This window comes from Lactuca virosa, chromosome 9 (genome assembly GCF_052849685.1).
Source record: "Lactuca virosa cultivar CGN04683 chromosome 9, Lactuca_virosa_CGN04683_v6, whole genome shotgun sequence".
NCBI lineage: Eukaryota > Viridiplantae > Streptophyta > Magnoliopsida > Asterales > Asteraceae > Lactuca > Lactuca virosa.
The window spans coordinates 202991851-203063939 of record NC_136434.1 but is presented as its reverse complement, the minus strand read 5'-3'; the positions used below and the strand labels follow the sequence as shown (position 1 = coordinate 203063939).

At 34.5% G+C, this 72089-nt stretch overlaps 2 protein-coding genes, 1 long non-coding RNA gene and 1 pseudogene across 4 annotated transcripts; 1 reads left to right on the top strand and 3 right to left on the bottom strand.

Moving 5' to 3' along the window:
• Positions 1-29098: 29098 nt before the first annotated feature.
• Positions 29099-31537, bottom strand: LOC145140876 (putative ubiquitin-conjugating enzyme E2 38). The gene is made up of 6 exons (XM_079074261.1): positions 31309-31537; positions 31112-31223; positions 30259-30997; positions 30035-30174; positions 29628-29939; positions 29099-29551 (listed from the first exon to the last, which is right to left on the bottom strand). The coding sequence occupies exons 1-6, from the start codon at positions 31350-31352 to the stop codon at positions 29297-29299; spliced, it is 1602 nt and encodes a 533-aa protein (XP_078930387.1). The 5' UTR covers positions 31353-31537; the 3' UTR covers positions 29099-29296.
• A 2621-nt stretch (positions 31538-34158) lies between these two features.
• Positions 34159-34914, top strand: LOC145135754 (uncharacterized). The gene is made up of 3 exons (XR_013720025.1): positions 34159-34230; positions 34607-34655; positions 34727-34914. It is a non-coding gene; the product is annotated as an uncharacterized LOC145135754 (long non-coding RNA).
• A 79-nt stretch (positions 34915-34993) lies between these two features.
• On the bottom strand, positions 34994-35824 carry LOC145135753 (cytochrome c oxidase copper chaperone 2 pseudogene; annotated as a pseudogene). Its single transcript, XR_013720024.1, has 2 exons — positions 35621-35824; positions 34994-35340 (listed from the first exon to the last, which is right to left on the bottom strand). The product of XR_013720024.1 is annotated as a cytochrome c oxidase copper chaperone 2 pseudogene (transcript).
• A 19952-nt stretch (positions 35825-55776) lies between these two features.
• Positions 55777-57069, bottom strand: LOC145141389 (uncharacterized). The gene has a single exon (XM_079074677.1). The coding sequence runs from the start codon at positions 56532-56534 to the stop codon at positions 56100-56102; it is 435 nt and encodes a 144-aa protein (XP_078930803.1). The 5' UTR covers positions 56535-57069; the 3' UTR covers positions 55777-56099.
• Between the last annotated feature and the right edge of the window lie 15020 nt (positions 57070-72089).

The window sequence follows — 72089 nt, the reverse complement described above, 5'->3', positions numbered from 1 at the left end:
GAGAGAATAAATCAAAGTCGCTTCATTGTATAGCTCGAATGATACTCCCCATTTGCAGAACCTCTCGAATGTGCGAATCCAGGTTCATTAAAATAGGGTTTTGCATTCAAAATCAAACCCTGTATAGACACCAAAACTTGTAGCATAGTCGAAACGCCAGGCGTCCACTTTTCATTCTTGCCACCACTCCAAGTGTTTAAAAGGCTCAAACAAACTCTCCCATTTTCATAAAGATTCGGATTAATTCTCAGGCCACCAGAATGATAATGCACGTTCTGAATATAATCGTTTATTATTCACTAAAATAATTATAACCGTATAATAAAGTACTGGAAAATTAATGGAAGATGTTGACATACTGGGGGGACATTTGGATAGTCGTTAGGAAAGCAGACATCAAAGAAAAAAAGACCATCATAATATGGTGTCCCTTCTGCTCCTTTTATCACTGCTCTTAAAAGATCCATTCTTGATTCATAAACCCTAACAAATATTGTATCTGTAATTAAACAAATAACAAGAATTTAATTCAACCCAAATATCGAAATCTTGTGATGACAATAAGTTGTGAAAATTAGCAAAACATATACCAGGCAACTCCATAAGAACCCTCCATTCTTCTTGTATCTTTTTAGCCCAGTTTCTAGGTGGCTGCAAAATACTCTCCTTGTGAAGTTCTATTGAGAAAGAAAACCTTACTAAACAAGATAATGAAATCTACACATACTTGCCATTTTTCCGAATTTGATCCTTTATAGTAATGATCCGAATAGTCCTCAACAATATCAAACTTCTTGAACTTCCGATACTTCCTCAAAACTTCTTCATTGTTTCCATCTTGTTTAATGTTAGAGGAAGTTCCACTACATTTGAGCTTTTTTGGATCTTTCTAGAATCTTGGTTTAATGTAACATCTTTTATACGAGTGATTTTTCCTGAACCGGAGGCGTTATTTTTGGGGGGCGGGTTTTGTCCAGTTTCTTGACAGATAGAAACTTCTTTGCTAACCATAGGCTAGAAAAAGTGGACTTACTTGAACCCTAAAAAAAGAGAACCCATTTACAAAGGAACCAATAAATAATCAAGAAACCAGCATTGATCTTGTTCTTACATTTTTTTGTTCATGCATCTTTTTCATGCCTTTTAGCGACCGATTATCTACTTTGGATGCCGAAGAACTCTTGCGAAACACTCTTTTCCTAAGAAAACCACACATATAAACACAACCTAGACAAACTAATGCCCACTTATATGGTCTACTGAGAGAGAAATACTTTGAGATCTGAGAGATGTATCTCTCTGCCACCGACGACCCCATTTATTGGCACTACTAAGAACAACAGAAGTTGGGGATTATGCAAGATTCAAAAGAAAACCCCTTATTTATCCGATTCCCGCAATAATATTGGATTTCCTTCTGTATCGTAAAACCTCGGTAATTCAGCGGCGATAGGGTTGTTAGATAGTTTGACAACCATGCAACCAAAACGGAAACCGTTAAAACGGAACGAGAATATGAATAACAAATTTCCCGATATTGTAGTGTGATATTAAAAGGATTGGAAAAAAATCCAATAAACTTTATTGTTTTATTTTATTTTTTTTAAAGAAGATAAATGTACATAACTTGGTGCATGGTAAAACATGATTATAAAATGGTACCATATATTATGCTAATATGCTTAATAGATTTTTGACAAAATTACAAAATGGTTCGTGTGGTTTCTTGTTTTAGTGCTTAAGGTCCAAATCTTATAAAGTTGTACATATGGTTCTTTCGGGGTATTTTAGTTACGGTTATGGTCCCTAAAAAACTTGAAATATCTATTTTACCATCTTAATTCTTTTTCCCATTATTTTTAACTTTTTTCCAATTTTTATTAATAATAAACAAAAGAAATCCCTCCACCCCACCCTCTTTGTCCTAGGAAGCTACCATGTCTCTTCCCTCCCACACCCTAACGCCTAGTTCCCGAGTTTAACAAAAGAAAATAAAATAAGATAAAAGAAAGTCAGAAGAGAAAATAAGAGAAATGGAATGATAACAAAATTTTCTTTTGTGTTCCCGAGTTGAAAAGAAGTGGAAGAAAAATTAATCATTTTGTTATTTCTTTCCAAATCCTCCCAAATTGGAAGGAAAATTAGGAAGGAAAATGATCATTTCATTTCTCTCCACTTCCTTCCTTTAATGAAACTCGGAAACACCAATTTCTTTTATTTTCTTCTTACTTCCACCAATTTCCTTTCTTTTCTCTCATTAACTTGAACTCAGGTACGGGGTGTAAATTATCGACATTTTCCCTTGTCATCGGTCGTGCCCACACCCAAAATCGTTGACCATTTTCCACACCTACTCTAACTAATATGAGGTCACACATTGAATTCATTCTCCTTTCACCTCCATTTCAACAAAAACCCTCAGTTTAACCGAAATATTTTTGTTTATCACCTAACCACATCTTCGATGATGATTGAAGCAACAGTTTATGAAGAAATAGTTGGTGACTCGAGTTGGGGGCTTTAATTTGGTAACTAAAACTATAAAGGGTAATATGAATCTAGCGGTAAAGGAACTTATGAAATTGTTAATGGAACTGCACAAACCTACATATCGTCGAAGTTGCACAAACCTACATAGTGACAATTTCTACAATTTTGTTTGGATTTTAAAACCCAAATGTATCACTACTAAAAAAGTTGAGCATTTCCACAGAAATTTAGTATATTGAGGGACTAGCGACGGAAAAATAAACCCTATAAGAAATGGGGATAACGACTTCAAAGGGTAACGGACTTTCGACTTTGTTCACATTTAGTCACTAAACTTTTTTTCATTATCTATTTGCCACTGAACTATTGAAATTATTCACATTTTAGCCTTATGACCGGTAACTATCGGTCATAAGGGTAAAATGTGAACATTTTTAATAGTTCAGTGGCAAATTGATAATGAAAAAATGTTTAGTGACTAAATATGAACAAAGTCGGAAGTTCGTTTCCCTCTACAAAAAGTTCAATGACTAAATGTGAACAAACTTTCTCTTGTATTATGTTTTAGCTAATTATTTATTTTTTTTAAATTCTAGCAACATTTGTTGATGAAGAAATCTATGAAATAAAAAAAAACCCCCAAAAATATATTAAAAAAAAACAAAAAACTGAAACCGAAATAAAAAACCAATGGTTTTGTATTTTCCAAAATAAAAAATCAAAATTTCCAATATGATTTTGGTTTAACAAAAAAAAATGAACCATTCTCACCCATAGCTATTAGAAATTGAGTAAAGGTACAATGGATGGGGTGGTTTGGGCGCAACACTTCATAAAACATGTTAATGGTTTTACTTAACTTTATATGTCTAGTTAAGTAATCATAAATTTCAATAATTATTCAAACTTTTTAAGAAAATACAATCTCAAATATAAATCAGTTGTCCGAGTAAATTAAAAATGTCTAAATTTTAAACAACTTGACTTTCGTTTTCAATATCCTTTTTAATAGTAAATATATTAATATGATGTATGTCAATACATGGAGTATAACAACATATATAATATATCAATGTATGTATGTATTCTTTTATAAACAACGTATATGGTTTAATGTATGTCAATCTATATGTTGCATAATTTTATAACACAAAATTCATACATATAATATTAGGATAATTTTTATACATATAATATTGCATACTTTTATAACATAAACTTATAAATATAATACTGGTTTCGTTTTTCGTTTTTTATACATTTTTTGGGGTTTTGTTTTTTCTTATTTCATAGATTTCTTAATCAACAAATGTTGTTAAAATTTAACAAAAATACATAATTTGCTAAACCATAATACAAGATGAAAGTTTGTTCATATTTAGTCATTGAACTTTTTGGAGAAGGAAACGAACTTTCAATTTTATTCACATTTAGTCACTAAACTTTTTTTATTATCTATTTGTCACTGAACTATTGAAATTGTTCACATTTTACCCTTATGACCTGTAACAACCGGTCATAAAGGTAAAATGTGAACAGTTTCAATAGTTCGGTGACAAATAAATAATGAAAAAAAGTTTAGTGACTAAATGTGCACAAAATCAAATGTTCATTACCCTTTCAAGTCATTATCCCTAAGAAATGCAATACCACAACATGTGCAATTATTATGGAGGAAAACCAACTTCTACTCTTTCAAACTTCATATATTTTATATTTTATATTTTATTCCGTTTATATTGAAACCCTTTTTTTCATATTATTATTATTATTAATTGATTTTTTATTTGAGTAAATTACATAAATGGTCCCTATGGTTTGGAGTAATTTGCGTGTTTGGTCCCTAAGTTATTTTTTTAACTCGGAAGGTCCTTACTATTTGTTTTTGTTACGCACTTGGTCCATACTTTTTGTTTTTGTTACACGTTTGGTTCTTGTCTTACCTAAAAAGACTACTGTTTAAATAGGAAAAAATGGTGAGGTAGGTAAGGTAAGGTGAGGGGTGGAGTTGGAGGTGTGTTTATTTAAATAAATTAAAAAATCAATGGCAAAATAGTCTTTTTAGGTATAACAGAGACCAAACGTGTAACAAAAACAAACAGTACGGACCTTCCGAGTTAAAAAAATCAGTTAGGGACCAAACGCGCAAATTATGCTAAACCATAGGGACCATTGGTGTAATTTACTCTTTTTATTTTCTATTTTTGCCCATCGGACGTTATTTTTTCCATTATATTTTTCCACAACTTTAATAAACGTGAAATATTATTTATCCATCAGGTGATATTTTTTTAGTTTTTTGTACAGGATAAACGCATATTTCATAGTTTTTGGTATGTGACAATTGTTATTTCTAAGTTTTATGTTTTTAATCGCTTTGTAATGTTTAATTAGGTTGTATAGGACAATTGTGTATATTTTGACATTTCTATTGTACTGCTTAGTTGCTTACTTAGGTTTGTGTCCGAATATGATTATTATCGTAGGTTTAGTATTGCAAAAACAAACTGTAATTTTTAGAATTTTACAATCTTATAAATAAATTCAAATTACTAACGGATTACTAAAGGAATTTTCGTTGGTGAAAAGGTTTCGTCAACATTCTGTCGGTAAACCGATCAAACAAAGCCAAACTAGTTTCATCGTTATTCCATTGTTAATCTGTCGGTAAATTGTTTTGTCTTAGATCCTTTGATAAAATTGTCAAACAAGGTAAAACTATGTTCCGTTGGAAATCCATCGTTATTCCATAGTAATTCAAGACCGTCGGTATATTTGTCCGCAATCTGTGAGTGAAGATTACCCACAAGCTAAAACACGACAACCTCAAATATGTTTGAAATTCGTTGATAACATCCATCTCTAACGAAATACCAATATATTTGGCCTTCAGAAATGCCCCTTTTCTAGTAATAGATTAGGCTAATGATTTAATTTTTACTTTATTGTCGTCTTTCTCTAACCTATATGTCATGTCGCCCTCTTTGTAATAAACCAAGACTTTTTCTTACTCGCGTCATCCATGGGTGATTTGCTTTGCTCATGACTTTGTCCCACTTTATAGACACACACACTCTCTCTCTCTCTCTCTCTCTCTCTCTCTCTCTCTCTCTATATATATATATATATATATATATATATATATATATATATATATATATATATATATATATATATATATATAATAATTGAGCTCGCGCTTTGTCGCGAGTTTTTATGTGTTTTTGTTGTGTATTAAGAAAGTAGATGAGGGAAAATCATATTATATATATATATATATATATGTATATATATATATATATATATATATATATATTATGGAGACATGGAATAATCATAAAAGTTTAGAAAATGAATGGGTGAAAGTGAAATTTTATAAAGTTGAAGACGGAGGCAGGGAAAGTGATATTTTAAAAAGTAAAAGGATAGAATATATCATTTTACAAAATAGAAGGTTTGTAAGTGAAGGATAATACAAAGTTTAGGATAAAAGATGAAGGGGTAAAAATGACATTTTATAAAGTTGGAGGTGGAGGGGGGTGAAAGTGATGTTTTAAAAAGTATAAGTGACAGAAATATTATCTTACAAAATAAAGGGGTTGCAAGTAACGGATTAAACAAAATTGAGGGATTAGAGTTGCACTTTAAGCATTGATATACGTGTACATTGTTCATTAATAATTATAGTATTAGATATAATGATTTTCTCTATTGAGAGGGTGAAAGTAATATTTTAAAAGATAGAGGGGTGGAAAATGCATTTTACAAAGTGGAGGAGGGAAAATTATATTTATATATACTACGAGATAAACACAAAAGTTTAGAAAACGAATGGGTGAAAGTGATATTTTACAAAGTTGAAGGTGGAGGGCGTGAAAGTGATTTTAAAAAAAGTAAAATGATGAAAAATATCATTTTACTAAATATAGGGGTTGAAAGTGACAAATTATACAAAGTTAAGGGATTAAAATTTCATTTTATGCATTGACATGCTTGTACATTATGCATTACCACTTGTACTATTTACTACGATGAATTTTACAGAACGGAGATAAACATAAAAGTTTAGAAAATAAAAGGTGAAAGTGACATTTTACAAAGTTCAAGTTGGAGGGGGTGAAAGTTATATTTTGAAAAGTAAAGGGATGGAAAATATAAATTTACAAAATAGAGGGGTTACCACTTGTACTATAAGCTACAATGAATTTTACGGGGACAGGGATAAACATAAAAGTTTAGAAAATAAAGGGGTGAAAGTGATAATTTACAAAGTTGAAGGTGGAGGGGGTGAAAATGATATTTTAAAAAGTAGAGGGATGAAAAATATCATTTGACAAATTAGAAGGGTTACCACTTGTACTACTAGCTACAATAAATTTTACGGGACCTAGATAAACACAAAAGTTTAGAAAATGAAGAGGTGAAAATGATATTTTAAAAAGTTGAAGGTGGAGGAAATGATAATGATATTTTAAAAAGTAAATGAATGAAAAATATCATTTTACAAAGTAGAGGGGTTGCAAGTGACGTATTATACAAAATAGGGGTTGTAAGTGAAGGATTATACAAACTTGAGGGATTAAACTTGGAATTCCCGCATTAAACATTTGTACATCGTACATAAAATCATATACTTTTAGCTACAGTGTTATAGTGTTATTACTCACAAACAAAAGTTTAATTATTGTATATATTTATAATCATCATCATATTATACTATATTATAAAGGAAATATTTTTCCTTTCACCATATTCATTTGAAACTTTCATGCATTTTTCCTTTCACCACATTCATTGAAAACTCACATGCTTTTCAATTTCTTTCTAATAATGATTATAAGTTGGTTAATAATGTTAAATAAATATCAAACCTAAAGTGTAATCATATATAAACTAAATTTCAATATTAAAAAATATATTTACTTCTACATATAAAGTTATGTTTTTTAATTTTTAACATATTATACTTAATTTATTAATTTTAATATATTGTTGGATATAAACCATTATCATTTTAAAGCCATAAACTTTAAACAATTTATATAAAATACTTAAATTATTTATTTAAATATCATATTACATGGTCAACTTAAATATAAATTTTAGTTTAACTTAAACAACCCAAAAATATTTTTTTAAATAATTAAAAGTGATAAATTGTAATGTCTTTCTAATAATGATTATAATTTGGTTAATATGGTTAAATAATTATCAAACCTAAAGTGTAACCATAAATAAACTAAATTTGAATATTAAAATAATATCTTTACTTCTATTTATAAAATTATGACTTTAACTTTTAACATATTATACTTAATTTATTAAATTTAATATGTTATTGTATGTAAACCATTATCAGTTTAAAGCTATAACTTTTGCACAGTTTTGACAAAATACTTAAATTGTTAATTTAAATATAACATTACAGTGTCAACTTAAATATAAATTCACTACAAGAAATTAGTGTATTACCGGCGACACGCGTCGCCGCTAATAGTAGCGTATGTCGCCGCTAATACTATTCGCGGCGACGTGTCGTCGCTAAAAGGTCGCCGCTGATGCCTCGTCGCTGATAATCCATATGTCGCCGCTACTACGAGTTGTCGCCGCTAATAACCGACTGTCGCCACTAAAGGCGTCGCCGGTATTGTTTTTTTGTTTTTTTTTATTTTATATTATAATTGAAAAAAACTGCATAAAAACTATAAAAACTGCTATGATATTAATTATTATAATCCTACATCCTTCAATTCCAAAATATTAATCCAACATCCATTTAAAATAATCATCTAATTTAACATAATACAAAATATCAAAAATACTAGTCTAAAATGCTTACACAAACAAAATATACAAAAATCATACAACTAGCTACTCGTCATCGTCGCTCTCCTCGTTTCCTTCAGTTTCATTTCTTTGTGGCAACGAACGAAACCAATCTTCAAGTGCGGCACTACATGTCGGATCTTTTAACATCGTTTGAAGCATTTCCAACTACAAAGAAAACAACATAGTCTTACAATTAGTTAAGCCAACATTATAACATTCTATATACAAAATACCATTATAGCATTGTACTTTCAGAAACTAACAATTATCAAATGCACATATTGCATATAACACATTATAGCATTGTACAATAACTAACAATTACCAAACTACAAAATACCATTATAGCATTGCACTTTCATAAACTAACAATTACCAAACTACAAAATACCAATATATCAAAGTATAACCAAACTAACAATTACCAACATATAAAATATTATCAAACTAACAATTACCAACATTCCTAATACTAAACCAACAATTACCAACATTTGAAACAATTACCAAAATTAAATAGTCTTGTCACCGGTGATTGTGGTGGTGGTTGTGTCGGTGGTTGTGTCAGTGGTCGTTCCTGATCGTACATCGACACAACCGTAGAAGGTTTACGCCCGATGCCTCTAATATGGCCTCGTCGAACACCCAATATTCTTTCAAAACAAATTTGTATATCCTTTGGTGTTAGACCGCTGGCTTCAGAAGAAGCTTGAGTTTGTTGACTGATCTCATGGAGTAAAGCATTCTGTATTTTCAAAAAATGACAAACATCATAAAAATTAGATTACTAAATACTCATTGACAATATAAACACTTATATGAAAATACAAATTAAGCACTTACGTATTGTTGCTCGACTGCAGAACTAGTAAATACCCCTTGACGATCAGTATTAGCCTTACGAAATGCTTCGATTCGAGTGATGTCCTATTTAACATTAAAAATTAGATTAATTATAATTTAAATAAATATTTAAATATATCATAACTTACTTCTTTGAAACATGCATTGCTATACGAGCACGACCCCCCTCTATTTACAACTTGTTGTTGTGCACGAACTCCTTTGTTTGACACCGAACGCTTTAAAAATTTGGGAGTTTGAAAATGTTCGAATGCTTGCGCCCAATTTTCATGTGACATACCATCGGGGGGTTGGCTAATGCCCTTGGGATATCTGTAAGCCCCCCGACATTCTGAAATAAGTATGTGCTTTATTTTTCCGACCTCTATAAACTCTTTGTAAAGTCGCATCAATGCTCTGCAACAACTGAGCACGCTCGGGATCCAAATTAACCTTATCCAAATCAAACTTATTCTAAAAATTCAAAAAAAGTTAGTTAATTAAATACCAATCACAACTAAACTTAAAATATTAACCAAGTTACCTTTAGATGCACCACTGTGACATTTCTTAAAGCGGGGGAAACATTTTCCCAACCAGATACGCTCAAAGGGATATTCATCAACATATACTTCCCAATCTCACGGGTAAACCAATTACCACGGTTCCCGACAGGGGAATATGTGATCTCCCTGTCGAAATCCAATTCTACAGGCTTTCCCTTGTTTGCCTGTATCGACTTTGATAGCTGGATGTTTTTTGCTAGGCCTCTTCTTTTTTTAGGAAGCTCAGCTGAAAAATATAATTAAAAATATTAGTCAGGACAGCTTATAATAAATAGATAAAAATAGGTAATGAATATATCATAATAAAACTTACCATCCTGTTCGTGTTGTCCACGACCAAAGCCTACAGGAGGTGGTGGATCCCCGGCTCCATCACCTCCATATCCTAAGCCCATAACATCTGCCATCACGTAAAAGAGTATCGCCCAACTAAACCCCATATATAGCCTACAAAATTACAATATGAATAATTTCTATACATACAATTACATATATAATAAAATAAAATAAATACACATATAATAAAATAATTTCTATACATACAATTACAATATGAAGAATTTCTATACATACAATTTCATCTATATCATTATAGCATCCTACTTTGTTTTTTTCATACATAAATACACACATTATACATAAAAATACACTTAAACACACAATATACATACAAATACACATTATAACATAATATTTTTTTTTCATTCTTTCCATTATTGCATCCTACTTTGTAATTTATTTGATGAATGGAAAAAAAAATTGTATAATGAATGTGAATAAAAAAACTGAAAAAAAAAGTATATTGTGTGTTAGGAAAAAAAGTATTCATTTAGCGATCATCATTCACAAGTATTTTTATTACATTCCATTATAGCATCCTACTTTGTTTTTTTCATACATAAATACACACATTATACATAAAAATACACTTAAACACACAATATACATACAAATACACATTATAAAAATACACTTAAACACACAATATACATACAAATACACATTATAACATCACATTTTTTTCGAGCACCATTATTTTTTCCATTATTTTCCTAAAAACTACATACATGATGCATACAATATGAAGAATTATATCAGAATACTTCATGAAATGGAATAGAACCTGGAGTAGAATGAAATCAGAATGATGGTGGTGCTGTGGGCGTGTTGTGGTGGCAAAAAAATCCGGTGGTTTGGTGGTGGTGATGACAACCCGAAATTAGAGGTCAACAAAGCTTAATACATACAATCAAACACCGAAATCATTAGTTAATCACTTATATAGTCGATGGACAGAAAAGAAATCGGGATAAAAAATCGCAAATTACCTGTCGCCGGTGATGAGGCTTCCGTCGCCGGTGATGGCGCTCTTGTCGTCGCCGGTGATAGACCCTAATGTCGCCGGTGATTTTTCTTCGATATGAGTCGTCGACAGCAAGTGAAAGAAACAGATTACAGAAAGCAACGACACCCATACGAGGGAAAAAATAGCGCCTTTTTTTTGGAGCATTAGCGGCGATGCCGTCGCCGCCATTGATGTCGCCGCGAATACGTTGAGCGAACATCGTTTTCGGCCGTTCGATTTGGTCCAGATCAACGAACACGGTTAACCAATTCTTTTTGACACGGATCGTGGTTTTCTACTATTAGCGGCGACAAGTAACGCGCAAATTACATGTCGCCGCTAATAGTGTGCGTCGCCGCTAATGGCGTCGCTGCTATTGCCCTTATTTCTTGTAGTGATTTCAATTTCACTTAAAAAAAACTCAATGAATATTTTGTGAATAGTTAAAAGTGATAAATTATAGTGCTAAATACAAAAACTAAATTGTAATCTCAATTTAACTAAAATATTTCTTAAAGATATTTTTATAATCTTTAAAAGTTTTCAAATAAATAGCTTAAAATAACTTATAATAACAATAGTTAAAATATAACTATATATAAATGATTATATTGTTACTTTTAAAATCAAAAAACAATGTTTGATGTTTTAAATAATTGTAATGATAGAAATTAAAACGTTAAACAAATAAATTTTAAAAAATTAATTAACAATAACAACAACTATAAATAACATTAAACCATATATTATATTTAATTTTATTCATGAGTAACTCGCAGGTAGAAGTCATTCAAACGATTGAGATTATGCAGTTATAATAGATGTATATATTATCATATAATTCAAAATAGTCAATATATTATATCAATTTAGTATACAATTTATTATATCAAATTTAACAATAATGTTATTGTTATATTTAAAATATATATATATATATAATTGTAAAGGAATCATTTTTTCTTTCACCTCATTCATTTGAAACTTCAAACTCTTTATATTTCCCTATAATATATTTAATTTATTAACTTAAATATGTTTTTAGTTGTAAACATTATCATACATGGAAGACTTTTTGACTTATCAAGATGATATACTTAATTTGTTAACTTCAATATATTGTTAAATAACCTATATTACTATATCAAATAATCTTAAAAATTTAGTGTAAAATTTAAAACCTAAAGTAAAATATCAAATAATGTTTTTTTAAAAAAAAATTCAATATATATATTTTAATAGTTAAAAGGAAAACATTAAATATAATAAATATAAAAAAACCTAAATCTATGAATCGAATTAACTAAAAGGTGTCTGAAAACTATATTTTATAATAACTAAAATTCAATTAAATAGTTTTTAAATTAATTTATAATAATAGTTCAAAAATAATAGAAACTTAGAAATTAAATTATGTTAGATTATAAATAGTTGTTAATAATTTAAATAATCATCATGATGAAATTAAAACACCATCAATTTTTTTTAAATTAATAAATCATAATAGTAGTAAATTAAAATAGTTGACAAATATAACTGATGTTATACACACATAAAACAAGAGTAGAGCTATTAAATTATTTGATTTTAATAAGCGCTATTTTATCTATTGTTCAAATTAATTATAATTTTATATAAACTAAATGTGATAATTATTATTTCGTAGTTAATATAAATGACATAAAATTTTCAATAACATAAGATTACCAAAAGTTTTAACTTTTCAATTTTTTTCTAATAATAATTTATAAGTTTGTTAATAAGGTTAAATAAATATCAAACAAATCATATATAAACTAAATCTCAATATTAACAGAATATCTTTAATTCTAATTATAAATTTATGTTTTTAACTTTTAACATATTAAACTTAATTTATTAGTTTTAATATGTTGTTTTTATGTAAACCATTATCATTTTAAAGCTACAACTTTTGAACAATTTGTATAAAATACTTTGTTAATTTCAATATAACATTATAGGGTCAACTTAAATATAAATTTAAACAACTCAAAGAATATATATTGTAAATAGTTAAAAGTGATAAATTGTAGTATCTTTCTAATAATGATTATAAGTTGGTTAATAAGGTTAAATAAATATCAAACCTAAAGTGTAATCATAAAAAAAAACTAAATTTTAATATTAAAATAATATCTTTACTTCTACTTATAAAGTTATGTCTTTAACTTTTAATATATTATACTTAATTTAGTAGATTTAATATGTTATTGTATGTGAACCATTATCAGTTTAAAGCTACAACTTTTGAACAGTTTGGACAAAATACTTAAATTGTTAATTTAAATATAACATTACAGGGTCAACTTAAATATAAATTTCAGTTCCACTTAAAACCCAAAGAATATTTTATGAATAGTTAAAAGTGATAAATTGTAGTGCTAAATGCAAAAACTAAATTGTAATCTCAATTTAACTAAAATAATTCCTAAAAATATTTTTATAATCGTTAAAAACTTTCAAATAAGTAGCTTAAAATAACATACAATAACAATAGTTAAAAATAACATTATATAAATGATTATATGATTACCTCTAAAATCAAAAAAACAATGTTTGATGTTTTAAATAATTATAATGATAGAAATTAAAACGTTTAGCAAACAAATTTTAAAAAATTAATTAACAATAACAACAACTATAAATAACATTAAACCATATATAATATTTAATTTTATTCATGAATAACCCGCATGTAAAGGTCATTCAAACAATTGAGATTATGTAGTTTTAATAGATGTATATATTTTCATATAATTCAAAATAATCAATATATCATAACAACTTATTATACCAATTATTATATCAAATTTAACAACAACGTTATTGTTATATTTAAAAAAACATATATTTGTAAAGTTTTCAACTATATAGGTGTTTATGCGCAACGCGCGGGCATTCGCCTAGTTATAATATATATCCTATCACCGATGATTCATAAGAGCACACTGTTCACCAATTTCTTACTAGGTAAATGTTGAGTTTCAGATATGAAAACTAAACCAATAACTAATATTGTGAATTAATGACCAAAATCTCAACACTATAGAAATAAATAAGTAGAATATTGATATTGAGAATTAATTATCAGGCTTTTACAAATAATAAACAAGTTTTGTCCAAAATCAGTTTGATCGGACGTGATCAAATTGGTTATAGAAAAGTTGAATAGAGATTGTCCTATCATCAAGCGAGATAAAATTATGGAACGAAATTTAAAACCAACCTGATGATGTCGACTTCGTTTACTGGAGATTGTTGCATGGATGTAACTCCTTACCTTAAAGGTATCTACAATGCTCTATGTTTTAAGCTTCAATCCTTTAATATAAGTTCCGATCATTAAGATATGTAGCAACATTATCATCACCAACATACTTATAATTTTCAGGATCCACAGTGAATCGGTGAATACACATTTATATTTTCAGCAACACAATGAAACTGAGGTACACTATGAATGATAAAAGTACCTATTGGGTTGTTGCTCCTTTTCTCGTTGGATATGTTTGCAACCTATTGGGTTGTTGCTCCTTTTCTTGTTGGATATGTTTCCCAAGATACCCATACTTATGTATTGTGAATAGTATGTTTGATATGTGAATTGCATGCTAGATTAGGGTTAAGGATACCTTCAAGAATCATATGATAGAACTGTCTGAATTATTTGATGACTTATAATTTGGTAGAATTTAATGACATGTATTACTTGGAATTGATATCGGCTCAGTTATTTGCTATGTGTATGCTTTCAAATTTGTATATGCTTAGGATTGTATAGCCCTAGAATGATCGATTTGGCCTCATTTCCTGATCCTTGTTTTGTTGTGGACTTAGGGTAGAATCTTCATTCGATAGTCTATGCGATCCTATTTTGTGTACAACTTGCATGCATAGGGCAACAATCGGTGTTGATTGAGGTTCTTGGTACTGCTAGTGGTAGGGGTTGAGAGTTCCTGGAAGAGTCTAGGATATGTATATTGTGTAGCATAAGTTATTCTTGGTGATGGTATGGTAACGTAGAAGAATTAGTATTTACCTTGAGGAAGGTACAGGTAGGTGTGGAAGGTAGTATTGAGCCCGTACTACTGGAAGCACAGGACCTGTACCTGAGACAAGTGTAGATCTGGGGATCCTACGAGTATTTGTGTGTTGCGGGTTTCCTTCGAGTGTTTGTTGATTTTTTATATCTTGTGTTTCAGTTTGAGGATGGTGATGACTAATCGAGGAGGTTCAGGTTCAGGTTCGGGTTCAGGTTCAGGTGTTGAACTGATTGATGAGAGGCTATGTGAGCTTATTGCAGCCGAGGTTACTTGCAGAATTCTCGATGCTACCCGTGTAAGTTTTGGTACCGTCAACGAGGGGATTATGGAGCACATAGAGAAGCGGCTCAGGTCATTTCGAGCCGAGATTGTTGCGAGTCAGTTTGGGGCTCGAGCTCCCTCATTCCGGGAGTTCAAGGTGTGTGGAGTGCCTACCTTCTTTGGGGTTAATGTCACACCCCAAAACCGGAACGGCGGAAACGTTCTGGGGCGGAGGACGTCATGTACAGTATCATAACAATGCAAAGTAGTAAATAAGCAACAAGATCATCCATTGCATTAATAGTATAATTTCATACAAGTGTGTTCTTTAATAGTAATAAGACACCAAAAATGAATAATCAAAATAAAAGACGAGTCTTGAAGATGCTCTGTCTTCTCAAAACCTGGCATCGGTACCTGTCTACTGACGACCTGAGAATACAAGTTATTTTGAAAGCGTAGATCAGCATTTAAGCTGGTGAGTTCATAAGTATTTAATGTCAATGTTTGTATAAGTTTGAATGTAAATGTTTGTGAAAGTTTGAATGTAAATGTTCGTAAAAGTTTGAATGTAAATGTTTGTAAAAGTTTGAATATAAATGTTTGTATATGTTTAAAAACCCCTAGAAAATCTCATATTTCCTACTAGTATAAAAAGTAATCTTCTGCCAAGACCCGACTGTTTTGAATGTTTATTTCTCCATAAAAGTGGATGTTTTTTCCTAGTTTATAACTATCTTAACTCGAAAATAACTTGCTTTGACTTCCAAGTAGAACTATCACTATATGAAAGTAATGGGAAAAGTAAGTACTCAGGGGTCTTCAGAATTGACAACCTGCAGTACTAATTACCTGAAAACATATTTATTTTATTAAGGTCATAATGTGATAAGTAGTTCCCATACTAAACGTTCTCCCTACAAGAGATTCTGGGAAACAAGAGTGGCTTCCGCAACGAATTGCTAGGCCGTAGTATCCACATTAAAGTTATATGATCATGTATACCCAATTTATTATCACCTTTTGTTTAGAACAATGCGTTAGTGATCATTGGTATAGTTAGATCATGTAGTTGTTCCATGCTATAGCATCTTAGTATGTTCTTTCTGTTATAGTATCTTAGTATGTACTTGTATATGATAGTATTCTCTGTGTGTACTAGTATATGATAGTATTCTCTGTGTGTACTTGTATATAATAGTATTCTCTGTTGTAGTATTCTTTGTTATAGTATTCTCTGTCTACTATTTTTTTATGATAGTATTCTCCTAAACTATACCTATAATAGCTTACTAGTAATTTCCGTTATAGTATTCTTCTTTGTAGTATTTGAATGATTGACTGGTACTTTTATATCTACATATGTATACATAATATATAACTAATGTTTAGACGACCTTCGGACAACTAACCGATTACTCTAAGTACACATTCAAACAAGAAAAAGGAAATAAAGTGGGTTAGCAGTTCTAAGTCCTTTAAACATTACTTACATAATTATACATATATAGGCATGCATTTGACGATATATAAGTTAAAAGGAAGTTTTGTAAAACCTTTTGAAGAGTTTAATAATAAATATTGATGACTTGATGTCAATTTATAAAACGATTTAAAAGTAGTTTGTTTGAAACACAGTTTGAAGTATATGAAATCCTATTGTTTGAAACACGGTTATAAATCACATATGATTGATTTAAATAAAAAAAAGTAATACAAGACTTTGACTGAATACTTGAAAGTACGTGAAGTTGACTGTCTCCCAAAACTTAGTATCAAATAGATTTACGTATGAAAAGTCCATTTGTTCTTGTATATGAAAGTATTTACTTGATATAGTACTTGTAGTATGTAAAATTCCATGGATATCTAGTAAACTATACCTATTATAGTTTTTCCAAATGTGTGATTCGATTGTATGATAAACCCTAGTGCAATATCGACTTTTTATGCAAGTATAACGTTTGTAATAATATTATTGAATATTTATACTCAAAATATAATTAAAGTGTTTGATAATTATATAACATCATGTTTTTATTCTGAAAAGACAAGGTGTTTTTGCAATATGTGTTGCGTGCGAACGTTTTCATATGATAGTTAAAATAACAGTATAAAATGCATAGCAAAGGATAGATATTTCCACACGATAATAACCGGGTGTTTACTTGTATTCCCCCCCCCCCCCTTAAAAGTATTTAAAAAGCATTTAAAATGTATTTAAAGTGTGTTTGTAGGGGTATGAACTCACTTGATAGATTGAAGAAGGTGAGACGAAAAAACCGAGCAGAACTTTGACAGGAGAAAGCGGAATTCTCGGGATTCTCGGGAATCTCGGGTGCGTAAAACTTCCTTCGGGACTTGGATATGAAAACCGGGACTTCGGGATTTTTCTTGCACGCAAAACGAGGTAAAAACGCAAGAGAATGAGAGAAAATGAGCAAAGAAACCCGGAACTCTCGCATCCCTTTTATAGGGGTTGGAACCCTCGCGTACGCGGGGCGTACCAGCGAGGTTACGCGGCGCGTTCGCATGCGTCATGGCTTACCGCATCCTCGGACGAAGCATTGGAGCGACGTGGACGAACCGAGGCCTAGCATCCGAGTACGCTGGGCGTACGAGGGTACGCTGGGCGTAAATCCTCTTGGTTTGTGTGCCTCAAACTTGTAAAATCCGTAACTTTCGCATACGAGCTTCGTTTTTGACGTTCTTTATATGCACGCGTAGGTGAGAATGTACTCCACAACTTTCATTTAGACTTTGTCGGCTGGTTTTGATTTTATTTTTTTTAATTATTTATTTTTAACAGGCCGGGACAGGAACAGTCCGTTAAAAATCCATAACTTCTTCATCCGACGTCCGTTTTCGTCAGATTTTTTACCGTTGTAATACCATTTATGAGATCTTCGATTCTTGTTTAGGTCATGTTGGCAAAAAGTCGCTCGATCTTGATTTCGAGTTTTTTAGCTGTCTACTGCTATGTCCGAAACTTCGAAAAATCATAACTTCCTCATATGAAGTCAGATTTGGGCGTTCTTTTTATGTATGTTTACGGTTTAATGATATCTATTACTTTCACTTACAAACTTAAGGCTAAAAAGTGTTTTATTGAAACTTCGCGTTTTTACGTTTAGTAGGGTTTTACCGGTTTTTACACGAATCTTCGGTTGGTCATAACTTCTTCGTTATAACTCGGATTCGAGTGATCTGGATGTCTCTGTAAACCTTGAAACGATATCTATCATTTAGACAACCTAATTGAGACTTTTCGAAAATTTTATTTTCGAAGATATTTTATTAACTTAAAACGGGTTACAAGGTTCAACTAGAATTCGTTATATTGGCTTGAAAATTCAGATTGTCACAGTTAAGGACCCCAGCGCTAGCCGTCGGTGGATCGTTGACATGGAGAATGTTCAGCGCACGAGCTTTTTCCCGGAGCGGCAAAGGTGCGATTTGCGTCTTGCTTACTGAGGGACAGAGCGTGGGGCTGGTGGGAGGAGGTTCCCCGAGCCGTGGGTACACAGGAGTGGAAGAGATGACATGGGAGGACTTTGTTCAGAGGTTCTAGAGGGAGTTTTTACCAGCTATAGAGGTGTAATAGCTAGTGAGGGAGTTCCGGGACCTTCGCCAAACTATTGAGACTGTGGTAGAGATCACCGCCAAAATCAGGGAGAGGGCATTACTGGTTCCACAGTACGCTATGGATGAGGAGATGAGGTAGATGAGGTATTATGCTATGCTGAGGGATGACATTAGGGAGTTCGTGAGTTTCTCGGGGTGTAAGACCTTGAATGACATGATCGAGAATGTAACACCTGAAGATTCGGGCTAGTCAATTAAGATATAATAAGCGTTAAAAACGATTTTTTATAAAAGATTATCTAGGATAAATAAACTTAACCAAAGTAATAGTTATGATCAACAATTGTAACCTATTTGACGTAATAAAGAAGAATTATATGAATATTATGTGTTTCATGATTATTATAATATAATAAAATAGAAAAAAACCAGTCGAATCGTCCGTAAATCGTAAAAATAAGTGCGTCAAAACATATATATATATATATATATATATATATATATATATATATATATATATATATATATATATATATATATAGAGAGAGAGAGAGAGAGAAGTAAGTTCAAATAAAAACAGTAAATAGTGTGAGAACGTAAAAACACTATGTTTATGTTATTATTCTGTAATGAATTTTGTATATGTGTATTGTTGAAGTAATTCTAATATAAATATTAACTTTCGATTAGTCATATATTAATTACAATGTTATTATTCTATTATAAACTTATATATGTGCATTTTTGTAGTAAATTCTAATTTTAATTTTAACCTTTAACTATTTATTTATTCTATTATAAACTTATATATATATATATATATATATATATATATATATCATTAGAAAGGTATCGACGATGCGGTCGTTATAAGACTAGTATTGAGTACTTTCGACATTAGTTTAGTACAAATATCGTTAAATATATTTAAAATCGTATTATAATGGGGTGTTTAGTAATTTAAGTAACTATAGAGGGTGGTTTTTGAAAATTCAATTACTATAAACAAGAGGCTCTAGGCTCTCATATTTCTTGCACCATTCTCTTGATTCAAGAGTCTTTCTCTTCTTATCCCTCGAGCATTTCGGTCCCTCGTGATTCGACTTCTCTTTCTGTAGTTTTAGTATAGTAAGGTGAGCGTTGAAGCGCTACAAGAATCTTTTTAGAAAGATTCAGCTACGAAGTTCTGCCCGCGCAAAGTCTGGTTTCTTGCTAAACCACTTGTAACTAGAGTTATGCTTATAGTGCTTTAAGTATAGCTTATGTTTAAGTTCATTATCGTTATTATGAACCTATAAACAATTTATGCGCTAAGTATTATAAAATATAAAGTGTTATGATAATATATTTTAACTACTCGCTGTACGAAGAATCTGGTTTGAAGGGCCGCATAGGGTTGTTGGATTTCAGAATAGCTTTTATGCCAAAATGGTCCTGTCCTCCGGTGTTTCATGTCTGGCCCCTGTCTGTATATAGTAGTTGGAAAGTATTGTTTAACACTTATAAAACAATATCGCTTGTAAATCTAGACTAATAATTAGTCGCAATAAATATTAGACTAAAATCTAGTGGTAATGATACTAGGTTTCGTCGAAGGAAAATAAAATTGTTAGAAGCGAAGCGCTGCCCGAGTTTGGAGTCATCACTTTAACAAGTGAGTGCATAGTTACTTTCATCTTACACATAGATATGAAGTATTTAATATTAATACATGCTATATGTGCTTATTATCTGTGTTCCTGATATCTATGCTAGATGAACAATTTATACATGTTTTACGAGATTTAAACTGTATATGTATTTTTATACCTATAAATATATTGGGTAACGATGGGTAGACGGGTGATGAGAGATAGGTGATAATAGAAAGGTGATGATAACTATGTGACGATAGATATGTGATGATGAATAATTGAGGTGAGATAAGAGATGATTATGAGATGCCATAACCTTGACCTGTGATGTTGCGATGTAGTCATCTACCATAGTATAGATAGTGTCCACTGACTAATCTAAATAAGTCATGTGGAAACAACGGCAGGCTTATAACCCGTAGGTGATGAATTACGACTTCAGACGATGTAGTAACTACGAAATTATGCGTGTTACTCTAACCCTTACTGGACACGTATTGGTGGAGTAATCCCCGAATCAGTACTGTCTATGCGATGTAGGTGTTGATCCTTAGGAAAAGTCCTTAGGAACAAACATACAAGGAAATATGATGTAAGGCGATGAGAGGTAAATACGATGTAGGAGATAACCCTTAGGATAAATCTTTAGGGAAGATTAAATGAAGAAAATGGGGATGGGTAATCGGGTTAATTGTTTGACATGAATTATGTGAAGAAACAAATTAACTATATTATTGTGGGTTGAAAACCATATGTACTCACTAGGTTTCCCAACCTGAACCACTCAATTTATTTGTATCACATGTGTCGATACGAAGCTACATTACACTGAGAGATTAAAGAAGATGTAAATCACTAGTGTAAATGAATGTAAGGTCTGTTTATGCTTATGTTTTTTGTATTGACGATGACATCTCAAAGTTTTAATATAAACAAAATACATTTCTTCGGAAATGCTTTGATAATATATTTATCATGTTTTCTGGGAATAAATTCCGCAATATTATTCATTAAAATGAATACTCTGATTTTCAAATAAGCATAAACAAAACTTCTAAAATGACCGTGAATTTGGGGATGTCACAGAGAAGGCCCGTGAGAGGGAGATTGAGTTGGAGATCCAGGAGAAGAAGAAGTCGGAGCAGGTTCAGGCAGCTGTGGGTCAGGCCAAGAGGCCCAAGACCTCTGATACCCACACCAGGAGCCAGCAGGGTTGGGGCCGTTGCGCCAAGTGCGACAAGCCGCATAGTGGAGCTTGTAGAGCAGCAAGATCAGTATGTTACAATTGTGGCCAGTCGGGCCACATGAGCAGGGATTTCCCCAAGAAGGGTCTGATTTGCTTCCATTGCAATCAGACCGGCCATAAAAAGACCGATTCTCCGAGATTTTCTGTGGAGCAGTGGTGGTGCTCGCGTCGGCCACCTTGAGGATTACTGGTGGCCGCCAGGGCAATGCGGAGGCCCCTATGGTGAAGTGTAAAGCTTTCCGGTTGACCACCGATGAGGCCCATGCAACGTCGGACGTAGTGAATGGTATGTATTCTAATCCCATCTTTTATTATTTCCTTTATTTATGCTTATGTTTATTATGATCTTGTATACAGACCTTTTTGGTCAATGGTTTGTCTGCTCATGTTCTGTTTGATTCGGGGGCTACCCGATCCTTCGTTTCTCTTGCGATCAACAAGAAGTTTCGTGACGCTCTGGGGACTTTGGTTTCCCCTCTAGAGGTGTAGATTGCGTATGAACGTATCGTGGGTGCTTCAAGGGTTTTCTGTGGGTGTGTCCTGAACATGTTTGGTGAGAGGTTTCCTATTGAATTGGTACCGATTCCCTTGAGGGGATCGAAGGTGATCATCATGATGGACTGGTTGGGCCCCAATAGGGCTGTGATTGATTGCGAGCGGCAGTTGGTGAGAGTTCGAACCCAAATTGGGGAAGAACTGGTTATTACTGGTGAGAGAGCTTCGTGTGGGCCAACTCTCTGTTCATCTACGAGGGCCAGCAGATTTCTACAGCAGGGTTGTTCTGGGTTTCTAGCATATCTTTATGATACATGGGTTGAGGCAACAATGGAGTTGAGCAGGGTACCCATCGTGCGGGATTTTCCTGATTTTTTTCCCGAGGAGTTTCTCGGAGTGCCACCCGAGAGGGAGTTCGAGTTTCAGATTGATCTGATACCTGGTTTAGCTTCGATACCCAAGGTGTCGTATCGCCTGGCACCGCCTGAGATGCAAGAGTTATCTACGCAGCCGTAGGAGATGCTAGACAAGGGTTTTATCCGTTCAAGCAGTTCTCCGTGAGGAGCACCAATCTTCTTTCTGAAGAAGAATGGCAGGTCGCACATGATGTGTATTGACTATCGGGAGTTGAACAAGCTAACGGTGAAAAACAGTTACCCACTCCCGAGGATTGACGATCTGTTTGATCAGCTTCAGGGTGCATCTTGGTTTTCAAAGATTGATATGCAGTCAGGATACCATCAGATGAGAGTCATGGATGAGGATGTGCAGAAGATAGCCTTTTGAACTCGTTATGGTCATTATGGGTTTGTTTTGTGGTGATGCCTTTCGGGGTCACCAACGCACCAGCAGCGTTCATGGATCTCATGAACCGGGTTTGCAGGCCGATATTGGATCGGTCTATGATTGTTTTCATTGATGATATCCCGGTCTATTCCAAAACCAATGAGCAGCACGAGCATTTACGAGAGGTATTCGAGACCCTAAGGAGGGAGATAATATATGCCAAATTCTCCAAATGCGAGTTTTGGTTGAGAGAGGTGTAGTTTTTACGGCACATCGTTAACTAAAAGGGTATATTGGTTGACCCGGCCAAGACTGAGGCAGTGATGCATTGGGAGACCCCACGGACCGCATCTGAGATTCGGAGTTTCTTAGGTCTCGCGGGGTATTATGGGAGATTTATCCCGTATTTCTTCAATTTTTGGGCCCTTGACCCGCCTGTCAAAGAAGAATGTGACTTTTCGGTAGGGGCTCAATTAGCAGCTAGCCTTTGAGACCCTGAGACAGAAGTTGTGTGAGGCCCCGATTATGGCGCTGCCCAAGGGTTTGGACGATTTTGTGGTTTACTGCGACGCCTCTATTTCGGGCTTGGGTGTTGTTCTGATGCAGGGAGGTCACGTGATTGCGTACGCTTCGAGGCAACTGATGCCTCACGAGGATAATTATCCCACGTAAGATTTGGAATTGGGAGTTGTGGTGTTTTCCCTCAATATCTGGAGGCATTATTTGTATGGGCATCTGTGTGCTATCTACACCGACCACAAGAGTTTGAAGTATTTGATGTACCAGCCGAATTTTAATATGCGGTAGCAGAGGTAGTTAGACGTAGTGAAAGATTATGATTTTGAGATCATGTACCATCCTGGGAACGCCAATGTGGTGGCCGATGCTTTTAGCCACAAGGCGGCAAGCTCATCTATCTGAGATACCTGTTTGAGGATGACTGTCACTTCGCCTTTGATGGATTTGATCAAGAAGGCTCAGGTGGAAGGACTGAAAAGGGAAAATTGGAAGGTCTAGCAGATTAGAGGGCAGATTCCTTTATTCGTTATAGACAGTCGAGGATTGTTGACACAGTGTGGTAGGGTTTGGGTTCTGGCATCAGGTGGGGTGAGGCAGACTATTTTGGAGGAGGCGCATAAATCGAATTTTTCTATCCATCCAGGGGCCACAAAAATGTATCGAGATTTGAGGTTGAGTTATTAGTAGCCCTACATGAAGAGGGAGGTAGCTTGGTTTGTTGAGCAGTGTCTGCCTTGCAGGAAAGTCAAGGCCGAGCACCAGAGATCCCACAACAAGATGCAGCCATTACCCATTCCCATGTGGAAGTGGGAGGAGATCACCATGGACTTCATCACAAAGTTACCTAGGATGACGTGTGGTGTTGACTCTATCTAGGTCATCGTGGATAGATTGACCAAGAGTGCATACTTCATCTTAATTGGAGAGAACATATCCGCAGAGCAGTTAGATGATATTTATGTCCGGGAGGTGGTGGTTCGGCCACGTGGTGCCAGTTTCAGTGGTCTCGGACCAGGATGTCTGTTTCACTTCCAGGTTTTGGAGGAAGTTTCATGAGGAGTTGGGTACACATTTTCATTTTAGTACAACATACCACCCTCATACCGATGGTCAGAGCGAGCGGACGATTCATACGCTCGAGGATATGCTTCAAGCTTGTGTGTTGGATTTCGGAGGGAGTTGGGATACTTACCTTCCACTAGTCGAGTTCTTTTACAACAACAGTTATCATGCTAGTATTGACCGACCACTATTTGAGATGTTGTATGGGAGAAGGTGCAGGACCCCGGTTTGTTGGGGTGAGGTTGGTCATCGTGTCATGGGAAGCACGAAAGTGGTGCTTAAGACCACAGAATTGATTCAGCAGGTGCGTGACAGGTTGCGGGTTGCGCAGAGTCGACAGAGGAGTTATGCTGACCGACGTCGTTCGGACCTCGAGTTTCATGTGGGAGATTTGGTACTGTTGATGGTGTCACGTTGGAAAGTTGTCATCCGGTTTCAGAAGCGAGGAAATTTGGGCCCCCGGTTTATCGGTCCCTTCAGGATTACAACTCGAGTGAGCAGGGTTGCATATAAACTGGATCTCCCTGTTGAGCTCAGTCAGATCCATAACATCTTCCACGTGTCTCAGTTGCGGAAGTGTGTAGCCGATGATTCAGTAGTGATATCGTTGGATGATATTCAGGTGGATGAGCGCCTGAATTACGTGGAGAGGCCGATCGCGATTCTTGATAGGAAAACCAAAACTCTACGTAATAAGGTGGTGAATCTGGTGAAGGTGCATTGACAACACCAAAAGGGCTCCGAGTGGACATGGGAACCGGTGGATGAGATGAAGGAGCACTACCCAGGCTTGTTTGCAGCAACGGACTTCGATAACGAAGTCTGATTCAAGTGGAGGAGATTTGTAACATCTTGGATTTTAGGTATATGCACTTTTAACCATGTTACAATAATTTTTGGCATTTTGGTCCAAACGTCGGGTGTTTGGCATTGGACGCTGGGCGTTCAAATGTCAGGTGTTCTATGGGGAGCGCCAGCCATTTGTACGCAGAGACTAAACCCTAATCTTTAGGGTTTGCACCCTCTTTATAGAAATTTAAGGTCCCCAACCCTTTCTCTCATCAGCCTACATCCTTAGAACGACCCCTCTTGCAAACCCTAGCCCCATTGTTGCATTTTGAAGCTTTAGTGTGTGTTTTTGTGTGTTCCAAAGGAAGAAGAAGGTGGTGGTGAAGCTTGGAAGCTTGAAGAAGCTTTAGATCTGGGATCTTCATCATCCTAGCAACCTCCAGGAGGTATAAAGTCCTGATCTTGACTTGTAATTCATTAGATCTTGTTAGCCTTTGGATTTTGAAGCATTTTGGTCCCAAGTCTTAGCCTTTATGAGTATAGCATACTCTTGAGTGTATAGGCTGTCGTTTTGGACGTTTTGAGGTGTATTGAGACATAAAAATATGATCTTAGATCTTCATAATCATTCATGCAAGAGTTTTGGAGCCTTTTAGTGGACTTTTAGTTAGGATCTTGGTTGGGTTCATTGTAGCCATGCATGGCCATAAAGTTAGCAACTTTATGGCTTTAGACGTTTCAATAGAATTGGATTTGAAGTTCGGTCATGATATCTTAAGTCATTAAGTCATTGGATGAGAAGTTGAGATCCAGCGAGCAAACGCTAGGCGTTTGCCAAAGAACACCGAGCGTTTGGACGCCAGGCGTCCTAGGTCGAACGACAGGCGTTCTCACAGATGCCCAATGGATCGATTTTTGGTTCTTGGATCAATGTGGATTTTGGGATATGATAGGCCACTGGCCCTTTTGACTATGGATCATTGTTAGGATTTGATCCTCATTGGATTTGGACCCCTTTTGGGCCCATGATGGGTTTTGGGTGTCGCTAAGGATTTTGGGTCATACTGAGATTTTGGAGCCATTGGACTGGGCCTAGGTTAGTGGGCCAAGTGAGGGGAGGGTAAAATGGTATTTTACTCTGGGTGTTGGACAAGTGAACTAGATTCCTAGTCATGGCTTATGGCCCGGGTATTGATTGGGATCTTTATTTGATTATTTTAGCGTGAAGATTTACCGGTTCAGCAGCCTTATCGTTTATTTGAATGACAGCAGACTGAGGTGAGTTTTCTCACTATATCCATAAGTCGAAGGCACCAATGTCGGCCCATTACTTGTTATGTGGAATGCTAGTTGTCTTTGTGATACTTGCCTGGAATACCCCGGGGTAGCTCGTGACATTTGCATGAAAGACCATCGGGGTAGCCCATGGCACTTGGATGTTGGACCATAGGGGCAACCCATGGCTTTTCAAGGAAATACCATGGAGGTAGCCCATGACATTTGGATGTCAAAACATGGGGGTGACCCATGGCACTTGTATGTTATGTGTATGTGGTACGTAGGGGGAAACTCATTAAGCTTTTGCTTATAGTTTGTCTTTGTGGTTTCAGGTACTTCCGGTACTAAGAGGAAGGGCCCGGCTTGATGGCTCAGCATTCACTCCTCACTATTTTCCACATTTTTGATCTTGTACTCTGATATTTTGACACTATTATCATGTGATGGTTTTTTGGAACAATGTGATGGTTGTAACTCTTGTATTAAAAATGAAAAAATTTACTGTGATTTTCGGGTCGGTACACATAAACCAATTTTTGATCAATATAATATTAAATTAACATATTATTATCGTTTTATAATTAGTATAATTATTGTACTAAAATTTATATAAAATATATTTATAGTGTAAGGAGTCGTTTGATAACAAGCTGACCGGGCTCGGTCAGTAAATTTTGGCTGACTCGATCCGGCTAGGCTGTTTGGTTGGGCTGAAACTTAGCTTTCTCAGTCTAGCTGACCGGTGCTCTTACTCGATCTTCCATCTATTTGTTGTTGACCCACAAAAAAGCGCATCTTTCTTTTTTGCCCTTGAGCCCTAAAAGAAAAACCACAAACGCGTCAATGTGCAAGCACCATCTTTCTTTCTTGCGTCTTCATTGAAGACTCCACGACATTAGAAACCTTCCAATATCGTCCTCCCTACTGCGACATCGACACCTGTTCATCCTCTGCCATCGTCGACATCCCAGCAGCACAGGTAAGTAATATTTTTTGTGTTTTTTTTTTCTAAAATCAGTTAACTGAAATTCGTCCTCCTTCTGGCGACCTCGGCACCTTCTCCTCATCTGCCATCGTTTAGAGCATTGGGTGTGGGCAACATGTTATAATACCATTTTGGTGTCACCTCACATGTCACATCACCAATAGTGTTATAACACCAAGTGAGAAAAAGGTTATCATGCTATTAACATGTTATAACACTCATTATTATAGGTAAAAAAAAGTAAATAATTTTTTTATATGCAAATGGTCATATTAATGTTCAAAAAGGAGTGGCCAATCAAGTTGTTCATTTTCTCTTGTGCTCGTTACAACCGAAAATGACTTAACACCCCCTTAACGAGCAAATGGTGGTCAAGGTGTAGGTGTTGTTGATATGCAATATGCCCCATACCAATTGCTTTTACCTCCACAATAGAGCACGTAAGCATTCTGTGTTGTTTTTTTTCTTTCTGAAATCAATTTTAAAACCAGAATGTGAACTTTTAAAACCAATGTTGGGTCTCCTACTTTTGGTAGGAGGTGCACTCCAAAAGGTGAACTTTTAAAACCAATTGAGGATCCCATGGTGATTATCATCCTAAAGGCCATAACATTCCAAGATTTTGTAAACCTTTTACTATTTATTTTTGTATAATTTAATATCACATTATTACTTTCAAAATACATATTTATGTGATATCTCTCGTATTTTAGATGAAGGGTCGAAGAAAATGTTTAAATTTCTTGATAGAATTGAAAATATAAATCCAACAAGGAAGATGATTGGTATAAAGAATCAACAATTGTTGCATAAATTTGTACTTATGTATTGTACCCCACTTGGAAGAGGGTTCTCATTTCTCCCTTCTAATTTAGATAACGTTTTGTAATTTCACTTTAAAATTATAATATTTTACTTTCACTTTATAGAATTTTACTTTTAATTTAAATCCAAAAAGTTCCAAAGGTCAATATATAGCAGTTTACCTTTTTTTTTATTCGACAAAAACCAATAGCAATGTGTCTTCATAGTTTGTAATTATAATTATGATTTTTATTGCTTTTTATCTAAAATGGGGAAAACATGTTGTAAAATGGAAGTTGGTGATGTTAGTGAGTCTGCAAAATTAAACAAGCTTTAGTCAGAAGTTAACACAGTTAAAACTTCTAACCCAATCAGCTTCTAACCCAGTCAACTCTAACCCAACAACTATCAAACCACCCCTAAACGATTTGGTATGTGGTTGTAAATGTAATTCAAAAGAGATTTAGTATTAGTAAGAACTTTACACACATTGTATGTTTTAGTATTAAAATCGAAGTTGGTCCAAGTCATCATTTTCCATCAAAACTACAAAAGTCAATTGCCATTTTCCAAAAGTCTCTTCCTATTTACAAAAAAGACCTCAAAGCTAAAAAAAAATCTCAAACTCACAACTTAAAATCTTTATAACCTATGTTTTAGGTTATAGACCACAACCTAGGGTTATACTTACACAATTATTATAAGTATATCACTCTTAAATACCAAAAAAGTCCCTTATCTTTTGTGCTAGATTTCGAGTTTGGGGGACAAATTCGTCCACATTCTCAACTCCTATTTCTTTAAATCCCCCAACAAGTGTCCCCATATACTTTTCAACATTTTTCCCAAATCCACGTGAACCCTTCTCTTCACCACATCCAACTCCTACACCATTAACATAACCTCTACATCTTGTCAAAATACCAACCCCACAATCACGAAAATGCCCAATCACCAAATCCTCAAAATACTGCATCCAAAATCGACATTAAAATATCAAAAAGACTAAAATACCCTCGTCATCAAAAATAGCTTGTCAATCATACCTTGGGTGGATTTTTCATGGTGTAAACCATAGTTTTAAGAGAATAAATCAAAGTCCTTTCATTGTATAGAATCGATTGATTTTCTCCATAATCAGAGCCACTTGAATCTGCAAATCCAGGTTCATTAAAATAGGGTTTCGCATTCAAAATCAAACCCTGTATAGATACCAAAACTTGTAGCATAGTGGAAACGCCAGGTGTCCAGTTCTCATTCTTGTCACCAATCCACGTGTTCAAAAGACTCAAGCAAACTTTCCCTTCTTCATAGAGATTCGGATTAATTCTCAACCCACCAGAATGATAATAAACTTTCTGATAATAATAATAATAATTATCAGTCATTAAATCTTTTTACATGAAATTAAATTTAAAATAAAAAGGAAGAGATGTGATGTGATGTGACATACAGGGGGAACATATGGATAGTTGCTAGGGAAGAAAACATCAAAGAAAAAAAGACCATTATGATATGGTGTCCCTTCTGCTCCTATTATCACTGCTCTTAAAAGATCCATTCTTGATTCATAAACCCTAACAAATATTGTATCTGTAATTAAACAAATAACGAGAATTTGAATTTAATTCAACCCAAATGGATGAAAATAAGTTGTGAAAACTAGAAACAACATACCAGGCAAGTTCTTCTCAAGAATCCTCCATTCTTTTTCTATCTTTTTAGACCAGTTTCTTGGGGGCTGTATTGTTTCCGAATTTGCCCCTTTATAGTGATGATCAGAATAGTCCTCAACAATATCAAACTTCTTAAAATTCGGATACTTTCTCAAAACTTGAGAGGAAGTTTCCTCTACATTTGAGCTCTTTTGAATCTTTCTAGAATCTTGTTCCAACATCACATCTTCCATAGGAGTAATTTGTCTTGAATTAATTGACATTTTGTGGGGCTGAGTTTTGACCCGTTTCTTGACAGATTTAACCTTCATTGCACCCTTTTGTAAGCGTAGAGTAGGACAAGTGGAACTACTTGAACCAGATGTTCTTTTTGTGACTTTAACAGGGTCAAAAGACGGTTTTACCCCTACCATTGATGGGGAAAGCATTGCATGTTCAGGGTGTGTAGAGTGTGTGAATCCAGTTGAGGAAGTGATCTTGACAGAATCCAGAAACCATGGATTGGAGGATTCCATTCCGGTAGGAAAATCTATGTTATCAAAATGAGATTGGAAAGTTGGGTACTCATATTCGGAATCATGGTGATCAGAAGACAAATCTATGTAATCTTTGCCATTATAGGAATCAGAGTCCTCTGAATCTAGCTCAATTATGCCACTAAGAGTTGGTGAGATAATAATCCCCTTGTTATGTGACTTTACCTTCTTTGAAATCCCAGATAAGATCGACACCATAGTATCCTAGGAATTAAAAAAAAAAAGTATGATTACTTCTACATATGCTTAACAAGAAGAATGATTGAAAAGGATGATGAAGAAACAGAAACAGAAAACAGGCATTGATCTGATTCTTACCTCGTTTTGTTTATGCATCGTGTTCTTGCCTTTCAGCGTCCGATTAACAGGTGAAGAAGATGCATCTCCTTTGGATTCCGTGCCCGGAGAACTCTCTGGAAATACTCGTTTCCTAATAAAACCACACATATAAACACATCATAGATAAAGCATAAACCCCTGTTAAATTCTATCTGCTCAGGGAGAAATGATCTTACTTTGACTTGTGAGGGATGCATTTTCCTACCGCAGGCGACTCCATTTATCGGCAGTATTAACATCAACAGAAATTGGGGAACATGTAAAATTCAACGAAAACCCCTTTTTTCTTAGGGTTTTTATTCTTCGATCGTTAGCAATTACGTCTCAATTTCCCGCAATAAACCTGGACTTTCTTCCCCATCGTCAAACCTTGACGGAGACAATTATAGTGCGTTTGGTGTTTGGTTTGTGGCATTCAAAAAGGTTTTTACGTTTTAAGAATTTGCATTTAAAATCCAATAAAATCGGGTTAATTAAAAATAAATAAATTGAAGACACGGTAAAATATCTAATTTTTATTAATTTATTATAAATATACTAATATATAACCAACTAATGTGTATGTGTTAATACGTAAAATATCCCTCAATTTTATACAATATGTCATTTATAATCTTTTATTTTGTAAAATGATATTTTTTATTTAATTTTATAAGACGTCATTTTTATCTTTTCGGTTTCTAAACTTTTTCATGTTTACTATTTTTTTTACACTTATGCCCTTATATTTTTATGGATTATTCAAAAACCATACAACTTACAAAAATATTCTCCAACTCTTCTCAACTTTTGATAAGTCAACCAACCCTCATTTTTTTGAAACTTTTAGTGTTTTTTTGAAGCTTATGCTATACTTATTTAATCAATTTTCATTTACTCTAATAAATAAAGATCTTTTGTCATATGTCACACTCTCAACATTGTCACATATAATTTTGTGGTTATTTTAAATTAATTTCTTTTTCACATGTTATTTATGGTTTTTTTTATTTATTTAATTTCACATAGTATTTAAAGAGAAATTAAATATCCTCCTACTTTTCTTCCTACTTATCTTCCTACCCATTTGAAATTATGACAAGTGTATTAAAATGTAATCAATATTATCCGAATATGACACTTGTCATAGGAATATAAATAGAAACAAAAGGTATGAGAATATTTAATTTCTCGTATTTAAATGTAATATTTACAATAAATATAATAATAAATGAATAACAGTTTCATTAATGAACTAACCTTTTAATTTCAAAATACTTAAATTAAAACTCATTAGTTTCCATTATTTATTTATCAAAATAATTTATTTAAATTTATAAAATAAAAAACGCTTTAATTTTAATAATTCAATATTTTTCTTATTTCTCTTATAAATTAATTTTTTTTCAAATATTTAGACATTTATATTTAATTTTTTTAAATAAATACATGTATACATGAATCTAACAACTATTTGTCTAATACGTGAGAAAAACCACACATAAGAACTCACAACAAAGCACGAGCTCAAATACTAGTTTATCATAATACTAATCATTAAATCTGAAATATGTATTTTAGATTTGAGTAAATATACTAATATGTATTTTTTTTATTTGTATCAAATATTTTTGAATATTTGTATCAATTGAATTCGAAATGCATAGTTTTTCACCCTTTTTTTTTTACTAAATTGCTCCGCTTATGTCAAAATATTTTGTTTTTGCATTGTTTTTTTAATTTTTTTTATAATTCCGGTAAAAAAGGATTTTCTTGAATATTCGAATTTGTTCTTAAGAATTCTGAATAGTCTTTTGTCTCCAAAATGCAAAATATAGTTTTTTGTTTAAAAAAAAAATTGATTTTGCATATAGTTGGTCTGAAACAATTCTAAAAAGAACATATTTCGAAAATATTGATCTACATATGATTCAACAGTTTTGGTTATAAAAAGAAAAAAAATCATATTTCTAATGATCGTTTTTTACTATTGTTTAATTAAGAAAAAAAAAAGAATAAAACCCCGATAGTAAAAGATAGTTTTGTATCGATATTATTTGACAAATTTCTTATACCCTAGATTTTTTAAATCTAAATCAAAACCACAACTGTCCATCTTTTGGAAGAAAAAAAATACAGAACATGCAAAAATTAAACTAAGTCATTAAACGTACAAATATCAATAATATTTAAAACTTTAAAAAAATTTATTACTTTAAGACCCATCAAGAAATTCAAATGGTAATATAAAATTTTAAAAGTGGTTGCAAACTTGCAATACCACAACTGTTGAGAATTCTTTGTTGCTTAAAACAATTAAAATACAACGGAAAAATTAAAAGATTATCAAAAACGAATTCCCTGAAGCATAGATCCAACTAAATCATTAAAGCTAACTAACATAATCATTTTGGGTTTCAAGAAATAGTTTCTTGATCGATTTATTGATGACCCTGAATAGACATCAAGAATGTTGATTTTGATTTATTGAATCAACGAACAAGCAAAGCCACCATCTTCTCTTTGTTCTTGATGAAATCAACATCGACAAGAGGGGATTAATTTTCTAATTGGAGTTTTGGATTAATTTTCTTATCGCTCAAAAGGCTTCCTTATATAGTATGTTAAAATGTATGGACTTTTTAACTTTTTAATTCCCTCAAGCCTGTTATTAATCAACTATCCCAACACAAAATTAATTAATAAGCTTCATTATTTAAAACTCTTTTGAGTAAGAGAAAAACACAAAAATTAACCATTTCGTTTAGACATTTTTTAAAATTAGCCAAAAACTAAGGAAACACCTAATTAGCCACCAATTTCACATGAACCAATACGTATGTCGTTCCAAAAAAAATAATAAGTGGTATTGTGAAAAGGTTAATTTTAAAAGGAATATATGCTCAAACGTAAATGTCTACAAAAAAAAAAGTTAATTTTAGAAGGCATATATGCTTAAAAAGCAACAAATAGGCAGATTCCATCATGGCTTTCATTGGTCCCAATGACTCCTCAACATCTATAAATATCAAACCATGTATAAGCTTTAAAGATATAGCAATTCACAGTTCCCCCATTTTCCACTTCATATTACTATCCATGTCTTCATGGAATTGCATGTAAGCATGTGTATTTTAAAAGGTTATTAATGTCATAAAATGACAATCATTAGTACTTTTTCAATTTACTCTTTGTGTCACTATCTTTTAGTTAGTTTTACGTGATACACCAATAAACAGAATTTTAGTTTTCATTACACCATTGACGTGGATTTCAATGGGGGTAAACTGGTATTGAATCCTATGTGGCGTTCATTGTGACATTCAGTGTGACAGAATTACTCGATTAATATTCAGAACCCAAACAACAAACTAGACACTATTGGTTGTTATTTTATGACATTAACCATATTTTAAAAAATGTGTATACTTATATCTATTGTCAATTTACTTTTACAACGTATTTTTCTGACCAAATTACCCTTTTTAATCGCAGCAAGAAAGGAAACGGGTATGGTATTATCATATTCGACACTCAGAAAAAGGTACTTTCATAGCTTAAATTGTTTTTCTTATCAGAAAAAAAAAAATTACGATTTTTCTTATTCATTTGCAGCAGTTTGGAGAGTATTCTAATGGAAGTTACCACAAATGAGAAAGATGACAATTGCAAGTGTGTATCCATTAATAGCTAATGTTAGTCTATGATCCAATAAAACTCCATGGTTATGTTCTATGATGCTCATACATATGTGTACATGATTCATGGTTAAATGAGAACACTTACTCTGTGTTTATTATTAAGATTCAATCAATATTCAATAGTGTGCAAAACAACAAAACATATCAAAAAAAGGATCTACCTTTTTGTAACTCAATAACGTAATCAATAAAAAATCATTTATTCTGGATTTGCTTGATGCATAAGTTCATGAAAACTAAAACCCAAATATTCTCCTTCTATTTGATATCTGTGATTTGAATTCATACATTGAAGCCTTCAGAACGAAGGCACAATCGATGAGCTTCAATCCATTTTGAGCAAGCTGATTCACCATGCTCAACAACACATTCATCCCTGAGTTTCTTAGTGTCAGGGCAAGCACAACAGATTTTCTTCTTTGGCTTTGATTCAGGTTCTGCAATAAAATTAACATCTTTTGTTGCTTTTGTTAATCTTAATGTAGAAGGGAAGTCTTGTGTCTGTAATCCACTCATGATTACAAGTTCCTGAATCATAAACATATGTGAACAAATCAAGATTACTTCAAGAACAGTTCTTCTGAGTTATATATTTAAGAAGCTCCAATTGATTATCGTATAGGGTTTTTGCAAAGAAAACGCGTTTAAAATCGAAGTAGAAGAAGCAATTCAGATGTATCCTGACAGTTAACCTTAATGGAATCACGGAGACACAGATTTAGTTCAAGACACATCTAACACCTGTTATGGTGACAGTGTGCAGTAGTAATAGTTTAATCGAAGATTTAGGGTTGCAATCAGAACATACCTAATCAGAAAGTAACGGGGTGAGCAGGGGGTAGGGCCAAGGCGGCGGAGCTGTAGGCGGAGGGACGAACGGCGTAGCTGTAGACGGAGGGCCGAAGCGGCGGAGCTGTAGGCGGATGGCCGACGTGGCGGAGCTGGGGTGGAGGGACGATCTAGAGATGTGTCTGCTGTGTGCGTTCAAACCGGTTATGGTGAAAAGTTAAAAACTTAAAAAGACAAAATTACATAAATAGTCCCTGTGCTTTTTAGATTTGCAAGGTTCATCATTAACGTTTATACAATACATAATAGTCGATGTGGTCTTTATTTCTTGTGTAGTTGATTCCTTACCATACAAACTCACTTTTCTATCCATTTTTGTATATCATAACTAGTTGTGAGACCTATCTATTACATGGGTTTATCCAAAAAAAAAACATGAAGATCTAACAATATAGAAAATTTAAATTTATAAGAAAAAAAGAAAGATATTTAATTATTAAAATTGAAATGCTTATTTATCTTTTAAATTTAAACTAATAATTTAAATAAATAAACAACTAAAATAAATAGATTTAATTTATAAATTTAGAAATTATAAGGAAAATTGTATTAATGAATTGGATATACATTTATCATTACATTTATTACATTTAAGTATTATATGAAATTTAACAAAATGAAAAAAAAAACCACAAAATGACACATGGATATAATTTAATCTAAATTTACCACAAAATGACATGTGTCATAATGCATAAAAAGATGACAAGTGGCAAAATTATTTTCATTTATTAGGTAGGATTTATTAAACTAATTTCCTTTCAAAATAAATAACCCCACCCCCAATAAAACCCTACTAACCCACTATATCCTTCAAAGGGCGGCTTAACCAGTTTGGGTTTTAAACGAACCAAAAATTTAGGACTCTGACATTTAATATAGTTAATGTTATAAACGCTCCTCTTTTATCTAGGCTTGGGACCGACAATAATAAATAAAAAATTTATAAATTGCAGAGTTAAAAAAAATAATTTTCATATATATGTTGTTTTGTGAATATACTTAAGACATAAAGTTAATTTTTATAGTCTTTTTATATGCAAATTCTTTAATAAAACTTTTATAATCAATTTTTTACTAAATGTTTTTAAATGGACAAAATAGCTAATTCATTTAATTTTTATTGTGACATTGTAGATCTTAAATAATTTTTTAACAAATTTAATTTAGAAAAACTTCTTTCCGCAGAGGCAACTGTTATAGGAATAGTTAACATAATCCTATAGGTAACATATGTATTTGGAAAAGAACTAAACTTTTTAATGTAATTAAGTATATTAATAATTGTATCATGCTCTAAATGTACAATATTTTTTAAAAGTTTTAGTTCATAAAATAAATTTAAACCATCAATATCTAAGCTATCATCATGTTTTAATGATTTTTCAACATTTAAACGATGTTATTTTAAAGTATTTTCATCAAATGATTTTAATTTTTTTATAATAATTAGAAAACCAAAAATACTTTTGAACTCATTAAATAGCTCAAATCTACTTTTAAGTGAAATAATAGTTTTATCTACTATATATAAAAAGTAATCAGTTATAAATAACTGAAGAGAAGTTTTAATAGTTTCATTAGCAACATTTTCATCATATCGTTTATTTCTTTAAATGATACGTTTTTCATGAAATTACGTTTTTCTTTCATTTCTAAAGCCAATTCTTTTGCATAAGCTAAAGTCTTTTCAAATCTGTTTTCTCTATATTGTTCAAAGAAACACAAAAGTTCATTTAGTTGATCTATAGCATCATCGATACACATATCATTTAATTGCAAGCTTTTACTAACAGTGTTAATAGCAAACAAAACATCATACCAAATAATCATTCCTAATAAAAATTCATAGTTTTCAGAGTTCATATGTAGCTAAACATTTAGCCTCACTTTTAATTTTTGGATCTCCATAATTTTTGGATAATTGTAAAAGTGCATTTCTTAATTGTGGTGCTTGAAATCTAATTGTTTTTACACTTTCTACCCTACTTTCCCAACATGTTTGTGATAATGATTTAAGTGTTAGGTTTGATATATTATCTTGTAATATTTTCCACCTTTGAGTTGATGAAGAAAATATCGAATATATACGTCGTATAACTCCAAAAAATTCACTAGCTTTATCATACGAATTAGCCATATCACAAATTACTAAATTTAAACTATGACAACCACAAGGAGTGTAGAATACTCTAGGGTTAATATCTAGCAATCGTTTATATACACCTTGATTTTTTTCCTTTCATATTAGATCAATTGTCATAACCTTGACCCCTAACATCATTTATATCTAGTCCTATATTTTTAATTTCATCAACTATAGCATCATATAAGCCTTTAGCGGTTGTACTATCTACAATTAAAAATTCTAGAAAGTATTCCTTAACTTCTATAGGAGTTGTTGAAAGATCTAAACATCATATGATAATTGACATTTGTTCCTTATGACTTATATCGGGAGTATAATCAAGTATTATTAAAAAGTATTTAGCTTCTTTTACTTTTTTAATAATTTTACTTTTAACTTCTCTCCTAATAAACTAATAAATTCATTTTGCATATTGTGTCCAAGATAATGATTATGAATTTCTTTGTCATTAATACGCCTAATATGTTCTTGCATAATAAGATCAAATTCCGCAATCATTTCAATTATAGTAAAAAAAAGTACCATTATTTCTTCATAAATCTTTTCATTTGTTCCACGAAATGCTAAATTCTTTTTTCCTAAAGTTTTTACTACAAAAATGATTTTTATTAACATATTTTTCCAATGTTTTTTTTATTTATTTATTTGTTCTTGGATTTGCTTGTCAATTGTTTTATGTTTGTAAGTCAATCCATGACCTCATATTAATGTGTTCGTTACTTGCTTTATGTCTTTTTAGTATACTAGAAATATTGTTCCAATCAGTGTTACATTTATGTGCTAATGAACATGTAGATGTATTCATATTAAATAATTTACAACAAAAACAAAAAACTTTATCTACATCTATGGAATAAACCAACCATGTTTGTTCGTATTTTTCTCCATTTGCGATTCTTTGCATATAAAGAGATGTACTAAAGCTTCTTAAATGTTGATCTTTTGGAAATTTAAAATCATAAATATTAATATGACTTTTTTCTACAATTAAATCTCTTAAATTAGTACCAATATTATTCCATCTACTTGGATCATATATGTTTAAAGGCATGTTATCCTTTTTAAGATTAGTTTGTTCGTTGTCATTTTCAATATTAGTTTGTTCTTTATCATTTTCAGTTAGTTTGTTCGTTATCATTTTCAATATTAGTTAGTTTGTTATCATTTTCACTATTAGTTTGTTCGTTATCAATATCAATATTAGTTTGTTCATTATCATTTTCACTATTATCAATATTAGTTTGTTCATTATCATTTTCGATATTAGTTTGTTCATGAGCATTATTATCAACATTAGTTTGTTCTTGTTCATTATCAACATTAGTTTGTTCTTGTTCATTATCAACATTTTTGTTTGTAGTTAAAATTTTTAAAAATGATCTTTTTTGTGATTTTATAAAAGCTTCTTGTTGCATTTTCCTTTTCCTTTTTAAAGCCTCTGATTCATATTTTCTCTTTGACATGATTATTAAGTATTTTATTAATTATAACAATGAACAATCACCAAGACAATTATTATAAGTATAGAAGATATGGATTAGGATTATACCGCACCTGAGATAATGGAAAGCTCAAATATGGAAAACTGAAAACTCAAATTCGTTCCAACCTGATATTCTGTAATCTATTGTAATCAATGAACAATGGAATAAAAAATCCGATAATTGAACATATACGAAACTTGATTCCAAAATCCAACTTAACACCGTCAATATTAAAAAAAAAAAAAAAAAAAACCCTATTAACCCTAATAGATAGTCTAATTGAGACTATTCTACATCAAAGTTCAAAAAAACAGATTTATTCCTTTCTTTTGTGAAGAAAATAAAAAACAGATTTCTAGTTTTCTACATCAAGCAAATTTAACTTCATCAAAATAACAAAATTTATCATAGATAATTATCAGCTTATCACAAGTTCACAATCATAGATAATCAGAGGAAGAATCGGAGAAGAACAAGAACGGAAGAAGAACATGCTTTTAAGAATTTAGCCTTTCAGGATTCAGGAATCACCAAATCAGTTGAGTTCTTGACACTTGACAACCTTTCAGAAAGAAGAATCAACAACGGAGGTTGGAGCTAACCACTTTTTTGATTTTTGAACAATCAAGAAATAGAATCGATCAGAATTCAGAGCAAGGAAGAAGAATCGGGAATAAGAGAATCACTGGTAATGGCTTATGCGGTTATGAGGAGAATGAAGATTGAAGAATGAAATCAGTTAATTAGATTCAGAGGTCAGAGAAAGAAGAAGAATTGAAGAAAAATTATTGAGTCGCATTCAATGGACAATGGTTTCTGTAGCTGATGTGTACGAATGGAGATTGGAAAATGCTAATCGTGAATTCACATTTCCCTAATTGAGGTTTGGGTTAAGTGGGGTCCTGTAACGCTCGATCCAGGTATTATTCAATTTTGGTCCCTTATATGTTAGGTTTTTGCTTTTTGGCCTTGTTTTGCAAGCTTGAGGGGAGGAGGGACCCTTTCTACCAAGTTTGGACTTTTGGAGGCAGAGCTCGAACGTGGGGTGTTCCCTTGGGGAACGCATGGCGTTTACGCGTGAAACTCAAACCCTAATTTTAAGGGTTTAATATGTATTTAAACACCTTAAGTCCCAGGTGTTGGACTCATTTCCAGCCTCCATAACTCCCAAAACCCTAATCTCGAAACCCTAGAGCCTCCAAGAGTGTTGTGAGCTCATTGTGTGTGTTTTGGTGTGTTTTTGAAGCTCATTCAAGGAAGAAAAGTTTGGTGCAAGGTGGTGGTTCAAGCAGGAGCTTATAGATCTTGGTTCTCTGCTCCGTCTCCAGCCCATTTGAGGTATAAAGCTCTAACCTTGCTCATTAGAAGCTTATATCTAAGTCTTAATGGATTTTAGTCCCTTTTTGGTCCCATAGTTGAGGTCTAGTAGTTTGTGATCACTCCAGAAGCTTTGAGTTGCTCCTCTTGGTGTTTATGAGGTTTTAGATTCATAAAGTTTGCATCTTTAGAATTGTATAAGCCTATGCATGAGTTTTACCTCTTTTTATGGAAGTAAAATGCTATATCTTGAAGTTGGGACCTTTTGGGGCATGCAAAATCACCAAGTCAGTGACTTTATGGTCCTAGATGTTCTTTAGGACTTGGATCTATCTTTTGGTCATGTGGCTTTAAGCATTAAGTGCTTAATGATCATTTTTGGGAGTCAGCGTGCGAACAACATAGGGCCGAGGAACGCCTAGCGTTCCGGCTAAGGCTCACAATTTGTTGGCTGGTGACGAACGCCCAGCGTTCAGTCCATCAGTGGGCTTTTTCCTTGGGCCATCTTTTGGACTCTTGAGTTTTGGGCTTGGTTTGGGCGCTGTTCGTGAAGGGTTTTGAGCATTCTAACACTCCTAAGGTGTACATGCAACCCTAGAAACCTTGGATCTATGTTTTACTAAGATACATGCAAATTTGATTTCCAAGGTTCTTAACCTATCTAGCATGGCATGGGGAACTTGAATCATAAAAGCTAGTAAGAAAACATACCTTTCTAGTTGCTTGGATTCCTTGATAACCTTGTGAGCCTAGCACCTCAAGTGTGATGCCTCAAATGTCTCACACAACACCACAACACTTGGAATAACATTGAGAGAAGATACTTATCACTCAAAATCGGCTAGCCCTCTTGTTCTACACTTTGTACTCCGATTTTGCTAGTCATGGAGTCCTTATATAGTTGTGTCACAAGTAGGGTTACTCCATGTAAACCCTAATGTGCATGGCTTTTCATATTCCATGATCCATGGGTTTATAACCTCCATGGACTATCCATGGAGCACCTTATGGGTTTAGCCCAATTCATATAAACCATGGCTTATTAGCCCACTATACAAGAATGGATGATTTACACAATCAATCCCATATATTTAATTAGTCTCCTTTTGAACACTTAATTAATTCCAAATTAATTCTTTGATCAATACTAATTAAATAATATTATTAATATATTAGAACTTATAATATATTAATAAACCTTAAGTGTCCTTTCTCTCATTTAGTCTATCCAATTGTTGCAATGCCATGCAACCCAAATGGACCATGCCAACCGGGTCAAGTACATTCCAGGAATAGTTATGAACTTAGACACCTAATCCAACAGTCTCCCACTTGGATAAGTCTAATAACTATAACTGCAAGAATGACTTCAGGAACCGATCAACAATCGTAGCTCTTTCAAGGTCTCGCAGAACTGAGATGATGATGATACGCCATTTAAGATAAGTGATCATATAATCCTCTGTTCTGGATATCAACCGGACAAATACATGGAACATTGTCTTACTTATTGTCCAGCAGTTTGTTTCCCGATTTCCGATTGTTTGACATAGAACTTAATCGAACACATCAATTTAGTTCTGACCGGGCCCGGTACATAGGTCAACACAAAATCATCGAGGGGCCCAGATATCGCTTCTAATCCAAGAAGGAACAGATAAACTTCGACTCATATGCTTGTTCTACTACTTGTTGAATCATACACAAATGCACGTTTTATAACATCGAGTTACCAATGCATTTTCGTACAATCAATGTATAACCAACTCATAGGCAACAACTCATATCTCTAGGTTTGAAGACTTATATGATATTACCGTCTCACGATCACTCGAGATAAATTCCATGAAGTGATACAAGTGAGCATGGGTTGAATCCAATACTCAGAACTTATGAGCACTCATGAGTGTTGTAGCAACACTTTGCTATGTCCAACATCTTCGACATCTACAACCAACTTCATGACAGTCTTGATTCATATCTACTTCCAACATATGACCGACTGTGGAGAATTTGAATAATATGAAATACCATAACATAATTATTCTGGAAGTCAAAACATGCAAAATGAAACGATAGTAAACGATTGACAAAAGATAGCAACACTTTACTCATAAATAAACAACTTTTATTCATCATCAAATGTCAATTACACTTTACACATTTCAAAGCTATCTAATTACTAAAACTAATATCATCCTTCAGCCCTATGCGCCTCGCATGCTGGAGATGCTTAACCCTACTCAGTCCCTTCGTGAGGGGATCTGCTGGGTTCTCATCCGATGATACCCTCTTTGCCACGAGGAGTCCTTCTTCTATTCGATGTCTAACGAAATTGTATTTTTCTGTCGATGTGTCTGGATCTCTCGTGATCCCTTGGTTCCTTGGCTAAGGCAACTGCACTTTCACTATCACAGAAAATCTCTATAGGCTCCTTTATAGCTGGTACAACTCCAAGGTCTCCAATGAAGCTCTTTAGCCATATAGCCTCCTTTGCTACCTCGCTTGCTGCTATATACCCTGATTCGCAAGTTGAATCAGCCAATGTCTCCTGCTTGGAACTTTTCCAAGTAATTTCTCCTCCGTTTAAGGTAAAGACCCAGCCTAACTGAGAGCGGAAATTATCCCTATCAGTCTGGAAGCTAGCATCACTATAACCTACTACTCTCAAATCATCACTCCCACCGAGGGTAAGGGCCCAATCCTTAGTCCTCCACAGGTACTTGAGAATGTTCTTTACCGCAGTCCAGTGAGCGTTGCCAGGGTTCCCCTGATATCTGCTGACCATGCTCAATGCAAAGGCCATATCAGGACAAGTACAAGTCATAGCATACATGATCGAGCCTACAGCGGAAGCATATAGAACTCGACTCATCTCTGCTATCTCAGCCTCTGTACTCGGGCTCTGAGTCTTACTCAGTCTGGCGTTACTCTGGATCGGTAACTCTCCTTTCTTGGAATTTTGCATGCTGAACCTATTCAGCACCTTCTCCAAGTAGGTACTCTGACTAAGTCCAATTAGTCTTTTACTTCTGTCTCTCAAAATCCGTATCCCTAGGATATAGGCAGCTTCTCCAAGGTCCTTCATAGCGAAACACTTCCCAAGCCAAGATTTCACTTCCTACAGAGTTGGGATGTCATTTTCTAGAAGTAGTATGTCATCCACATACAGTACCAAAAAGCTAACTATACTCCCACTAGCCTTGACATATACACAAGATTCATCTTCGCTCCTCGAAAAGCCAAACTCTTTGACTTTCTCATCGAAACAAAGATTCCATCTGCGAGGTGCTTGTTTCAATCCATAGATGGATTTCTCAAGCTTACACACTCTATTAGGGTACTCTGTGCTGACAAAACCCTCTGGCTGACTCATGTAAACATCCTCAGCCAACTTTCCATTAAGGAAAGCGGTTTTGACATCCATTTGCCATATTTCATAGTCATGAAATGCAGCAATGGCTAGCATAACCCTAATAGACTTAATCTTCGCTACTGGTGAAAATGTCTCATCATAATCAACTCCCGGAGTTTGAGAAAAGCCCTTTGCAACCAGTCGCGCCTTATAAGTGTGTACATTACCATCCATGTAGGTCTTCTTCTTGAAGATCCATTTGCTACCCGACTGTCTTGCGACCTGGTACATTGTCAACCAAGTTCCAAACTTGATTTTCATACATGGACTGTATCTCGCTGTCCATAGCCTCTTTCCATTTAGCAGCCTCAGGGCCTGCCATGGCTTCCGTGTAGCTGTTAGGTTCATCCATACTTACCAGTGTGCTATCACTGATAAGTGTATCACCTTTCGCAGTAATATGGAAACCATAGTAATGCTCAGGTGCATTCCTAACTCTCGTGGAACGCCTCAGAGGTACAGACTCTTCTGTCAGATCAACAGGAGTTTCATCCTCAGGTTGATTGCTAGGGTTTGAGGTTCTTTCGCCACTTGATTCTTGAATTTCTTCAAGGTCAATTTTCCTCCCACTGTTTCCTTGGCTCATGAACTCTCTCTCTCGCAAAAGACTCATCTCCTTGCTACAAAGACCACATTATCATTGGGTATGTAGAAGAGGTAACCGAAGGATTTCTGTGGGTAGCCGATGAAAATACACCTCTCAATTCGAGGTTCGATCTTATCATGAGTCACGCGCCTCACGAAAGCCTCGCAACCCCAGATCTTGATGTGGTCCAGATTGGGAACTTTTCCAGTCCACATCTCGTGAGGTGTTTTGGCAATCTTTTTGGTAGGGACTAGATTAAGGATATGGGTGGCAGTCTCTAAGGCATACCCCCAAAATGAGATTGGTAGCGAAGCTCGACTCATCATGGAACGAACCATATTCAACAAGGTTCGATTGCGCCTCTCAGCCACACCATTAAGCTGTGGTGTCCTGAGAGGTGTCAATTGTGAGACGATCCCACATTCCTTAAGATAGTCAAGGAACTCTGTACTAAGATACTCACCACCTCGATCGGATCGAAGCATCTTAATGTTCCTGCCCAACTGATTCTCCACTTCCTGTTTGAACTCCTTGAACTTTTCAAAGGTTTCTGACTTATGCTTGATTAAGTAGACATATCCATATCTACTATAATCATCAGTAAAAGTCACATAGAAGCGGTTAGCATCTCTTGTGGCGGTTCTGAAGGGTCTACACACATCAGTATGTACGAGGTCCAACAAACCCTCACCCCTAGCACAAGTACCAGTGAAGGGTGACTTTGTTATTTTCCCAAGCAAACAAGATTCACAACTATCATCTAACTTTAGGTCAAATGACTCCAAGACTCCATCCTTTTGGAGTTGGCCTATGCGTTTCTTGCTTACATGTCCAAGACGACAATGCCATAATGATGCTTTATCCAAGCTAATGGAAGAATCAATACACAACACATTATTTCCTAGGTTATCTACAACCGACACAGTTTCATACACACCGTCTGTCACACCCCCGAACCAGACGACGGAAACGTCTGGGGGTTCGTGTGACTATAAATTGAAATATCATCACAGTGATTATACATGAAACATAAAACATAGTACAACTGGTATTGTTCACATCAAGTACATTGTTTTACATTACATAATGCAAAACATAAATTGTTCGATGGTTGACTTTTGCATAAAAGAAATTCCAAATTACACTTGATGATTCATCAGCTTATCGATTATGATTCATCAGCTTATCGATTACCTGAGAATACAAGTTATTTTGAAAATGGTCAACATATATAATGTTGGTGAGTTCATAAGCATGTTTGAATGAAAGTCTTTGTATTGTTTGTAAAACCCAGAAAATCTGATATTTTCTGTAATTAGTCAGAAAACGATGTGTAAAATCGAGTATAAATGCATGTGTGAATTTCATAGTAAAAATATGTATAAGTAAACGGTCCAATATTTCCTTGTATTATGTATGTTGTATGTAGAAGTTAAATAACAGTATTTTTCCCCCAGAAAATCCGATATTTTCTGATTTATAAAAATGTGGTAGTCCTTGCACATCGAATGAATTGTTTCGTATTAATACGATTTAAGAGTTTTGATTTCCATACTGTTGTGATGGTAATGGATCTCTATGTGAGTCGTTATAACCATGCATGATAGTAACTAAATCGCCTGTCTTGGCATTTTTCCAAACGCCGGTTTTGATCAAGGTTTTGTCACCCTAGACTGGCCTAGTCTAACTGTAGCGAACAACTCAGGTGTTGGGGAGTCACCCCCGTATAGATCTATACACAAACTCTCGCTCTCCCTCCAGGAGACTCTGATTATAACTACAGGCTACAACCATACACTCAATGGTGTCAACCGAGAAGTCTCACTAGATCCCAATGATTTGTCACGTGAATATGTTTAATGTTTAACGTAGTTTGATTTACTAACACCTGGTGATACTTTAATGTGAAAGACACGAACCAACAAACATGAATAAGGAAAGCTGCGGCCCATTAAACACGTAAGTTATTTCTAGGCTTGATGGCATGCAAACGGACACGTTGAAGCCCATTAAGCATACAATGAATCTCTTCGGGCAAATTTAACATGCGAATGGGCCACTAAAGCCCAATAACATGTAAAAATTAATTTAGACCCATTGAGCATGTCATTGGGTCATTAAGGCCCAGTAGAGATGAATTGAATATATTGGGCCCAATAAACATGCATTTGGATCACGAAGGCCCAATAAGCATGTATTACAAGTACCAAGCCCAATATTCGTACCATTGTTCTATTTTTGTATATTTGATGTGGTATAGTGTTTTTATATGAAGCATTACTTATGATGTTAAAATACCCAACGTTTGATCTATAACGATATTATTAGTTTATAAAAAAAATATACCATTTTAAAATCCTTATAAGAGTTTATATCCTTGGCCCAATGGTTTAATAATTGACACATTCGACTCAAAATATTTATTTGACCATTTCAGCCCCTTTTTCACATGAAATTACATTTTCAGCCCCTTCGTAGTATAAAATGACATTGTTAGTCCATTTTGATGAAAAATGACATTTTTAGTCCTTTAAGTCATTTTACTTGGCATTTTCGGCCCAATTATAACTTAAATTACAATTTCAGCTCAAAATGCAATTATTGACATTTCCAACCCTTATTTGGCAAAGTTTACATTTTTGGCCCATTTTCCGTGAATTTACATTTTCAGCCCAAATTCCAAAAACTTTGCATTTTTAACCCAATTTAGAAATAATGTCATTTTTAAACCTGATTTTGGTTTATTTACATATTTGGCTCAAACTTTTGATCAAATAACATTTTTAACCCTAAAATTTGATATTTTTGCAATTTGGGCCCAAAGGCCGTAAGGCCCAAAAAGAGGCCCAGTATGCGAAATATTACACTTTTGGTCCTTTGGAAAGTATAGTTGTTATAAAAACTCATTTTTATACAAATGTAACCCTTTTGATCCTTATAAAACCGTAGGTGTCACTTTTGTCCCAATCTTTTGCTTATTTGTCAAAATTGGACCATATACAAGATTTTTGTTTTGTTTTTCACATCTTAGGCATGTATAACACTTTTGTATTTGTAGTATGATGTATAGAGTGTTATAGTTTATGAATCTCACCCATTTTTGTTTAAGTTTTATAGATCTATCAAGTTTTATCACACAAACACAACATAAACCAAGAAAATCACACATAACATGCATGAAACACATAGATCTACACATTTTACTTGTATTCTCCCCCAAAAACATGTAAAAACCGAAAACAAGGGGGTATGAACTCACCTTGCTTGTTTGTTCTAGGTTTGGTTAAGAAAAGAGGGAGGTTTCGGCCCTAGCAAGCTTTCCTTGAGTAGATCTTGAGCTCTAAGATGTTCTAAGAACATTATTTATGAGAATAAGAGTGTAAGAGGAGTAAAGATGTTTAAAAATGAAGTAATACACTTGGGTTTGCAAGATCTTACCACAATGGATGGGTTCTTGATGAAGAATTCCTCTTGAAACACCTTAAAGTCTCGAAATTTAGAGACTAATGAGGAAGTTCTTGAGAGGTTTTGGAAGGAGTTGTAATTTGAAAATGAGTGAAGTGAGGGGAGGGGCTCGGCCGAGAGGGAGAAAAGAGAGAAAGAGAGGAGAGATGTTAGATGTGATGGGAGCCTTGATGCATGAGATTTGTGTTTGCTTGGAGGATATTTAGCATGGAAACCCTATATGTAAAAATGAGGTGTCATTGTTAAATAATCCTCCATTAATCCTTATATATATATATATATATATATATATATATATATATGTGTGTGTGTGTGTGTGTGTGTGTGTGTGTGGGCCGAGAATGGGCCTAAGGGAAAGAAGGGAAAATGGTGTTGGGCTCAATTTCTTGGCTTTGTTCAAATTTCCTAGGCCCATTATTAGTTTTCGGCCCCTTGGGTTCTTAGGATGGTCCACGACCCATTTGAATAAAAAGGTGGAGTTTATGGCTCATTAAGGCCCATTAGGGTTAGAATGAATCATTCTAGGCCCAAATGGTCCAAAATGTTATAGATTTATGAATTGGGTCCATTTAGAATCCAATTAGGGTATTTAGGCCCAAAACAGTCGAATTGAAGGCTTATTGGCCCAATAAGAAAACCCTAGTCCATAATAAGCTTGAACTGGGATTTTTAGGGTTTTCAACTCATTATTGACTATTTAGATACTTTGTATAGAACTTTGAACTTCACTTGTGAATTTTGATTAAGTTTGTTGTCATAGAATGAACATAGTGCACGGTATCAAGTTAGAGTTACAATTTTATCATAGATGACGTTTACATGGTCACATAATTTCCTGGCTAAAATGCCAGTTGTGACACTATCACAAGGTAATGCTTTAAAATAAAGAACATTATTAAAGAAAGCATTAATACCACCACATTCATTATCAAACGAAAAGGTAAAACCTTGTTTGTACAAACCATGAAAGGAAATAATATTTCTCGCCATTTCAGACGAGTAACAACATTTATTCAAATCTAATGTAAACCCACTACTTATCAACAAAGAGTAAACTCCAATCTTGGTGACAGGTGAAGCTTTCCTATTCCCCATGATTAAGTTTATCTTCCCATGCTCCACATTCTCACTTCTTCTTAGTCCCTGCAAACCAGAACATATGTGAATACCACAACCTGTATCAAGGACCCAAGAATTAGAAAGGGTGAGTTATTAGACAATATAGTGTAAATACCTACATGGTTGGGTTTCACTTTCCCATCCTTAACATCTTGCAGGTACTTCGGGCAGTTTCGCTTCCAGTGCGACTTTTCATGGCAATAGAAACATTCAACCTCTTTAGGGTTGGCAGAAGGAGTGATGAAACCTTTATTGGTTCCACTTGAAGAGGAGCCATCAAGGGACTTTCCCTTGGTACCCGTGATGGGTTCACCATCCTTCATCCGGGTTGTTATCATGGAGGAGATGATTTCATACCGCTATTGACGAGCACTCTGATGGTAGCGGTCCATCAAGTCCTGGTGCATCTCAAAAGGGTAATAGTCCTCATAGGACTTTTGGAGCTCGACTGTTATTGTGGCCAACATGATACATGCCACTTTGGTAGCATCTCTCTCATGTGCCTGGTATTCAGCGATCTCCTCAGGAGTAGCAGACGACTCAAGTTCCTTAAGCTCCTTATCGAGGACATATTCCTTGTCCTCATACCGAGTGACCATCCTGATGTTCCTGATCCAATCCATAAAGTTGGATCCATCGAAGATGACTCTCCCACAAAGGTTCATGAGAGAGAAGGAGTCGGTAGGGTTTGAGCCAGAAGCAACATTGTTGGAAGACATCTGAAAAAAAGAAGAAAGACAAGTTTAGATTAGATATAAAGATAGTCCTTAATAAGACACCCAAATGTAATATTAAGGCTAGGACCCAACACAATATTTTATAACTTAGAAGAGGGATGCCGTAATCCAAGCTATAAAATATTTGAAGGTAGGTGAATGACGATTCACGAATTTCCACCATGAAAAACGAAATAAATTATTAGGTTTTAATTGGTTTTGAAATTCCTAGATTCTTTGAGATTCATTGAACTTTTCAATGGCATGTTTCAATCTCGAGTGTGCCCTTCAAGTTTTGTGACTGGGATGCCGAGGATCACAAAACAAGGTGTGAAGTAACCATGCAAATTACTTGGTACCCTTAATGTTTATTACTCAATCGATGTGTCGGTTAACCACATGCGCTCCACCGACCTATGATAAACCTTAAGCCACCCTTTGCCTACCTTGTTAAGTCCAGGTTAGTGTGCCGGTTAACCACACACGCTCCACTAACGACTTAATCAAAGTGCAAAGTGAAATTTCATGGGTTAGCACCTTATTCACATTTTCCTAAAGTAACTAAGATTGAGAATTTATAAAAACATTTAGTTACTTTATAATCATCATACTTTTAATGAGGATTAAATTCATTGTCCTACCCGTTCGGCTAACGACCCTCCACCAGTCAAGGAAGCGGTGGGTGAGAGTGGACACCCATTAAGCTGCCATTTTATACACAACAACCTTATACCCCCTTATAGACCGGCTTCGTGAATGAGGCCTACTAACGGTAAAACGACTTGTTCTTATACATATATAATTATTATTAAAATTATAATATTATAAAGTATAAGGCTTGAATTTTAACTTTTAAAATTCTAGGGGTTGAAACTAAAGTTTTACCAAAGTGTGTGAGACTTTACATGTTCCAAAACTTGAGGGCAAGTTTTGTAACTTTCAAAACTTTTCACCTTTCATAACTTATGAGTTAATGGTTTATTAAAATGAGAGACTTTTCATTTTATGTAACCTATGTGTTTCTTTAATGGACTTTAAAAGAGTGACTTTTGGTAATCCATAACTTGAGGACAAATTATGGATTCCATTAAAACACATCAAGATCAAGAATTAAACTACCAAGCAAGTTGCAAATACTTCCTATGATCTTCTAAACTCATAAGTTCATGAACATTCATATCAACAATTTCAAGAATCATAAATAAACCATACAAAACTTGAAATTTTGATAATAGCCATTGAAAATGGATTAGCATAACCATTACACCATCTAAAAGACCAAAACAGTTTAGGGTAATGTTTCTAGTCCATTTCCAGCAGCAAAACACGAAAAACTGCTCACTCGATGACAAACTCGTCGAGTTCTATAAGGAACTCGTCGAGTTCATGTAATAACTCATGAACTCGGCGAGTTTTTGGCCAGAACTCGTCGAGTTTTCCAGTCTGGGCAGATTTAGGTTTTGAAAAACAAGTTTGCATCAAGTATCAAGAAAACAAGCCTAGGCTCTGATACCACTGAAGGGTTTTGAGCATTCTAACACTTCTAAGGTGTACATGCAACCCTAGAAATCTTGGATCTATGTTTTACTAAGATACATGCAAATTTGATTTCCAAGGTTCTTAACCTATCTAGCATGGTATGGGGAACTTGAATCATAAAAGCTAGTAAGAAAACATACCTTTCTAGTTGCTTGGATTCCTTGAGAACCTTGTGAGCCTAGCACCTCAAGTGTGATGCCTCAAATGTCTCACACAACACCACAACACTTGGAATAACCTTGAGAGAAGATACTTATCACTCAAAATCGGCTAGCCCTCTTGTTCTACACTTTGTACTCCGATTTTGCTAGTCATGGAGTCCTTATATAGTTGTGTCACAAGTAGGGTTACTCCATGTAAACCCTAATGTGCATGGCTTTTCATATTCCATGATCCATGGGTTTATAACCTCCATGGACTATCCATGGAGCACCTTATGGGTTTAGCCCAATTCATATAAACCATGGATTATTAGCCCACTATACAAGAATGGATGATTTACACAATCAACCCCATATATTTAATTAGTCTCCTTTTGAACATTTAATTAATTCCAAATTAATTCTTTGATCAATACTAATTAAATAATATTATTAATATATTAGAAATTATAATATATTAATAAACCTTAAGTGTCCTTTCTCTCATTTAGTCTATCCAATTGTTGCAATGTCATGCAACCCAAATGGACCATGCCAACCGGGTCAAGTACATTCCAGGAATAGTTATGAACTTAGACACCTAATCCAACAGTTCGTTGGCCTTTGTTTGGACTGAAGATTTCCCTTGTAGTGTTGGACAACTTATTTGGGCTTGTGTTGTTGGGCTTGCCCTGTTGGGCCTAGGATTGTATTTTTGGCCTTAGTGGGCCCAATGGGCTTGGACCATTGATGGGTCTGGTTAGTTGGGCCATTTATGGGCCTAGTGTTTGAATTTAGCCATAGTTATTTACTGATTTTAGCTTTGGGTTTGGCTCAGTGTTAGGAACTGATTCGCAGCAGCCGCAACATTCGTAGGATTTGGCTATCTTTGAGGTGAGTCTTCTCATCATACCCATGGATCGAAGGCACCAATGTCGGACCATTATCTGATATGTAGTAATTAGTTGATATGCAATTGTATGTTTTGTGGTATGGATCGTTTTATGTGAAGACCATGGGGGGAGCCCATGGCACCTGGATATCAGACCATGGGGGAGCCCATGGCATTCCAGGTAAAGACCATAGGGGGAGCCCATGGCACTTGGTTATTAGACCGTGGGGGGAGCCCATGGCATTCCAAGTAAAGACCATGGAGGGATTCCATGGCAATTCATGTATGCCTTTCTATTTCATGTTTTTTATGTGACTGTATGTGTTGTGTATTTTGGGAAACTCACTAGGCGTTTTGCTTACAGTTTGTTGGATGTTTCAGGTACTTCTGACTCTAAGGGCTAGGGCCCAACTTGATGGCGTAGCGTGCACTCTCCAGTATTCCGCACTAGTTGTTTTGATTACTCTGATCTTTTGAACAATATGTTATTTAATGGAAATTGTGGGAAACAACTATGGATATTATTTCTAGTTAATAAATGAAAACTTTTACCTAAGTTTTTGGGCTGTTACAAGTTGGTATCAGAGCCTTGGTTTGAGGGATTCGGGCACACTCTTGGGTGTGTCGGGATAAATTTAGATAAAATTAGGTGCCTCAAACAAAGTTTTGAGTTATGAATCCTCAACATTACTATTTATATTATGCATGAATAATGTTCTAAAAGCATGTGCTCCATATGGGATGCTCACCAGCAACAATTACCACACCATTTGCAAGAGTGTAGTGGACCACCCCTCAGTCAAACCTACCTTTGACATGCTCACATTTAAGGTATCCATGTCATATTCAAGTTCCATACCTCCACCACTTCTAAATAGATCATACTCTTGTAACTCATCCGTGCGACTCGGAAAGGTATTAAGGTTAACTTTAAATACTCCTGTATGATCTTCTGAATAGATCATAATCAATTACACCTGCTAAAAGCTCATCTTCTTCTGGTAATAAGCTTCAATTGCATGGTCTTCAAGTTCTTCTAGAAAATCATTTCCTTATAAAAATTGAAAATCATTCTCAGTGTTATTGTTGTGAAGAATGTTGCATTGTGAAACACTCTTGCATGTAAATTTAAGTCAACAATATCAATATCTGCCAAGAATAAACGAATTGACAACATTTAATTTCCTAAGCTTCATCATTGAGATAAATGTGTGAGTAACTTTCTATCCCTAGATTTAAATCATTCAAGAAGTAATAATCAGTTTCACTTCTAAATGGCAGAACCAAACATAGCCTAGGATTTAAATCTCTCCCGAGTCCTAACATGAAAACTATGAAGGCAACAGAGTTTTAACCTAAATGATTGTTGTTTAAGTTGTTTATATATAAAAAACTAAAGAACACTAATCCAATTAATTCAATAATCAACTACAAAACTACAAGGCTATATGTTTAAAGCTATATAAATCATTAGGACATAAAGAAGTTTGAAATGCTTAAAACTCAAACTAAAATAAACAAAGATTTGTCCAAACCATAACTGTGGTAGCTGATCATCGAGATATTATGCTTCCACACACAAAGTTTGAAATGCTTATAACGTTAATAGCATAAAGTAACAAATTACTATATTTAAAAGAAAGAATCGGATAATCATTGGTAAACCACCCACAACATCAGTAAGTTTTAATAAATTAACATTATCCATACCCCAAAATTTAATTAAGCAAGATAACAAATGGCAAGGAAAGCTTGAAGCTTTATACTCACAAAAATACAGGAGATGCATAAACTTTCTGGATTTAAACTTGTTTTTCTCTTCCAAAGCACCCAAAAGAAACCTTGATCTTCAAGCTTTAAGCGCAAAACATGGGAAAATAAGCTCCAAAGGTGAAGAGAGGCTCAAATCAAGTTAGAGGAGGCTATGGTTTCGTTGGGATCTCGTTAAGGAGTAATGGAGGCTGAGAATGAGCTAACCCTAGAGGTTAATGGTGCTTAAATAGCCTCCAAAACCCTAAAAAACATGTCAGGCCATGGGTCGGGCACGTCACACCCTTAATAGGCTCCCCGTACCCCCTTGCGAATAAATCTAGTTTTTAGTTTTCAGATTTTAGCAAATTAATCAAATTAAAAACCAGATTAAATTATGTACTGGGAAATGGATGCTACATGTCACCTAAAAGGGTGAGTACGCCCTTTCCACTGACTTTTAAGTGAGTTTGAATCACTTGATCGACCAAAAAAGATATATGGAATTGGGTTTGATGCAAACCCTATATTTGAAACTCAATCCTATCACATAAGATTTTGCGTGGCTTCCACATCAAAATATTGTAATGTCATTTATTTGGTAACCTGCTAGATTGATGATAACCGGTCAATTGATTTAGACGTGAGTTTGTAAGGATCTTCATTTATAGGGGTCTTAATATATTTGTTATACAAATAAATCGACCTTGTAGGGATATTCATTTATTTGTTGTATAAATCGACCTTGTGAGGGTATTCATTTATTTGTTGTATAAATCGACTTTGTAAGGGTCTTCGTGTACTTGTTGTACAAATCAGGCTTCTTAACTACAATAACATTTCCTAAAAGGGTGGCTATATCTTTTTTTGCTGACTTTTAAGTGAGTTTGAACAATTGGATCGACCTTCATTTATTTGTTGTACAAATCGAACTTCTTAACCACAATAACATTTTATGGATCGGTCAACTGGTTGATATAAAAAAAAATTGTAAATATATTAACATAATTGATTAAAAAAAAAAAAACCTCGGTGTCAAAATCAAAACTGTATGGGAATATAGTGATTTTCTTGCAATTGGAAACTCGGTGTCAAAATCGAAACATTGGTAAACTTAATGACTTTATTGCAATTGAGAAAAGTGATTACCGGAAAACAAATAGAACCAGTCATTTGGTTGATATTATAACAAAATTGTAAATATAGTGACATAATTGAAAAAATAAAAAATAATTTGGTGTAAAAATCAAAATTGGTAGTAATATAGTGACTTTTTTGCAATTTGCCAATAACAAATAGGATGAATGAGCTGGAGATCTTTTCAAATGTATTTTCAATACTAACACCTTTTAAATTGTTTCAAAAAATCAGAATATAATATGAATATAATATGAAGTTGTTTAGTAGAATCCCACACGATATCATCCAAATGCAAAAACAATGCAATATCAAGATTCAACCCTCAGGATAGTCAACTGATCATGTGACTGATCGGCTCAAAAGCAAAAGAACACAAAAGAATTTAAACAAAAACAAATCATCAATGACAAAATTTCATATTTATATCTAGAAATCGAAAATTTTACATTGAAGATGAACATATGAACGCAACAAGATCAATCTTTGCTGTTTAAACATTAAAAAAAAAAAAAAAAAAAAAAGCAAATTAGAAGTCACCCATGATTCACTCTAATCACAATCAACAAATATGTGCTCCTACAAATCAAACAAGAACAAAAACGACCTTCACCAACCTCCATTAATGGTATCCATTCTTCAAACATCACCAAAAACGATGGTCCAAGCTATGCAGTATCGATTCATGAACAAATTCAAGAACAGGTTTTGAACACGATTATGTATTTGCCTAATCATATTTTTCTCTCCAACTGTACACAAGAAACAACACCCATGAAAGTGCCAAAACAAAATCACCTAGAACAAGCCTGAGCCAATCACGACCAAGCTCTTCAAGCTTCCTCTCAAAATATATTCTCCAAACTGCCATCGCAATATGAAGAAGAACACACCCTTTAGCAAAAAAGCTCTGAAAATCCCTATCTTTCACAAATGCGACCATGAACAAGAGAATTCCAACAGCAAATAAAAGCAGACCCGAGAACGAATCAGAGGTTTTGATCAACAATTGGTCATGGGGTGTTGATCCCAATAGCTTAATTGCAGTTTCATTGCCATGGCTAAATGCAAAAACCTCATGGCTATAGAACATCATTAGGGTTCCACAACTTAAAGCCACTACAGAGTAGATTAAGCATATCGAGCAAAAACCTGATGATCCCATATTAAATAACACAAAATTTGACTACTTTAGCTCGCAAATCTTCGATTAAATCAATGCTAAAGAGAACCCATTTCAGATAAGATCGATTAACCAACCCTAATTCAACAAACGCCATAAAAAACTAAAAACCCCCATTTTTATCAGAACTAGTAAACCCTAACGGAAGAACACAACGAAATTCATCGTCAACAACAGAAATTGATAAAAACCCAGAAAAAAATTAAACACAGATCGACAGATATTAGCGAAAGGGATAACACCCAATCAAATTCAACCTTCTACGACCCCGAAATGATGATGAATTACAAGAACCCTAATTAACGATCGATCTTTTCTTGCAATCAACAGAGCCCACAAAGGAAAGTTGAAATACTAACCGTGTAAACCTAAAAATCGAAATTAATCACCTGGAAATCTTGATAGATTGAGAAAGGGTTTATAGAAGAAAGAAAGAAAGAAGGATTGAAGGCAAAGTATGGAGGGTTGTTTATTATTGCCGACAGTCGACAGCGATGATGGTGGGGTGCTTCTCTTAAAAGGATATAAATTTTTAAGATATTTGATTGTCGACGATAGTGCCAAAATGTCATCATGCTGCTACACTGCAGTAAACACTTGTACCATATGTATAAACGATTGTACAATGTGATGCATCAAGGACTTGAACCACGTGCATAAAAGGTTGTATGTATTATTATTCTATAAATAATAGCTACTTGTGAACCAAACAAACCCAGATCCAACATACTCTTCGTAATTAATCTACGTTTATCCAATTTTTTATAGTAACTTACAACTTTGGTCCATGTGGTATATATCTTTTTGTATAAATGCTTTTAGTTTTTGAAATTAAACATTACTGATCTTTATAAATGGTAAATCTATCATTTTTGGTCCTCCAGCCTAACATTGTTAAACTTTTATATTAACTTTAATGTAAAATGATGTCGTTGGCAGCTTCATCTGCCAGCTTCATCGCCACCCATATTATCGATCGACATATCTGTATATACATCGTCCATATCTCAACTAGCCGACATCACTGATCTTTCTTTCTCTGTCGCATGCAACACAGGGGTGGACGCAAGAAGCCAAAAATACATACTAGGTGTTGCCGCTGCGTATAAGACAAGTAGGTGTTCCCGGTACCACACCGGGACACCAAACAAAACTGTCATTGATGCAACATCGGTCGCTACATGGAACTCTCTCTCTCTCTCTCTTTGTGTGTGTGTGTGAAAAGTGGTGGTGGAAGATGGAAACTGTCACAGGTGGACTAGCCGATAATCATCAAGGGTTTCAATTCAAGTTTAATTTAGGATCAAATTCAGATTTGTGTTTAATTTCCCATTGTTTTGCTTGTTTTAGGATAAATTCACTTTCAATTTATTTCAAATTTAAGTTGCATGTGGTTATAAATGGTGGTTGTCGTAGGGTGAGCAAAATACCCATTGGAACTTAACCAAAATGGAACTGAAATCAATTGGGAATCAAATATAATTCGGTTCGGTTCTCGGTTCATTTATATTCATAAATTTGGTTTTTAGTTTTTCAATTTTTGTTTAGTTCGGTCCGATTGCAGACCCTAACAACTAGGAATGAGCAAAATACTTGTTGGAATCGAACCTACCCTAAACCAGAATCGATTGGGAACCAAATATGTAATTCAGCTTAGTTCTTGGTTCTACCATATCCATAAATTCGGTTTTTGATTTTTCGGTTCCGGAACCGAGCTCAACCTTAAGTGGTGGCAGTGAAAATGATGATGGTGTTGGTGGTGGTATACGATGGTGGTATACAATGGTGTTAGTGGTATACGGTGATGACTATGATATACTATTATGGAAAACAAGAAAAAATAAAATCAATATAGAAGTATTTTAATAACTATGGCAGTAGTAACTATGATAGAGACAAAGGTGAGTGACTTATCAAGCATTAGAATCACTGGTATCAAATTTCCAAAACTGTGGTCAAACTTGCCGGTTGTCGTATATCATAGGGATCAAATCTGTAATTTACGCTACAATTTACGAAAAGTCATACCGTTTTAGGATCGAAATTCGAAAGTATATGACTGGGTCATAAAGCTAGAGATTGAAAATTGTACTGAATTAATAAAAAGGAAAATAAAACATTGTAAACAAAAAATTAGAGTTTCCATAAAAGGAAAATGACATGCGCTTTGACATTATCAAATTATTTTACTTTTTAATATATTCTAAAGCAGTTTGATTTTTTTATTATATTTTGGAATAATTGCTTTTTTATTTAATAAACAATAAAAGAAAAGAGGCACCATTAAAATTAAACTTATGGTAAATAAAATCTTTATTGGAAAATCAATTCCACAAAAGTCAACATTGCAATGATCATCTCTGTTCCTTTTTATAACTGCGATAAAACTCAAAAAAGAGCGTCTTATCATATTTAACTTAAATTTGACGAAATTGCAAAAATATCATCATATACTCCCTCCGTCCCAAAATTATTGTCCGCAGAAAAAAAACACATAGATTAAGAAAAACAATTATTAGTTTTGTCTTTTTTGAGTAAAATGACTTTCTTGTCCTTTTCTAAAACCAATGGGAAATGTGCGTTTGTAACTGTTCAAGTTACTTTATTAAATGTTAGGGATAATATGGTAAAAGTGTATATCTATTTTTGGTAGTGGACAATAATTTTGGAACGGAGGGAGTATAATTTAAATTTGACAAAATTGCAAAAATGGTTTTTATGGTTTGTTATTTCTTTTTGATAAGGTCCGAACTTTGGAATAGTTGTATGTTTGGCCCTTGCCCTAGTTTACCTGCCGAACATATCAAAATTAAAAAGCTTGTCTTACCCTTTTATATATTTTTTTTCCAATTTTTTCTTTTAATAATTTAGTATTATGAGTAAATTACACCATTCGTTATTTGTGTATGTGTCAAAATACACGCTTAGTTTTAATTTTCAAAAATTAACTCGGACCGTTCCTCGTTTGGTCTAACCCTACATGCTTCATCCCTCAAACACGATTTTATTGAGTCCATTCCAAAACTGAAATCACGATAATACCCTTGTGTTTTCATTTTTCAATTAATTTAAGGCGTTTATTATTATTATCAATTTAAAAAATAGAGGCCCTTCACTTTCCCCACCCTCCAGTTTGTCAGTAATCAGAAACAAACACACAAATTCGATGAGACCCAAATTAGAAACAAACGCAAAGAGGAGACCCAAATCGCCAGCTATTCACCGGACACCACCATCGTCTCCACCTCCGACAAACATTTTCTCTTCTCTTATCACCATCCCCAACCAACTTTGTCACCCCCACTCACATCCTAACCATCAACGTTGAAGTCATTTCCATCGACATCTAAAGTCGTCGTCTCGCCGGAGAAGGTGACCTCATTGAGTCGTCATCACCACATGTATGCTTAAACCATTTGTGTTGTGATCCGTCATCGCCATCATCGATCACGCTGAAACCTAATGTTGCCTGAAACCCTAACTATCGTCACCTCCATTCGAAACTTTAGATTTGAGCTGATGGTTATGTTATATCTGCGATGGTGGTGGTTGTGACTCTTCCAGATACACATCAGAAAAGACGAAGGGATACTACGACAATATAGGGTTTGGGTTTTGACACTTCAGATGGTGACGCCGATTTAGGGTTTGGGTCTACCCATCTCTTCTTCCTCTCCGACCATTCGAACATGCTACGAATGATGAGAGGTAAAAGATCCTTATCCCATTTCCGACCGGTTTTCGTCGATATGTTCTTTCTTTTCCATACATATTCATTGGAAAAATGGAGTTCTTAAAGAGAGAAAGGGGTACAAGGGAGATAATGGTGAAGTTCTTAGAGAAAAAAAATGGTGTTCTTCCTTTTCCGTCTAAAGTTGATGGAGATGTTTCGGGGTCACCGGAGTATTGGTGCTAGTGGTTGACGGTAGTGGTGGTAGTGTTGGTCAATGGCAATGGTGAAAATGGTGAAGGGACCATATATTAAATTAAACAATTTTTTAATAGATTAATAATTAATAATTAATAATTAACAAATAAATCAAAAAGGAAATAAATAAAGGTAAAATTGTATTTTTATGTCCGGAGAGATGAAGCGTGTAAATTTTAAACTAACGAGGGACGATCCGAATTAATTTTTTTAAAATATGGGCTAAACGTGCATTTTGGCACCTGCACGAAGGACAAATGATGTAATTGACCTAATGTAACACCTCAAATTTCAAGACAAATTTTTTATTTTTAATTCACCAATCATTACTCATAAATTCAAGTTATCACATAAATTATAAGTTATTATCAAAACAATATCTGAGTATCCCAAAATCCACAATATCTCATAAGCCGGCGAAAGTGTACAATCATGTCTCCGTCTTCCCGAAATCTACAGAAGTACCTGAAACACATTTAAATCAACATGGTAAGCACGAAGCTTAGTGAGTTCCCCAAAATACCACATACACAAATAATTAGCCTCTCATGACTATATTTCGATAAGGAACGTTCGGTTATGTGTCTCAGTGAAGACCCTTAGGTCTCACGTCTCGGTATGGACCCTCCGTTCATAACTCAATATATATACACATAACAATATAGCTGAACGGTTTGTGTTGCATAAGTATATAGTTTTTCACAAAACACCAACAATGGAAGCTTTAAAATTTCTTATAGATTTCGAGTGTGACAACAAAACAAACCATCAAGGATCCTTTTAAAGAGGTTAGATAGATGTTACAACAACCATAGGATGTTTAGAAATAACAACCTTTGATGCCTTTGGACCCTCTTGGATTTGGGGTGTTGAAGTAGATGGCAAGAACAAGAAGCTTGATCTTCTCTATGAGTAATCTACCAACAAGAATAAGGTACTCAAAATGCTATTTTTCCTCTTGTATGACTTTGTTCCTTGAGCCTTAAGTGCTTAAACAATTAAGCACTAAAAGGAAGACACAAAGTGAGCACCAAAAGACAAGTAACAACTTCAAAGTGAAGAGAGCTTCTAGCTCCTTTTGCTTTCGGCTTTGTGCAAGAAGAAAGGAAGAAAGAAGACCAAAGAAACTCTTACAAACTTCATGCAAACACCCTCCTTTTATAGCCCGTGTAAAGTAAGCCTTTTTTATTATAATATTCTAAAGTATTATAAAGCATAAAGAAACAAGGGACAATGTATGGATGTAAGATGTGAAGTTGACAAGTAAGCCCCATGCTTGCTTAAAAAATTCGGCCATATGGTCAACAAAAGAAGATAAAAATTATGTCTAGCTTATTTTAACCAAAGACTAGTCAATTAACTAAACCATGGTAAGCCAAAGTGTCCAAAACTTTGTACATGACTCATTATATGATACCATATCATATTATGACTAGTTTGTTCTTTCTTTTACTATTATTTTCATAAAACAATAATTATTCTCTAATTAAATACAAGAGTTGAATTTATTTATTAATATCAAATACTTAATAAATATTCAATAAGTACCAACTTGATTAAGGCGTGACCCTATAGGATCATATGTTATTAGCAACATCACTCAATAATGATTCTTGAGCATATATTTCCAACAATCTCCCACTTTCACAAGATTCATTAAAGACTGACATAGACAGTAGATGGCATCTAGCAACGGGCTACTGCCCCTAATAACACACGCAGGAGTGTCATCAATCAACATCCAATTCCAAAAGCTCACTAGCTATAATTAAAGTATAAGGTAAGTGTATCAATATTCTCTTTGTTACAGACATCATGTTGGATATGAGACATGGAACGTGATCATCCTCATTTGCCATCCAACTTATAAGAAAGGCGCCTTTGATGTCTAACTCTCAACACATAAGAGGAACAAATCTCATCTTGACTACATACATACTCTCATATAGTTCATGCTCTACCCAACGGAGGCTTTTATAACTGCACAATTACAAACAACGTTTAACCATGTCAAAGTATAACAATCTCCATACTTGAGTTCTCCAATATGCATCTCAGGTTGTAACACCCACAAAAAAATCAAGCCAATTTAAAACCTTTTTTTTACATTTAAGTTATTACAAAGTGTTTTCAAAATAGTCTAGACATCAGAGTATCCCAGAAATCAAGATCATAAAAATGATAGGAGGTGCACGATCACGCCTTCGCCTTCCCGCGATCATCTGAAGTACCTGAAACAAAATCCAAAACTGTAAGCCCAAAGCTTAGTGAGTTCCCCCAAAATACCAACGCCATACAAATATAACCATATCATATAAACAACAACATTCATAATGAGCCATCAGCTTGACTGGACCGCCTGACATGCCATCAGCCTATCTGGACCACTCTCCAAGCCATCGACACGTCTGGACCGCCTCTCAGGGCCTTCAGCCCATCCGGACCGCTCGTCGGGCCTTCGGTCTGACTAGTATGCCCTAACCGGGTCTACAGTCTATCCGATCCGCCCTGGGTATGTTGGCATAAGCACAAAGCATGTCCGCCTCAACCCAAACTCCCAACCATACAATCATGTGCACATAAATATCATAAGCTAGCTAGCATGTACAGATAGTCATACAGATCTAACATATCGATAACATGGCAACCATCCTATAACCAGGATACCGATCTAACCGATCACTAACATAGAAACCATCATATAATCAGGATACCGATCTAACAGATCACTAACATAGCAACCATCCTATAACCAGGATATAAATCATAAAGGGATGACCTTGGTGCCGTAGACCCTGTTGATATAGTGAGAAGAGCTCACCTCACGATGTCAAACTGTAGTGATAAGATCAAACTCCCGAGTCACAGCCACGAACTTAACCACCTATAACCACCATAGGACCAAGTCCATCAGAATCCCAAATTACCAAAATACCCTCAAAAGTCCAACTGGTCAACCCTTGGTCAAAGTCAGAGTCAACGGTCGAAGTTAACAGTCCATGTTGACCCAACTTATCGAGTGCAGCTAGCAACTCGTCGAGTTCCTTAAGAAATCAGGAAATCATAATAACCCTAATTGACTCACCGAGTTTCCAGACAACTCCTCGAGTCCATGAAGGGTCCAAATGTCAGGAAAAACCCTAACTAACTCGTCGAGTCTTCTTACTGACTCGCCGAGTTCATTCTGAACCAAAACAAACAATCTTCATCCGACTCTTCGAGTCGACCATGTGACTCGTCGAGTCCCTTCAGTCTATTTCTCATCCAGACGTTTTTAAGCTACCCCGAAGCTCCATATTGCAGATCTAGCCTCCTAGGGCATGTTTTCCACGTAAAGTTGCAAACTTTACGTACATGCATGGTCCTAAATGCCAAAATCAAGATAAGGGAAAGGTTAACCCAAAGAGAAGGGCCAATGCATGCTAAATCTGATAACTTTTTGACTATAGAGACCAAGAGGAGTCCAGATCTGAAGTTACAACTTCAGATCATGCCCAATACCCGAAATAACCCACAACCAACTAGAAAATGGCCCTAAATCTTTGCATGAAGAGATCTAGCTAAAGATAAGTCAAGGTAACGACTTGTTACCTTCAAGATGATGCCAAGATGAAGTAGAGTCAGATCCACAAGCTTCTCTTTGCTCCAAGCTCCTTAGACTTCAAGCCTTCTTCACAAAATGCACCAAAAGCACTCTTTAAACCTCACAAACACTCAAGAACAAGGTCTAGACTGATTAGGATTTCTACTGGCTGTCAAGAGGTGGTAAGGGGCTGGAGGAAAGGACTTAAAGTCCTTTAAATAGGGTGTAAACCCTAAAAAATAGGGTTTCTATGCACAAAATCTACTCGTCGAGTCAGGGTCCTCCGACTCGTCGAGTAGGAATCATAAACCACGCGGGCCAACTACGTTCGACACGACGAGTTGGGGCCTCCAACTCGTCGAGTTCCTTCAGCAAAATGAATACAAAGCTTTTGAAAATTATACCTGGGAGTCGGGGTGTTACATAGGTCGAAAGACATAAAGATATTTACCTATGATCAAGATTCACTTATGATATCGATCCATGAAGTGACTCTTGATGCATGTCATTTCCAATAGTTGTTCTCAAACAAGTACATATGAATTTGGATGCAACACTTTGTTATTTCACTTCTTGAAATCATCCAAGCCGATTCATATTAGTCTTAATTCACAGTTGCTCCTGCAATAGTGACTGACTGTGGACAAATTTTGAATAATTACATTATTCAAGGATTAAATAACATGCTAATATAGAATACAAAAATATTCAAAACAAAAAAAATATCTCATATTCAGAGGAGATTTCATATCATTGCTACATAGTTCTGAATATCCAGATATTAGTCAAGTACAGATTTAAATCCAATCACTAGCTAATCGTAGACCGGTTCCTTTTGCATTACTCTCAAACTTGATTTGAGGTAGAGCCTTTGTGAACAGATCTGCTAGATTATCATCTGTATGAATCTTTTCATTGCGTACATTTCCCAATTCTAATTCTTGACAAATGAAATTGAATTTTCGTTGAATGTATCTAGTCTTGTTGGTAACCATCGGGTCTCTTGTGATAGCGATGGCACCAGTGTTGTCACAAAGCGTCTCAATGGCATTTTTGATGCTTGGAACAAAATCCAAATCACCGATGAATTTCTTCATCCAATTAACTTCTTGAGCCGCTTCACACGCAGCTATGTACTCTGATTATGTTATGGAAAGTGCAACCACTTCTTGCTTTGAACTCTTCCAGGCAATGGCTCCTCCATTCAGTGTGAACACATATCCTAACTGTGATCGTGAGTTATCTTGATCAGTGTTGAAACCAGCGTTAGTGTAACATCTTAGAGTAAGCCCTTCTTCAACTCCTCTATAGACCATAAACATATCTTTAGTTCTTCTTAAGTACTTAAGTATGTTCTTAACAGCCACCCAATGTTTTTCGCCAGGATTAGCTTGATACATACTGGTTATACTAATAGCATAAGATACATCTGGCGTTGTACATTTCATAGCATACATAATTGAACTTACTACTGAAGCATACAATATGCGTTTCATTCTTTTGATCTCATCTTCAGTACTAGGGCTGCCAACCTTAGAAAGAATGGTACCAGGCAGTATGGGAACAATTCCTCGTTTTCGAGTTATCCATTGAAAAACGTTTTAAGATTTTGTTAATGTATGTACTCTGACTCAAACCAATGAGTCTTTGGGATCTATCTCTATAGATCCTAATACCGAGTATGTATGCAGCATCCCCTAGATCTTTCATTTGAAAGGACTTACTAAGGTAGGCCTTAGTCTCCTTAAATTTTGGGATATCTTTCCCGATCAGTAATATGTCATCAACATATAGAATTAGAAAAACAATATGGACCCCACTTGCTTTGATGTATACACATGGTTCATTGAGACTTTCTGAGAAACCAAACTTTTTGATGTTTTCATCAAAACGATGATACCCGGCCCTAGATGCTTGTTTCAATCCATAAATGGACTTCTTCAGTTTACACACCTTTTTAGGTTATCTAGTTCGACAAAACCTTCAGGTTGTTCCATATAAACATCTTCCTCAAGATATTTGTTAAGGAAAGCGGTTTTGACATCCATTTGCCATATCTCATAGTCATAATATGCAGCTATGGCCATGATAATCCTAATAGATTTAATCTTAGCAACTGGTGGGAAAGTATCTTCATAGTCAACACCTTGAATTTGAGTATATCCTTTCGCGACAAGTCGTGCTTTGAAAGTTTGTATATTTATGTCCATGTCGATCTTCTTCTTGAAGATCCACTTGCTTCCAACACCCCTGCTGTTAGGAGGCAAGTCAACAAAGTCCCATACTTGATTTTCATTCATGGATTGAATTGCAGTTCTCATGGCTTTAAGCCATTTGTCAGAATCTGGGTCTATAGTAGCAACCTTGTAATTGATGGGCTCACATTGATCCATCAAGAAGACTTCCTCTTCAGGAATGACAAATCCAAATCTATCAGGTTCCTGACGAGTTCTACTGGAGTGTCGTACAGTTGGTGTGGTTTCCGACATCTGAACGATAATTTCAGGTTCAACAATGCTTTCTTGATTATCATTCTCAACTAAAGGTTGTGTCTCTCTAATTTCTTCAAGGTCAATGGGGCTTCCACTTACTTTATGCGAGATAAAGTCAGTTTCAAGAAACATTGCTTTACGGGCTATGAACACCCGGTTCTCTTCTTTCTGAAAGAAGTAATAACCCATGGTTTCTTTTGGGTATCCCACGAAGATACACTTTTGAGATCTAGGGTCAAGCTTGTCGGAAGTTTCTCTTTTAACATATGCTTCACAACCCCATATCTTTAAGTAAGACATCGATGAACCTTTCTATGCCATAACTCGTAGGGAGTCTTACTAACTTTTTTAGTTGGGACCATGTTTATAATTCGAGCTGTGGTTTCAAGGGCATAACCCCAAAATGAATGAGGAAGGGAAGTATGACTCATCATCGATCGCACCATATCAAGTAGAGTACAATTTCTCCTTTCTGAGACACCATTATGCTGAGGTGTTCCCGGTGGAGTGAGTTGTGACACTATGCCGCAATTCTTCAGATGTTCATCAAACTCATAGCTCATATATTCACCACCACGATCTGATCGCATGGTTTTAATCTTTTTACCAAGTTGATTCTGTACTTCATTTTGGAAAACCTTGAAGACATCGAATGCTTCATATTTGTGTTTCATGAGATACACATATCCAAATCTACTGTAATCATCAGTAAATGTAATGAAGTATCTATCACCGCTTTGGGTCATTGTTCTAAAAGGTCCACATACATCAGTATGTATGAGTCCTAATAGATCCGAGGCTCTTTCACCAACACCGGTAAAAGGAGCTTTGGTCATCTTGCTACATAGACATGATTTTACATACATCAAAAGACTCTGAACCTATTGGCTCTAAGATCCCATCCTTTTGGAGCTTAGCAATGCGAGTTTTACTTATGTGCCCAAGTCGACAATGCCATAAATAAGTTTTATTTGAATCTAACTTTGTCTTCTTATTTAAGTTGAACATTGAATTATCCTTTGTGTATGAACCATTTAAATTGATTTCATATATTCCATTTTTGGGACTAGTCTCAAAATAGAACACATTATCTTTAAACACAGAAATGTTTTCAGAATCAAAGTCAAACTTATAACGAAAACCTTGGTCATACAAGCGAGAATTAGAGATAATATTCCTAGTTATACTAGGTACATAACAATAATTGTTCAAAATAAGATTGAGGCCATTTGGAAGCAAAAGATGATATTGCCCTATGGCTTTGACAGCTACTCGAGCGCCATTGCCAACATGAAGTTCCAAATCTCCATCTCTTAGTTCTCTAACATTCTTTAGTACCTGCAAATCATTGCAGATGTTAGTACCACTTCCAGTATCGAATACCCAAGAATTAGTATAGAATGCATGTAATTCAATCACATATATACCTGAGGTGCCAACCTGGTTGGCATTGATCTTCTTAAGTTCCTCTAAGTATTTGGGACAGTTGCGCTTCTAGTGTCCCTTTTCATTGCAGTGAAAGCAATCAGAGTCAGCAGTAGGCTTGGGTTTAGGAGTTGGTTTAGTAGAATGAGGCTTCCCTTTACCCTTTCCCTTGCCCTTGCCTTTCTTGGCAGCTTTGCCTTTTCCCTTACCAGTATTATTACCGGTTTTCTTCTTGGAGATTTGACCCTCACAGATCATCAATACTTGATTGTTCCCAGATTTCTTGATGTTTTCCTTAGCATTTTTTATCATGTTATGAAGCTCATTGATGCTCCTCTCCCAGTCATTCATTGTGAAGTTCATCAAAAATTGGTTGAATGACTTAGGCAATGAGGCTAGGATCACATCGGTCGCTAGCTCATCCCCAAATGGGAATCCCATGCGGGCAAGTTACTTAACATAAGCTTTCATTTTGAGTACATGTGCACTCATAGAAGATCCCTCAGCCATCTTGCAACCAATGAAAGCATTCAAGGTCTCAAACCTCTCTTGCTTAGCTGAACTTGAAATATGACTCTTAGTTTTTCAATCATTTCAAATGCTTCATGAAACTCAAAATTTTTCCGAAGTTCAGGAGTGATAGTTGCAAGCATGATGCAAGACACTTCGGTCGAATCATTAACATGTTTCGCCCAAGCATCTTTCGATGCTTTGGCAACATTAGCTGGGAGCTCTTCTAGGATAGATTCATCAAGGAAATAGTCCTTTTTCTCAAGCTTGAGGACAATTCTCAGTTGTCTGAACCAGTCAAGAAAGTTGGGTCCACTTAGTTTTTCTTTTTCGAGGATGGATCGGATGATGAGTGATGAGGTGCTTACAGTTGGGGTAGTCATCTACAAAATAATAAGATTCATTGTAATATCTTTGATATAAATTCTTTTCAAAAATAATTACCCTTCAAAATTAAATTTTGAAAAGATAAGATCCACATCACCCAAAATAACTTATGTAATTCTTAGATTTATGGGATCCAAAAACATTACTTTGTTTTTAAATGACATGTTCATCCCATCTATGCCTCAAAACTCTTATGCTTAGGTGACCTTTATCACATAAGAAATTGATCAAATCATCCATTTAAAAAACATGTGAGTTATATTTCACAAATGGTTAGGTGACCTTTATCCCATAAGCAAATACTAAAACACCTTGACTATTTTTGACAACTCCAATGAATAAGGTGACCCTAAAATCCATATGAATTGCACAAAAATCCCAAGTGATTTTTAAGTGGATTGCATGGATTTGAAGTTTTGTAAATAAGGTTTTTTTTTTTTTTTTTTTTTTTTTTTTTTTAATAAATGTTTTATTATTCTAGCATTTTAAAACATTTTGTATCATGAATATTTCATGCATAAAATATTTTATGGTACATTTACAGTGTTCCAAAAATCATAAAGTTGAATTTATTTTATATACAATTTTACCGGTAAAAATTTATATTTATATTTAATTCGACGTTATACGGATTGGAACCGGTTTCTAACTTTGTTAATAAAACAACATTTTATTATTGAGTTATGGAGTTTAGATTAAGTTTAAAATATTTTAAACTTTTTTATATCTTTAAAAGTTTGGCTACTTTAGAGTTTAAAAAAAATATTGAAAAACTCATTTTAACAAAAAACTCAATTTTGATATCTTATGTTGAAACTTATATATAAAACTTTAAACCGCAAGTTTAATGTTATTTTATGAAAATGTTTTTGCATGACAAACATATTTTCATATATACAACATTTTACGACAACCAAAATAACCATCACATGCATGCATTTTAAAATGTATAAACAAAGCCATTTTTCTAGTAATATTTATTGTGAGCCATCACAACAAATATTAAGTCATTTCCTAAAGGACTTAGTGGGACACTTCAAGGTCTTCAAAAAAGGCTCCATGTCTTCATATCTTCATAAGATCTTTAAGATCCATTTTGTTACATTTTAATAAAATACAACTAGTCTAAAACTAATTTATTACATATAAAAATAAACACATGGAATAATACCTATTTATCTATTACATCATCATATTAATAAATAGTAACCACAAATGTCCTAATGGCTTGTTTATACACAACAAACATATCAAACATACCAACACACAACTCTTTGTTTTTTCTAAGGCAACCTTTATATAACCAAAATGCATGAAAAAATGGTTATATAAAAATAAACACTTTTAACAACAAGCTGCCAAAGAAAACAAATATGAATATTTCTTGAGCCAAAAAGAAATCCATGTTTGTTTTCCAAAAACCAAAGATTATCATAACATAAAAAATCATTCTAATGGAAGCTTTAAAATTTCTTATAGATTTCAAGTGTGACAACAAAACAAGCCATCAAGGGTCATTTTAAAGAGGTTAGAATGATGTTACAACAACCATAGGATGTTTAGAAATCACAACCTTTGATGCCTTTGGACCCTCTTGGATTTGGGGTGTTGAAGTAGATGGCAAGAACAAGAAGCTTGATCTTCTCTATAAGTAATCCACCAACAAGAATAAGGTACTCAAAATGCTAGTTTTCCTCTTGTATGACTTTGTTCCTTGAGCCTTAAGTGCTTAAACAATTAAGCACTAAAAGGAAGACACAAAGTGAGCACCAAAAGACAAGTAACAACTTCAAAGTGAAGAGAGCTTCTAGCTCCTTTTGCTTTCGGCTTTGTGCAAGAAGAAAGGAAGAAAGAAGACCAAAGAAACTCTTACAAACTTCATGCAAACACCCTCCTTTTATAGCCCGTGTAAAGTAAGCCTTTTTTATTATAATATTCTAAAGTATTATAAAGCATAAAGAAACAAGGGACAATGTATGGATGTAAGATGTGAAGTTGACAAGTAAGCCCCATGCTTGCTTAAAAAATTCGGCCATATGGTCAACAAAAGAAGATAAAAATTATGTCTAGCTTATTTTAACCAAAGACTAGTCAATTAACTAAACCATGGTAAGCCAAAGTGTCCAAAACTTTGTACATGACTCATTATATGATACCATATCATATTATGACTAGTTTGTTCTTTCTTTTATTATTATTTTCATAAAACAATAATTATTCTCTAATTAAATACAAGAGTTGAATTTATTTATTAATATCAAATACTTAATAAATATTCAAAAAGTACCAACTTGATTAAGGTGTGACCCTATAGGATCATATGTTATTAGCAACATCACTCAATAATGATTCTTGAGCATATAGATCCAACAATCTCCCACTTGCAAATAATCCAATACCAAATGGGCCCACAATGGCTTAATACCAAATGGCCCCAGCAAGGCCCAACCCTAAACTTAAGTCCATAATGGCAAGCCCAACACAAGGGTCCAAGACTTATATATTCCTCTGACCAAAATCCCCCATACAGCAAGCCCAAAACCAAGACCCAAACACTTAAGGCCCAAAGCGAGATCTAGCCCAAAAAGCCCACAATGAGATTACGCAGGGCGTACCTCCCTTGGTATGCTCAGCGTACACGCAAATCCTGATCAGGGAACTTAATCAGTACGTGGGTCGTACTACTCTGGCCCAAAAACTCGATTTTCGACTTAACTACTTCAGCCCAAAGCATCCAAACCTCAGGGAAGCTTCATTACAAGCCCCTAAATGATAAACACTACTACAAAAATAGCCTTTTATGACACGCAATGCGTGTCGTAAAACGCTCAGACGACACGCAAATACGTGTCAAGGAAGGCCCTGTCATAACGAAAGACGATACGCTTTTGCGCGTCGTCTATTTACGACACACATTTACGACGAGTAATTACGATACACATTGCGTGTCAAGGAAGGCCATATCATAAAGGATGATGACACGTATTTGCGTGTCGTAGCCTTACGACGCAAATTTACAACTAGCATTGCGTATCATTAAAGCCCCTGTCAAGAAAGACCATGTCATAAATGAAGATGACACACATTTTCGCGTATCGTAATTTTAAATGTTTAAAAAAATATTATTTATAGATTTACTAATTTTCAAATTAAATTTGTATTTAATGTCTCATAATAGAAAATAAATTATCATATACGTAAAATACAATCCA

What these genes read in the sequence shown, in the direction of transcription:
- LOC145141389 (XM_079074677.1), bottom strand. Translation starts at nt 56,534, where the DNA reads ATGGGATCATCAGGTTTTTGCTCGATATGCTTAATCTACTCTGTAGTG.
- LOC145140876 (XM_079074261.1), bottom strand. Translation starts at nt 31,352, where the DNA reads ATGGAGTCGCCTGCGGTAGGAAAATGCATCCCTCACAAGTCAAA. An exon ending in TCTTGAGAAGAACTTGCCTG is followed by an intron (nt 30,175 to 30,258) that starts GTATGTTGTTTC and finishes GTTTAATTACAG; the next exon opens with ATACAATATTTGTTAGGGTT. An exon ending in ACTATCCATATGTTCCCCCT is followed by an intron (nt 29,940 to 30,034) that starts GTATGTCACATC and finishes TATTATTATCAG; the next exon opens with AAAGTTTATTATCATTCTGG.